General features: G+C 39.6%; 1 protein-coding gene across 1 annotated transcript; it reads left to right on the plus strand.

Annotated features, from left to right (window-relative positions):
* The first annotated feature begins 4686 nt into the window (after positions 1–4686).
* POU2AF2 (POU class 2 homeobox associating factor 2) lies at positions 4687–51974 on the plus strand. The gene is made up of 5 exons (XM_063436162.1): positions 4687–4796; positions 33859–33968; positions 48550–48592; positions 48911–49203; positions 50299–51974. Exons 1-5 carry the CDS (start codon positions 4787–4789, stop codon positions 50692–50694), a joined length of 852 nt encoding a protein of 283 aa, XP_063292232.1. The 5' UTR covers positions 4687–4786; the 3' UTR covers positions 50695–51974.
* Positions 51975–72089: the final 20115 nt, after the last annotated feature.

Below are 72089 nucleotides of genomic sequence, written 5' to 3' on the forward strand. Positions count from 1 at the left end.
TTGTCATTTTTTTGAAAGTTTGCAAAAGTGCTGATTTCAATAGAAATTGGTCCTTTTATAATTATTGGCAAAAACACCTCCCTGTCTGTCACATAGACCCTTTTCAATGAGCTGAACTAGAGCTCAATGGGAGGCATAGTAAAGAAGTGATTGAGTATGCATGCACACACTTGCAGATCCAGTTCAGAAACTTCCCAATGAGAAACCTCTGATTGGAATTTTCCATGGCACAGAAAAAAATGCATATTTTCTTTGGGAGAATATCGACTAAATTGTTAAAAGAAATTAGTGGAATATGTGAGAAATGCTGAACTTGATGGATGCATGTCTCTTTTCAGCTAAATACTTGTGTCACAATAGAACTATTTTATGAGGGGCAGCAAACTGAATCTTTGCTTAGGACGGCAGAATTCCTTGCACCGGCCCTGTCTAAAGAAGGAAATGATTGCACTAGAAAAAGCGCGGATGTGGGCTTGAAATTAATAAAAGGAATGGAACATTTTAGTTATGAAGAAAGGTTAACAAATCTAAACCTCTTTACTTTTGACAAATTGTGCCTCGGATGGGATATGATAGCATTATGCAAATATATTCAGGGCCAATACAAACCATTGTCTGGAAATTTATTCATAAACAAGATACATAGGACACAAGGTCATGTGTTTAGACTGGAAGAAAGGAGATTTAGTCTAAGGCAAATTAAAGGATTTTTTTACAGTATGAACAATAAGAATGTGGCATTCTCTGTCTGAAGAAGTGGTTTTATCAGAGTCTGTGCAGATGTTTAAACAGCAACTGGATGCCTACTTGCAAAAACATAATATTCAGGGATATAATGTTTAATTAGTGGGGTAACAGCTTCTTGATCCAATGATAAATCTGACTGTCATTCTGGATTTTTTCCTAGTTTGTTGCAATAGTGCGTCAAACTGTTTTTTTTTTTTTTGCCTTCTTTTGGATCGACAGCAAAAAAAGATGTGAGAAAAGCTGAACTTGATAGACGCGTCTCTTTTCAGCCTACGTAGCTATGTAAATGTTACTAAGTGAGAATTCAAACTGAATTCAAAGGGAATTTCACATTTTAGACCAAAGTAGTCGAACTGAAAGCATAATGGTTAAGAGATTTTTTTGGGGGGTTCAGCAATTTTGGCTTTAAATCTGAAATTCACTTTGAATTCGCACTTTAGAAAATGACTCTGAGTCTTGTAATAAATTGGGTATCTATATAGGGTCCCACTCTTATAAAATAGTGCAAAACCCCAGAATAAATCATTCCCTATCCATAGTGCTGAAAGAAGTGTCTGTTACTAGAGCTGTGATGGTAATAATTAATCTTAATTGGCTACAGGCGATTTAAGATAACCATCTTTCTTGAACAGGTCATATTGCAATAATCCCCAAAACACCCCATAGGCTGAAGGTAATGACATATTTTACTCCAAACACTGCTTGGGTAATGATTTAGTGTACTGTACACTATTCCACTTCCATCAAAGAAAAATAAACCGTTAGCCTTTGACCTACCATATTTCAACATGAGTAAATTAGCTAAGTATCAGACTCTGTGTCTGCACTGTATATGGGACAGTAACGCTGCTTCAGTAAGCACTGTATTGTGGGCAGTTGTTTGGATTCTGATGAATAAGATTTGCCTGTTCATAACATTGGGTACCCACTAAAATTATAATGGGACCTGTTTTCGTTCCCTGATCCAGGGGTTCAGAACATTGATCTATGTGTAATGACATAATTTTTTTAGAAGATTCTATGAATGGATACATTTAAATTAGTTGCACATGATAGTGATGGGAACATAAGAGATACAGTTAATATAATAATTTTATGGATGTAATATACAACTTCCTTAAAAAAAAAAAAAAACTCCTTTGCCTTAATTTGATTTCAAATCATGATTTACTAGATAAACGTCAAGTGAAAGCAGGCATGCATTTAATTATGGATTTTTGATGGTGACTTCCAATGGATGATTCTAACAATTAAGTTCCTGGAGGCAAAAGTAAATTCATTGTATCAATTATAATTGCTCATTTCAGTAATGGGCAGTCAGTCACCTAAGTTTCTGATTGATCTTGCTTTCCTCACAATTTTAGTACCAGTTTGACAGTTTCTGTATTTTTCTTGCTCTGCAATGGGGATAGGACCAATGTACAGGTAACAACAGCTACCTCTCCACAAATATGGTGAAGGGGCAATTGATATAGGGTCACCAAACCTCTTCACCCAAAAGAGGGAGTAATCCAAAGAGTAAATAATCTGAATAATGGGTTATGTTCTCATAGGTATAGGATGCTACATATGTGCATTTGTTTTTGAAATAATCAAAAAATTAATTAAAGGAACACTATAGTTACCTAAATTACTTTAGCTAAATAAAGCAGTTTTAGTGTATAGATCATTCCCCTGCAATTTCACTGCTCAATTCACTGTCATTTAGGAGTTAAATCACTTTGTTTCTGTTTATGCAGCCCTTGCCACACCTCCCCTGGCTATGATTGACAGCCTGCATGAAATAAACCCTGGTTTCACTTTCAAACAGATGTAATTTACCTTAAATAATCGTATCTCAATCTCTAAATTGAACTTTAATCACATACAGGAGGCTCTTGCAGGGTCTAGCAAGCTATTAACATAGCAGGGGATAAGAAAATCTTAATTAAACAGAACTTGCAATAAAGAAAGCCTTAATAGGGCTCTCTTTACAGGAAGTGTTTATGGAAGGCTGTGCAAGTCACATGCAGGGAGGTGTGACTAGGGTTCATAAACAAAGGGATTTAACTCCTAAATGGCAGAGTATTGAGCAGTGAGGCTGCAGGGGCATGTTCTATACACCAAAACTGCTTCATTAAGCTAAAGTTGTTCAGGTGACTATAGTGTCCCTTTAAACTTTTGTTGTTAATTCAGTAAGTCTGAAAACTAATAACTGTCGAAATATTAACGAATGACCAAATGAACGAATGGACCATTGAATACATTTCTTGGTGCTGTTTTTTCATTTGTTGAACAACAGCTGCTCTTTTGAATGTATATTTCCTTTTGAGGATTGTTGTGAGTAATGCCTTTAGGATTCATTCATTTCCATGGAGAATAATGGTTGTCTGAAATTCATTAAATAAACAAAAAAAATATTGAATACTGGATGAACCAAATAAATATATGTAGTGTTTCATATTGAAAAGCTGCAAAAACAGATCCCAGGCACAATTACAACTTCAAATCACTGGAGTTGTCAAGGTGAAATTGTTTGAAGTGTTATTAAGGGTTCATATTCAGCAATTCATAGTGAACAATAAAGTTGTTAACAGTAATCAATGTGGTTTTTAAGAGGGAACTTAATTGGACATAATTGCATTCTATGAAGAAAAGACTCATGCAAGCAAGGAATTTCAGTTCTGCCAAATCAATTTTTCAGAAAATAGAAACAGTTTTGAGAAAGTTGAGATTCAGAAAGATATCGGTCAAGCTTGACCGAATCAGACCAATTTAAAAGGAGCGAAAATGGTCCAATCAGTGTGCTGCTAAATATATACATAGTACAATTTCTCAACCATTTGGTTCACAGATCAATCAAGAAAAAGTAACCAACCGACGAAACAACAGAAAGAGCAATGCAAAATCTATAATCCTATATTTCTATTCTATATTTTTGTTAAATATGTAATATATAAATGCAATTTTTTACTGCTACTCATGTTTTCCTTCTGTTGCTCATTTCTGACTTGATCTGTGAATAAAATTAACATTTAGTGACTGTCCCCTAGCCATTGATCATCTTTTTTTTCCATCAATCATCTCTTTTTTGGTGCCACTTGTGGAATTCAGAATGTTGACCCCGCCTGAAGCAGTTATTGTACAGTTTGGTTATCCTGTAATTCGGGTATAATTCAGCATGAAATTAAAAAATTCCACTGATCACTCATTCTGCCCAAATACAGCTGAATTGCAGTTCAGTGCAAAAGGAAGTCTATTATTATTATTATTATTATTATTATTATTATTATTATTATTATTCACAGAATGTATATATAATATGGCCTTGTTATAATTTAACCCCTTAGTGACCAGACCGTTTTTCAATTTTCTTACCGTTAAGGACCAGGGCTGTTTTTACATTTCTGCGGTGTTTGTGCTTAGCTGTAATTTTCCCTCTTACTCATTTACTGTACCCACACATATTCTATAGGATTGTTCTCACCATTAAATGGTCTTTCTAAAGATACCATTATTTTCATTATATCATATAATTTATTTTTCAAAGTAGACAACTCAGGGTATTCAATATGGGGTATGTCCAGTCTTTTTTAGTAGCCGCTTAGTCACAAACATTGGCCAAAGTTAGCATTTATATTTGTTTGTGTGTTAAAAATGCAAAATACAATTATGAACGCTAACTTTGGCCACTGTTTGTGACTGTGTTTGCGTATGTTTGTGTCTGTCTGTTTGTGGTGTAGCTCTCTCTATAATTATTGCAAACCTTGTTTTTAAGGCAGATGCACATTTTAGTCGGGAATAGTTGGGATCATGGCTTGAACTGACAATGCAAATCACTTAGACATACAAGCAAAGATTATTTGCATGTAAACAAATAAGGGTAAAGTCACTCTGGACATTTTACACACTGAGAAAATGTCCTTTTTTACTTCATGTCTGCAGTAAACGATATGAGCAAACCATATTACCATTTTGCTCTTCGCTGGGCTGTTGAGAAGTTTCCTCTTAAAAGCTGATTTAGTCACTTAAAAAGTAGGATCCGTTTGCGGCATTCAACATGGAAACAGGTTAGTTTGACTAATATGAAACATGCTTACTGAAGCAATGTATGATCTGCTTGACCTTGTATTGGGTGGGTACTTTGTGTGTAGAAATATAGCTACATATACAAGAGTTATTATTAAGGGTCAATATGTTTCAAAACTATTCTAAGAAAAAAAAAACATGTTCATCACTTTTTGCCTATTGTTAATAATAATTTAGAAATATGATTTATGAATAGAATATATGCTGATACATAGTATGGAATGAACACATTGTTGTGAAAACACAAAATATACAAAAAAAGAAGCAGTTTTAAATCTTCGTAGAATGCATAAAAAAGGAAAAACAGTTGGGGGTTTATTCATGAAGTAATGGATGATGGTCAATTTGAATGCCAAAACCCCGGCTGATGTAACCAAGCTGGGGCAATAGCTGACATGAAGACATGAAGAATATTTCAAAAATTTTGCTTTGGCTACAATGTGATTTATGATCACTACAGTTTGGTATTTAATTAATAAACCCATATTTAATTGTTACAAAAACCTGTTTTCATATGTAAAGTTTCATATGGATTTTTCATATAAATGCTTTGTGATAAGGATGACTGATTTTGTGGATTATATTGTCATTTTTATTATAATAATAATAATTATTATTAGTAGTAGTAGTCGTAGTATTATTGTGATAAGGGCTTGTAATATGTCTGCTGTACTCATTAATCACAGTCTAACGACATGTAAATTGCCAGTGTAAAATATTCATGGGTCGAATTGTTCCAATGAAGCTATGGTTAGAATAAGTCCAACAATACAGGTGCCACATTTATCCCCTCTTACTTATTCATTTTGTTTTTGTAATCGGCAGGAGAGAGCAGGAGAACCTTCCTATAAGTGGTTATCTTGCTCTCCAGCATAGCAAGCACAGAGCATGTGCTGTGGGTTTTGCAGGTTTTTGCTTTTAAATTATTCCTTTTTTGTCCTTCTATCTATCCTTTTTTTAATGAAGACGCTCTTTGGCATTTTTTTGTAATGGGTGGAGCTTAAAGGGACACTGTAGACACTATAACCATTTTATCTCATTGATTTGGTTATAGTGCCTGGTGTCTTCTTGCACTGTCCCTCCATTCAATGTTAAACAAGTTTCACGCAGTTTAACAATGAATGAGAGTCCCTGGTTTGCCATAGCACCACCCCCATTGGAGGTGTGACTAAGGCAGAGATTATACACTTCCTTGTAGCCATTCAGATTCATACCCGCAACGAGCACTGTGATAGGCTTAATACACTCTCAGACAATTATAGCCAGTCACTGCTGCTCAGGCTAACAATTCCTTATTAGGAATAGCAGCACAGAGGGGATGAGTTGTTGGGGACTTTTGTTTAGCATTAAAACATTAAAAAGGGTTTAAGCCTTAATGGAAGAACAGCACCAGGAGACGCCACACATGATAACCACTTCAATGACTTGAAGCAGTTATGGTGCCTACAGTGCCCCTTTAATAAAAGTTAAATTTCAGTTGTTGAGCTAATTTATCGTTAAGCCATCCATCAAAAGAATCCTACAGGAAGGTGAACTGCAGACATGCCAGTGCTTGGATATTGAGAGCTGGTGATTGGTATAAACGCTAATAAATATAAAAGAAGGCAAGTGGCAGTTGGGGAGTATAACCAGTAAGATATAAGGGGCATTAGTAAAGTAAAATTAAAAAAGGACAGTTCCCTTTCAAATATATAATTCATTGCTCTAATGAATTTTATATAAAATATTACCTATGGGAGAGTTGGGAAACTTGTCATGACTGGTTCACAGGCTCACTTTAAAGGATTACATTAACCTTAAATTTGTTACGTTTATATTTTCTAAAATGAATCTACTAATTTCATATGATCAGATGGTTTTAGCCCCTGCTGTTTTTTCCTATTTAATCCAGGTTACACAAACTCTTTTCTCAAAGCCCATTTGGAGGGTTGTTCAATACAGTGAAAAATAAGCCCCACTCTTGCCCCCCCACTCCCCACTTCCCCCCACTTCCTGCTCCTTTCCTTCTATTTTCAGATGAATTTAACAGTCAAGGTGTATAGTGTACATATTGTAATATCGGATAGGTGAATTCCATTCCATTGACTCAAACAATTTTGACTTTTGTTAATGTATAAGAAGAAGAAATCATTATGCAAGCCCGTAGTCCCAGGTGTGTCTTCTAATAGAAATCCATTATTAACTACTAGACTTGTGTACGGAGATACAATTCAGCATGGCTGAATCATTTTTTCTCAAAAGTAAAAATATGTTGGAGGGGTTGGGGAGGGGGGGGGTGAAGGAATTACGGCCATATGTCGAATCATCTTAGCATAATTTCGGAACTGAGATTGCATTTTGGAAACTAAATGTCAATAACAGAAAAAGAGCACTGTGCTGCAGAATATACACATAATATAATATTACGTATATTTTGTAGTACACTGATATGAGCATTTTCCCACGATTATATTCACAGATCTTGAGAAAAAGTAACCAATAGAGTAGTAAACAAAAATCAATATTAATATACAAACATATTTGTTAAATGTATAATATATAATTAAATGTATATAAATATATACATTTTAAATTAGTTTTTTTACTGTGTCTATTTTTGTCCCACTATCGGTCACTCCCAGCTGTCCAATCACAGCCCAGAGTGCTTTCGTCTCATAAAATCAACATTTTGTTACAGCGCCCTAATCACCGACCTTTTTTTTTTCTATAAATCATCTCCTTTTTTTGGCATCTTGGGCAGAATCCAGAATCAAAAGCCAGAAATGAACATGTTCAGTATTGCGTCTTTCAAATGGTCCATAATTCGCGGTGCATTTCGGCTCAGAGTTTGGAGACTGAATTTGACCAGCCCAAATTGATCCAAATTGCAGTTCAGCCTGAAAATAATCTCCAAGTCTAATAACCGCAGTATATCTCCCAAAAGTTAAGTTTAACCTTTTGTGCCACGGGTGATTTGGTGGAAGCCATTTTGAACCGCAATATATATTTGATCTCACGTCCTCAGCAAATCTGATTCTCACAAAGTATGCCAGTTCTTAAAAATGAGCCAAATTTTAGTCTCTTTTCTCCAAAGAAAATGTGCTGAAATAAAGAAATTATTGTCCTAATTGACTTTTACCCTCCTTTAAATTTTAACAGATCAATCCTCCCATATCCCTTATTATAAATAATTTGTAATTTATATAGAATAATGATAAACATTATGAATGAGCCGAGAAGTGTGGTTCTTATTATTATATATTTTTTTAAATTTCATGAACTATATTGTATTAAGATACTTTAAAATTTATACTCTTATGAGTCATTACTGTTACTGTTTATTTTATGCAAATATGCAAAATAAACATGGCAATGAGCTCTTTAGACAACATATCAATCCATGAGACTAATGGTTGAATGGTTTATAAATAGTGATGTCCCGAACTGTTCGCTGGCGAATAGTTCCTGGCGAACATCGCTTGTTAGCGTTCGCCACGGATGGCGAACATATGCGCTGTTCGGTCCGCCCCCTATTCGTCATCATTGAGGAAACCTTGACCCTGTACCTCACAGTCAGCAGACACATTCCAGTCAATCAGCAGCAGACCCTCCCTCCCAGACCCTCCCACCTCCTGGACAGCATCTATTTTACATTCATTGTGAAGCTGCATTCTTAGTGAGAGGAGGGACAGTGTAGCTGCTGCTGATTTGATAGGGAAATTGATAGTTAGGCTAGTATATTCAGTGTCCACTACAGTCCTGAAGGACTCACCTGATCTCTGCTGTAAGGACAGCACCCCAAAAAGCCCTTTTTAGGGCTAGAACATCAGTCTGCTTTTTTTTCTGTGTAATGTAATTGCAGTTGCCTGCCTGCCACCCTGTGTGTCAGGCTCACAGCATATACTTGCCCAGTGCCACCACTCACTCACTGGTGTCACAATAGCTTCCATTTAAAAAAAACAAAACTTTTTTGACTGTAATATAATAGCAGTCAGTTTCCTTCACTAGTGTACGTTTCAGCGCCTGCCCAGTGCCACCACTCACTCACTGGTGTCACAATAGCTTGCATTAAAAAAAAAAAAACCTTTTTGACTGTAATATAATAGCAGTCAGTTTCCTTCATTAGTGTGCGTTCCAGGGCCTGCCCAGTGCCACCACTCACTTACTGGTGTCACAATAGCTTGCATTAAAAAAAAAAAAAACCTTTTTGACTGTAATATAATAGCAGTCAGTTTCCTTCACTAGTGTACGTTTCAGCGCCTGCCCAGTGCCACCACTCACTCACTGGTGTCACAATAGCTTGCATTTAAAAAAAAAAACTTTTTTGACTGTAATATAATAGCAGTCAGTTTCCTTCACGCGTGTGCATTTCAGGGCCTGCCAGGGCACAGTGTCACACCAGTGCAACTCATATCTGGTGTAACAGTAGTGCACATTTTAATAACAAAATACAATTTTGACTGTAATAGATTGAATAGCAGTTAGTTGTCTGCCAACGTGTGTGTCAGGCTCACAGCGTATACTGTGCCCATTTGCCCAGTGCCACCACTCATATCTGGTGTCACAATAGCTTGCATTTAACAAAAACAAAACTTTTTTGACTGTAATATAATAGCAGTCAGTTTCCTTCACGAGTGTGCGTTTCAGGGCCTGCCCAGTGCCACCACTCACTCACTGGTGTCACAATAGCTTGCATTTTTTAAAAAAAAAAAACTTTTTTGACTGTAATATAATAGCAGTCAGTTTCCTTCACGCGTATGCGTTTCAGGGCCTGCCAGCTTGCATTTAAAAAGAACAAAACTTTTTTGACTGTAATATAATAGCAGTCAGTTTCCTTCATGAGTGTGCGTTTCAGGGCCTGTCCAGTGCCACCACTCACTGACTGGTGTCACAATAGCTTGCATTTAAAAAAAAACAAAAAACTTTTTTGACTGTAATATAATAGCAGTCAGTTTCCTTCATGCGTGTGCGTTTCAGGGCCTGCCAGGGCACAGAGTCACACCAGTGCAACTTATATCTGGTGTAACAGTAGTGTACATCTAAAAAAAAAAAAATTGGACTGTAATAGATTGAATAGCAGTTAGTTGTCTGCAAGCGTGTGTGTCAGGCCTACACTCATATCTGTTGTCACAGTAGCTTGCACGCATAGTACCACTAATCGAAAAAAAAATGACAGGCAGAGGCAGGCCACCCTGCAGGGGCCGTCGTGGTACTGTGATTCCCTTTGGCCCTAGAATAATGCCCTGTGTTCAGAGGCCACGTACCCTGAACTCGAAAAGTTCTGAGGACATAGTTGACTGGCTAACACAGGACACCCAATCTTCTACAGCTTCCGCTCAGAACCTTGACGCACAATCCTCCTCCAGCTTTGCTTCGGGCACCTCTCAAGTTGCCACTCGCCCGCCTGCCACCACCACCAACACCAGCACCACAGCCGCTTCACTTGGTATGTCAGAGGAGTTATTTACACATCAGTTGGAAGAAATGAGTGATGCGCAACCATTATTGCCAGAGGATGTAGATAACAGGGATATGTCTCAGTCAGGCAGCATTACACACATGGACGTACGGTGTGCTGATGATGATGTTGTACCTGCTGCTGCTTCCTTTGCTGAGTTGTCAGATACAAGTGAAGCGGTTGATGATGACGATGCGTCCGTGGATGTCACGTGGGTGCCCGCTAGAACAGAAGAAGAACAGGGGGAAAGTTCAGATGGGGAGACAGAGAGGAGGAGGAGGAGACGAGTTGGAAGCAGGGGGAGGTCGTCGCAAGGAGCTAGTGGCACAGTCAGACAGCATGCATCGGCACCCGGGGTCAGCCAGACAGCACGCCAATCAACGCATGCTGTTGCCACAACCAGAATGCCATCATTGCAGAGCTCAGCAGTGTGGCATTTTTTTTGTGTGTCTGCGTCTGACAACAGCTATGCCATTTGCAACCTGTGCCAAAAGAAACTGAGTCGTGGGAAGTCCAACACCCACCTAGGTACAACTGCTTTGCGAAGGCACATGATCGCACATCACAAACGCCTATGGGATCAACACATGAGTACAAGCAGCACACAAACTCAAAGCCGCCATCCTCCTCCTGGTCCAGCATCTTCAGCCACGTCAACTACTGCTGTCCTCCTTGCCCCCTCTCAACCATCTGCTACTCTGTCTCTCGCCTTGAGCAGTTCCTGCTCATCTGCCCACAGGCAGGTGTCTGTCAAGGACATGTTTGAGCGTAAGAAGCCAATGTCACAAAGTTGCCCCCTTGCCCAGCGCCTGACAGCTGGCTTGACTGAACTCTCTGCCCGCCAGCTTTTACCATACAAGCTGGTGGAGTCTGAGGCGTTCAAAAAATTTGTAGCTATTGGGACACCGCAGTGGAAGGTACCCGGCCGAAATTTCTTTGCACAAAAGGCAATCCCCAACCTGTACTTGATTGTTCAAAAGGAAGTAATGGCATGTCTGGCACACAGTGTTGGGGCAAGGGTCCATCTGACCACTGATACCTGGTCTGCAAAGCATGGTCAGGGCAGTTATATCACCTACACTGCGCATTTGGTAAACCTGGTGATGGCTGCCAAGCATGGAATGTGTGGCTCTGCAGAGGAGTTGGTGACACAGCCACGACTTGCAGGCAGGCCTGCTGCCACCTCCTCTACTCCTCCTACTCCATCCTCTTCCATAACCTCCTCGGCTGAGTCCTCAGCTGCTGCGTCTTGCTCCACATTAACGGCACCCCCCCAGCTCCCCAGGTACTATTCCACATCCCGGATACGGCAGTGTCACGCCGTCTTGGGTTTGAGTCACACCGGACCAGCAATCCTCTCCACCCTGAATGGATCAGTGGCTGACTCCGCACCAACTGGAGATCGGCAAAGTGGTTTGTGACAATGGAACAAATTTGTTGGCGGCATTGAATTTGGGCAAGTTTGGGCATGTGTGTAATCTGATCGTACAACGCTTTGTGCTTAAGTACCCAGGCTTTCAGGACGTCCTGAATCAGGCAAGGAAGGTGTGTGGCCATTTCAGACATTCCTACACGGCCATGGCGCACATTTCTGATATCCAGCGGTGAAACAACATGCCAGTGAGGCGCTTGATTTGCGACAGCCCGACACGTTGGAATTCAACACTCCTAATGTTCGACCGCCTGCTCCAACAAGAAAAAGCCGTTAACGAGTATTTGTATGACCGGAGTGCTAGGACAGCCTCTGCGGAGCTGGGAATTTTTTTGCCACGTTACTGGACGCTCATGCGCAATGCCTGTAGGCTCATGCGTCCTTTTGAGGAGGTGACAAACCTATTCAGTCACACCGAAGGCACCATCAGCGACATCATACCATTTGTTTTCTTCCTGGAGCGTGCCCTGCGAAGAGTGCCTTATCAGGTCGTAGATGAGCATGAAGAGGAAGAGTTGTGGTCACCATCACCACCAGAAACAGCCTTATCAGCATTGCTTGCTGGACCTGCGGCAACGCTGGAAGAGGATTATGAGGAAGAGGAGTCAGAGGAGGAATGTGGCTTTGAGGAGGAGGAGGAAGACCAACCACAACAGGCATCCAAGGGTGTTTGTTGTCACCTACCTGGTACCCGTGGTGTTGTCCGTGGCTGGGGGGAAGAACATACCTTCAGTGAGATCACTGAGGACGAGGAACGGGACATGAGTAGCTCGGCATCCAACCTTGTGCAAATGGGGTCTTTCATGCTGTCGTGCCTGTTGAGGGACCCTCGTATAAAAAGGCTGAAGTAGAACGACCTGTACTGGGTGTCCACGCTACTAGACCCCCGGTATAAGCAGAAAGTGCCTGAAATGTTACCGAATTACGGCAAGTCGGAAAGGATGCAGCAGTTCCAAAATCAATTAAAAAGTATGCTATAAGGGTGATGTCACAGCACAATAGGAATCTAACAGGGGAAGAGGTGAAAGTAATCCTCCTACTCCCACGACCACGCCGGCAAGGACAGGAGGCTTTACAGACGTGTTGTTGATGGAGGACATGCAGAGCTTTTTAAGTCCTACGCATCTCCACAGCCCTTCGGGGTCCACCCTCAGAGAACGACTCGACCGTCAGGTAGCAGACTACCTCGCCTTAACTGCAGATATCAACACTCTGAGCAGCGATGAAACCCTTGACTACTGGGTGTGCAGGCTTGACCTGTGGCTGAGCTATCCCAATTTGCGATAGAACTTCTGGCCTGCCCCGCTTCAAGTGTCCTGTCAGAAAGGACCTTCAGAGCAGCAGGAGGTATTGTCACTGAGAAGAGAAGTCGCCTAGGTCAAAAAAGTCTAGATTACCTCACCTTTATTAAGATGAATGAGGGATGGATCCCAAAGGGACTGACAGTGGGCGATACAGTCGACTAAAAAAGGCCTGATGAGGGGGACGTAACAGGGTGTCGCGGCTGCCGGCCCGCCGCGTGATATTTAAATACCTAGCTCACCCCAGTACCATGCCCTGTCGTGGTTTCCTGTTCCTGGTTTCCTGAGAGTGCTTTATCATTGTGAATCTGATTTCCTGGTATCCTGATCTTGACTTTTCCCTGGTTATTCTGAATTCTGGTTTCCCTGACTTGGTTTGTGTAAACGGTATTGTGTATTTTATGGCTTCCTTGACCTCGGCTTTCCCTTTGACCATTCTCTCTCTCTAGCGTATTAGTCCAGCCATTCTAAGGTCCGGTTTACGCTCTGTCCTTTTATTTCCCTTTTCTTGCCCATGTATATGTTTATGGACTGTTTGCGGTTGTTTGCGGTGCGTTAAACGGGGAGTTTGGTCTGTCACTGTGAAGCCGGCGTAACCCTTACACTACCTGATCAATACAACATCATACCTGATGTTTTAAAGGACGTTATTACAAACAATTTAGGAATGTTAGGTGATTTATGCCCTTTATGGATTAAAACCAGACTCTGCATCAACTATGTCATTTTACATGGGAGTTTTGCCATGGATCCCTCTACGGCATGCCACAGTCCAGCTGTTAGTCCCCTTGAAACAACTTTTCCATCACTATTGTGGCCAGAAAGAGTCCCTGTGGGTTTTAAAATTTGCCTGCCCATTGAAGTCTATGGCGGTTCGCCCGGTTCGTTCGTTCGCGAACATTTGCGGAAGTTCGCGTTCGCCATTCGCAAACCGAAAATTTTATGTTCGTGACATCACTATTTATAAATTTCTAGGGAACACTGGATTTACTTTATTTCCATTGTACATGCTTTGCTGTTATATACTAATTAACATATGTAGGTTAGTGTTAGTTTTAGTGCTATGGTAGTGTAGGGGTTAATGTTTACTGTAGTGCAGGGGTAAGTAAATGTTTAGTGTATTGTAGGGGTTAAGGTTTAGTATAGTGCAGTGTAGGTGTTAGTGTTTAGAATAGTGTAGAGGGTTAATGTTTAATATAGTGTAGGGGTTAATAATTTGGGATAGTACAGTGTAGGGGTTAATATGTAGTGTAGTTTAGGGGTTAATATTTAGTGTAGTTCATTGGTTAATATTCTGAGATAGTGTAGTGTTGGGGTTAATGTTTACCGTAGTGCGGGGGTGGGTTAATGTTTACCGTAGTGCGGGGGTGGGTTAATGTTTACCGTAGTGCGGGGGTGGGTTAATGTTTACCGTAGTGTTGTGGTAAGTAAATGTTTAGTGTAGGGGTTAAGATTTAGTATAGTGTAGTGTAGGTGTTAATGTTTAGAATAGTGTAGAGGGTTAATGTTTAATATAGTGTAGGGGTTAATAATTTGGGATAGTGCAGTGTAGGGGTTAATATGTAGTGTAGTTTAGGGGTTAATATTTACTGTAGTGCATGGGTTAATATTCTGAGATAGTGTAGTGTTGGGGTTAATGTTTATCGTAGTGCGGGGGTTAGTTAATGTTTACCGTAGTGTTGTGCTAAGTAATATTCTGAGATAGTGTAGTGTTGGGGTTAATGTTTACCGTAGTGCGGGGGTGGGTTAATGTTTACCGTAGTGTTGTGGTAAGTAAATGTTTAGTGTAGGGGTTAAGGTTTAGTATAGTGTAGTGTAGGTGTTAATGTTTAGAATAGTGTAGAGGATTAATGTTTAATATAGTGTAGGGGTTAATAATTTTAGATAGTGCAGTTAATATGTAGCATAGGTGTCAATGTTTAGAATAGTGTAGAGGGTTAATGTTTAATATAGTGTAGAGGGTTAATGTTTAATATAGTGTAGGGGTTAATAATCTTAGATAGTGCAGTTAATATGTAGTGTAGGTGTCAATGTTTAGAATATTGTAGAGGGTTAATGTTTAATATAGTGTAGGGGTTAATAATTTTAGATAGTGCAGTTAATATGTAGTGTAGGTGTCAATGTTTAGAATAGTGTAGAGGGTTAATGTTTAATATAGTGTAGGGCTTAATAATTTTAGATAGTGCAGTTAATATGTAGCATAGGTGTCAATGTTTAGAATAGTGTAGAGGGTTAATGTTTAACCCCTTAAGGACACATGACATGTGTGACATGTCATGATTCCCTTTTATTCCAGAAGTTTGGTCCTTAAGGGGTTAATATAGTGTAGAGGGTTAATGTTTAATATAGTGTAGGGGTTAATAATCTTAGATAGTGCAGTTAATATGTAGTGTAGGTGTCAATGTTTAGAATAGTGTAGAGGGTTAATGTTTAATATAGTGTAGGGGTTAATAATTTTAGATAGTGCAGTTAATATGTAGTGTAGGTGTCAATGTTTAGAATAGTGTAGATGGTTAATGTTTAATATAGTGTAGTGGTTAATAATTTGGGACAGTGCAGTGTAGGGGTTAATATGTAGTGTAGTTTAGGGGTTAATATTTAGTGTAGTGTATAGGGTTAATGTTTGGTGATAGTGTAATGTAGGGGTTAATGTTTAGCGTATTTCCGTTTTGTACAGTAGTGAAGGAGTTAAAAGGAGAACTAAACTGTATAAATAACAAAGATGTCCTTCCCATATTAAATAAAAAAAATGCTCAGTTAGCCTGTTTTACATTTAGGATCCCTAATTTTATGACAGTATACATCTATATCTATACCTGTAATAATTGGGAGATAATGTTGTCTTTAGCAACGTTTTTAAAACCCTTGTGATTAACCCCTTAAGGACACATGACATGTGTGACATGTCATGATTCCCTTTTATTCCAGAAGTTTGGTCCTTAAGGGGTTAAGGGTCAGGCTATTTTATTTTTGCTGTTGCTCTTATAAAAGAGTTGAACATCTAAGTGATCTTTGCTGTGTAGACAGACAGACATCAAGGTGATGTGATAATCAGTGGAGAAATTGCACACACACCTTATGTTATATCCTGTCCCTCAAGACAAGAATCCAACTGTACGATCATAGCTCAGAGTGCTTTATTAATTGTGAAGCCATTCGTTCTCATCACAAGTTCTATCAGCACTAATATCTTAGTTTGCTCTAAGCACTATGTTACCGCTTGCCTGGAGGTGCAAAAACATTGATTACTTGCGTAGTAATCAATGTCTTCTTGTTTGCCCATTGGTGAGCTTCTGGCACATCCTTATTTAATATTTTAAACAAAACAATGTTAAAATTAATTTCTAAATATTTGTGTATTGAAGCCTATTTTTCATATTTGGTGCATTCGTCAAATAATTCCTTAAAATCTAGGCGTTTAGAGGCTTTCAATTGTGTAGCAAAGGAACACCAAGGACCATCAAAAGAAAAGCCAAGATTGTTATCATAATTTTGTTAGAATCAATGTATAGATATTAAGATGATGATGTTCAAGATACAGAGTAACACCGTATGATTATCCCATTGAAGAAATAGGAAATACTCTAAGTAACTAATTGTAGTATATTGTAATTGTCATCAAACATCACACATCAAGTCAACACTAAAGGTTAACGGTGTACAAACCTTTATGGCAATTTTTGCCAGTGAATTAATTGAGGCATTAAATTCATTGTTGAGCAATGCTTGTAAAACAAGATTTATATTTATTATTACAAAAGTGGAGTGGCTATAAAATGTTCTTGAACTTTTTGGAAAAGAGTATAAAAAAAGGGAATAACACATTTGTAAAATGTCACTCTGATTTGTATGGTACAATACAGCAGTAATAATATAAGTACAGTGATATATAAGTTGCTCTATATGCTACAATCTGTTGTTGCAAACATTAGATATTATGGCAAACATTAGCTATTATGGGTTATTATATCCACTGGTTTGACTAATAGTACAAATCATGTTGTATACACACTAGCATCACATATTCTAATGTGCAACAGCTGTTATGGTGATCAAACATATGTAAAAAAAAATGCTTTTTAGTAGCAAAGCAACGTTATATATTTGTAGTTTTCTGAAGACTATGACTGTATTGGAGAATATATTTTCAATAATTATTTTAGTCTGAAATGTTTTATTCAGATTTCCATTTTGGTATAATTTGGAGTTTAGTTGATAGCCTTACCTGTGGCGAAGCACTTTTTTTATTGTTTTGTTAGAAAATGACATTTATCTTTTATTAGTCTTTAGACAGAGTTTATTCTTAATATTCAGTAGCGTACATATAGGGGTCGCAGAGGTCGCAGCTGCGACCTGGCCCGTCACTCCAGGGGGCCGGACCACCCTGCAGACCCCTGCGACCGGGTACGAGCCGTCATGTTTTGCGGCCCCGGCGGTTTGACGTTCATGGGGTCCATCGGGTGGCCCATGCTGTTAGGGCCACCCGATGGAGATGGATTTCCAGGGGTCCCGGTCAGCGCTGGGCGCTTTAACAGCGCGACTGGGCCCCCTATGATGATATCGGACAGAACTGGGAGGAAGTGACGGATCAGTTTCGCACCGGGGCCCATGGATTGTGTGTACGCCACTGTTAATATCATATAAAATCTAAGCTTTGTTTCTTAATGTTTAATCTGTTTCTGAATACATTCACTAATGTTTAAACATAGTTTTCATTATTACTAATAAGTAACTAATTTAATGGATACTTATCTTATTATTATGAGACATAGTTACTTTTTAGAATATGAAACCTGCTCATTTATCACATGCAGTGCTTGCTGCAGTGAATAACAAAATATAAACTCACAAGAAACTATTTTTTTTTCTGTAATGTCATGGTGATATTTATTATGGATTTAATAGCATATATACACAAAGAAAACATATCGACTTAAATAACATTTTACACCAAAATCAATCCCGTCAATGACCAGAGAGCCTAAACTGAACTGAAACTCAAAAAAAAGTCTACGCTCCCTTTCAAAGGAAATTAAACTCACCCCAAGCAAAACACTATGACATAGATTATTCCCTTGACCTGTCAGCTACCAGCTAAGTAAATATAAAAGCCCTAAACTAAACTGCCCCAAACTAGATCCGCTTAATTTTAGCACTATCCTAAAGTAGACGCACTATATAAGATGCTTATAGCTCATAATATTTTATTAAAGCGTCGCTGTCACTTTTGGGGGTTTATGTATTTTTGAAAAGCACCCAAAAGGTGAGATGTCCGCTTGTGCAGGAAACAATGGTCTCCTCAGCACCACCAACAATTTTTGGCTCCTGGTGACTTTTTTTGCCAGAAGCCATTATTATCATTACTGTACTCTAATGAATGTACTAGAGTACAAAAGAGGGTCCATGGGGGATACCATGGTGATGTTATTTTCCATAGATAATCTTGCAGGAGCACAATAAAGTACCACAGGCATCTATAGTGTATTGTGCATGATGATACATTTGCTCATCAGTGCTTGTTGACTTTTAAGAATTGGCAATAGGAACACTGCCTTTTGCCAAAGATTACCAAACGATGTGTCATAAGATAAGACACCACTGTATTTTGTGTTTAAATTTCAAAGCAATTAAAGCAGTTCTTGAAAAGTTCAAAAGTAACTGTCACTTTAATGTGTAAGGCCATAGTGTGTAGAAATTTCACACAATACTAGTATAAACTAGTTAATCTGACTTAATTTAGGAATAAACAAATATCCCTGTGATATACGAGATCCATTTTCTTTACATTTTTCATCTTCGGTTGTATGCAGGTATCGTACAGTCCATGCTTCCGCCCGATGAAGTCTCATAAAATTTACAAGGAATGACCTATGAGTCATATCGCATGCCTAAACCATTTGGTAATAGGATACATGATGAACATGTTATAAATTATAAATTACATAAATCGCATCAAGCCATGAGGTTATTCTTTAAGTTTCCAAGATTCAAGTGAGATCTGAATACCATAAAGGACTGTGGGTCTATTGCAATACTATGGCTCTGGATTAAGTGGAACACTTCATTTGTGGCTGTGAGGACCTCTCCTTCTAAGCTGCAAAAAGGATGTATATTCCTTTAAAAGTAGAAGTCACATTATAGGGTGATGGTAGAGGTATTCTATTGAAGATCAAAGGAGAAAAAGATACAACGTTTTGACCTTTGGGCCTTATTCATGTATGATCATCACAGTCAAACAACACCAATAAATACCAACACAAAATAAAGCACCGCGCTTACAGCAGCAGTGGCTTCGTATCTAACAGCTCAAAATACATAGTAAAAACAAAGAGAACGTTACCTGTACTCTGGCCCAAATCCTTAGGTACATTTAAACAAAACGGAGGCTCCTTAGTTTCATTTCAATGGCCATTTGAATATAGGCTCACCTGTCACATAAATAATACAATAAATACCTGATCACAGTATTAATTTGGAAACCAGTGGTTAATAACTAAACAGTGATTTGAAATAACCATAGCAACAACAGAAATCAAATAGCAAAGTAAATAGTGGCCACATAAAAAGCACAAGATACTGATATATCAAAAGAAAGTAAAGCAAGCATTAATATATGGGTCAAAAGAATAAACTGAATACAAAATAATAACTAAATTGCCTAGGCATAAAGGTTGCTAAACCTGCCAAAAAAAGAAGTAACAATGGCCACTGGTGTATTTATCTAGGCATTTGCCTTGAGAAGCACTAACCAGGGGGCAGCCAAAAATGCCGCCCCCACTTGGGCTTCCTGGGTGTTCCCCCTGTCCCTGGTGTCCAGTGGATCTGCTGTGAGGCATGTGACTGTTTTAGACTCAGAAGTGGCGAGGGAGCTGTCATCTCTCTGCTCTGCTCTCTCGCACGCCGTTTGCTGATGCCCGTAGACAGCCCACGAGGTGCAAGGGAGCAGAGCAGGGAGATCATAGCTCCCCCGTCGCCTCTGAGTCTAACAAAGCCACACGCGTCACAGTAGCCCCACTGGACTCCAGGAACAGATCCACGCCAGCTTTCCAGGTAGGGAGGCATGGTGGAAAATTTGAATTTATAATAATTTAAATAATTTGTGCGTGTATGTGTGTGTGTGTATGAGTGTATGTATGTGTCTGAGTGTGTGTGTGTATGAGTATGTGTGTATGTGAGTGTTTGTCAAATCAGTGAGAGTCTGTTTGTCATTGTGTGTGTGTGTGTGTGATTACCAGTGTGTCTGTTAATGAGTGTCTGTCAGTGTTTGTCTGCCTGTCAGTGTGTGTGTCTGTTGATGAGTGAGTGTCAGTGAATGTGTGTGTGTCAAATCAGTGAGTCTGTGTCTGTCAGTGACGTCTGTGTGTTTGTCATTGAGTGAATGTTTGTGTGTGTGACTGTCAGTTTGTATCAGCCAGTGTGTGTCTGTTGGGGAATGTGTGTGTGTCTGTCAGAGTGTGTGCTTAAAGGGACACAATAGGCACCCAGACCACTTCTGCTCATTGAGTGTAGTGTCCCAGTCCCCTTAACCTTGCAAGTGTAATTATTGCAGTTTCTAAGAAACTGCAACAATTACCTTGAGGGGTTAACTCCACCTCTAGTCTACCAGACGGACGTCTGGGTGGTTAGGCGACCAAAAGTTGCCTAACTGATGCTGGATGTCCTCACGCTGTGCATGAGGACATCCTGCGTCTGCTAAATCACCATGGCCAAATCTGCTTAAAATTAAAAATTATTTGTGTTTGTGTGTGATGGAAAAATTGTGTAAACAGAAATATAAAATGTATTTAATCTTTGATATTTCAGTTGCTGATTTCTCCCAAAAAATATAAATTTATAATCTTAATTAATTATTTAATTGAACTAAGCATCATGGTTAAAAATGTCAAGTTCTGCACTACTAGTCGGGAATAAAAGATACTAGACACATCAAACGTCCTTCTAATACCATACCACCCCGAGAACTCCCTGTAGATTAGTACGATCTGCTGCGCCTGCGGTCAATAGTCCTAACAGGGGATCCCAAATTACGCTCCCGGGTAGCAACCCTGGGGGACCCCCCGCCGTAGCTGCCTGCTACGGCCACTCCGGGATCTATAGTGTGACCCCTGTCACCCAGCACTCCCTGGGGGCCTGATGTGATGTGCCCACAAGTGATAGGGATCTAATGGGTGTGGAAGCCTGCCTACCCGTTGCCCAACTCAGGTCCCCTCCAGGCTCTCTCCTTGGGCCGCCTCTACCCACGCTAGGTGATCTGGGTGCCGACCTCCAAGGCGACCCCGTGGATAAACTCCACTCCCCTGACCTACTAGGAGATTCCTGTGACCACTGGCCATAGGGGACCCCGCCTCTTCCTGGGTGCCTGGCACCAGCCTTCCCACCTCCCACCTGCTACCCCATGGCTTGCGACCCATCGGGATGGGAGACGACTCACCCAGCATGTCACCAGCCGGAATCACCTCTCCGTCACGACCGACAGCACTCCCAGTGCCTCCATTGCCTGCTGCAAAGCCTGCCATGGCTGACCTTGCCCTTCTCCTGCCAGCCGTTTTCAGTGATTCCTGCACCTCCCTGCGAATGCAGCCTCAACCTGGCATCCTGGAGTCATGTCCATGGCCCGAACTGTCCTCCAGCTCGCGGCCCAATGTGCGGCAGTTTTCTGACCTCTCTGTTCTCGGCCCGATGTGACCTCCTGTTCCCGGTCCAAACGTTCTGCAGTTTTCCGGCCTTCCGGTTCGCGGCCCGAACCGACTTTGCGGCTGAATGTTCGCTAGTTCCTTTAGTTCCTTTAAATACGCCAACCTCCTTGTTCACCTGTTCGCGGCCCGAATGTTCGCCAACCTCCACCCGATACCTCTTTGCGACCCGAACTCTCCTCTCCTTCACTGCCCGAATGTGCAGCCTCAACCTCATTCTCAGGGGTATCCACAAACCGTACAGCTGCATGGCGATGCCGGCCACAACCTCCCAAATTCCCGCTGCTCAATGCAGCCTCTGGCCTCGGATCCAGGGACTGGCTCACCCTCTTCCTCCCGGTGGTTGTCTCTTTTTGTTTTGCTCAGTTCTAATGATTGGAAAACAGTCAGCCATAATTTGCATTCATTTGATGAATTGTGAATATAATGCCTTTAATGTACACCTTGAATCAATTTTAAGAAAACATTTTAGATACATTACAGCATGTTACAATTGTTTCTGTCAAATATAATGATGTAAGGACATTCTGTTGATTGTGATGCATGTAATGTTGAGAATACCTTCATTAATCCTTTAAGGAAACAACTTCATAAGTAAAAGGCCAGCATGATGGAAAATTTCTGTCATGCTTCCTTAAGGGGTTAAATCTTACTACATCTGTAAAATTAAACTAGAGAGTTTCCATTTTCAAATTTTCATTTACATGAATATTAAATATATATATATATATATATATATATATATATATATATATTATGCATATTAACCTATGTTAATATTTAGATTGTATTTGTACTACATGTATACATTATTATTATTACTATTAATAAAATATCAACTAATTCCAAAGCGAAGAAAATGTTACTTGCGCTTTTTCCTTAATCCCTATGTATATTTAGACAAATGGAGGTCATTTAGTTGCTCCAATGGCCATTGGAGGGATGCCCGCCTGCCAACGTCAAGGCAGACCCCCCCTAAGCGGGTCCTAACACTGACCCTTCAGCCTGCTTCCTTGAGCTTCTGGCAAAGATATCTCTAATGAGACAGAAAGGGGTATTTTTTATATACACCCCTTTACTTATTAACCCTTAATAGGGAACACATGGGATGGGTAGCAGCATTGTAACCAGGCTGTGTGATACAAAGTAAATACAAATACAAAAAGAGAAGTCCTGCGCTAAAGCAGCAAGGACTACAACACACATCAGCCCCAATATGTAGTAAAAACCAAAGAAAAGAAAATGTTACTTGCGCTTTTTCCTTAATCCCTATGTATATTTAGACAAATGGAAGTCATTTAGTTGCTCCAATGGCCATTGGAGGGATGCCCGCCTGCCAACGTCAAGGCAGACCCCCCCTAAGCGGGTCCTAACACTGACCCTTCAGCCTGCTTCCTTGAGCTTCTGGCAAAGATATCTCTAATGAGACAGAAAGGGGTATTTTTTATATTTTGCAGATTTTTTTGGGGGGTGATCTTTCTATACGATATCTAAAATATCATCACAGAAGTAGCTAAATTTTGTCACATTACAGAAAGTGTGACAAAATTATACAAAATTGTCAAATATTTTATGGGTACTTGTAAGGAACCTGATTGCTTTAATGGAATTGCACTTTATTAAAAATGTCCTTGGAATATAAAAAATAAAGGGTTGCAATAGCAGCACGTAGAACTGTGCGTGCTGCTATTGCAACCCTTTATTAATCCCTCTACTATAGTCAATGTGTTCAGAGACCTCTTCCCACCATCTTGGCTGCTAAAATGCAGCTTTGAAGTTTGACTTACTGTTTGCTACCATGTTGGAATGCCACTGCTGTGAAACACAAAAACAATGTTACAGTCCCTCTGCAGAGCTGCAGAGAAATAATCAGTTGCAGTGAAATTAGTATAGTTTAGTAGTGCAATGTCTGGCCTGCTAATAGTAAATATTGGGCTATGTTCTTAGTGTTTTAGGATAGAGATAGAGAATAAAGCACAAGGGAGTATTGTAGCATTAACCATTTATTCCACAGTGAAAACAATTATGCATATTATTGAAATGATTTATTCACAAAGAAAAATACTTGCAGGTTCTTTACAGATACTGGTAAGCAGAGTATATGATTTTATTAATGACACGGAGGCTCCTATTATGCTATATCGTTCTTACTTTATTCCTCAGCGGCAAAGAGAAAATATAACTGAAAGAGAAAAAATTTAAAATATGAATAATATGTAACAGATACAACCAGATCTGCCTAGTAACAGGGCAGCCAATCAGCTTATAGGAACAGTCCATAAATGTCTTGCTATGTACTTCCACTTCCTCTTTCTTTGCTGCTGTCCTCAGACCAGCTAAGTATAATTTTTACCTCCTGTATTTTTGATCTTATTATTGTTGCCAGGGTTGTTTACCCTGTTTAAGCATATTGATTGTTTATTTGGTTTTCTGTTATGATAGTCTGGTGTTTTTTCTGTGAGTTATTTACTTGTGTTGGTGATTTTAGCTTCCCCTGCGCTCTATACCTGGCTTCCCTGCCTGTGCTGTGCTTTTCATAACACAGACAGGGGTCCGCGGTTAGCAGGGGAAGATTCTCCTGGAGCTTCATTGCTCCCTGGTTTCCCCTCCCTTCCCTCGCGTCCGCGTGTGCGGCCGCGTTATCTGCCGGCCCAATCAGTCTCTCCTCGCACCCGCTGGTGCGAGGGAGTTCCCGGCCGCATGTGTTCCACGCGCTCCCCGGCCATTGGCAGGGGAGGAGTTCTAGGGCAACCGCGGCGCGCCCTGCATGCGGCGGCCATTTTCAACCGCTTCTGCACGCACGTGGCTGGGTCTGCTCGGCGGGTCGGCTCCCTGTACCTCTCCCCTTTCGTTTTTTGTACTGTTTCAGGTATTTTCTAAGTGGGTTACTCAACCCCTCTTTGTTTAGGGTATTTTGTTTCCCCTTTTTTATTCTACCATACTACTATTGGGATCCATATACTGCCCCTGTACCTACCCAGTAGATATATTTAAAGATACAGGTCTGGTTGCTTGGAATTCGTTTTTTCTCACATTATGCAAGCTAGAGGTGAAGGGTCTGACAGCCCCAGTTATCCCATTATGGTTCCATTACAGACCCCTATCACTGGGGAGATGGGCCTCACTCCCTCTGAGGAGTTCCAGGCCCTCATTGATTCCACCATGCAGAGGGCTCTGGCCTCGGCCATGGGGACTGTGTCTTCGTCCCTGTCTCATACCATTCAGCAGGCGTTGACACAGCCCCTGGCCCCTTCCATGTTGCCCAATCCCCAGCCTGTGCTGCAGCCTCAGGCGAGTCGCAAGGCTCATGCTAATACTAAACACGTCTCTCCCGATGTGACGCAGGTGTTACCTGCCCTGACTGACGTGCCTATGGCCATCCAAGATGGGGCGCTACCGCGCAAGAGAGCCGCTGGCCGGGCAAAATCGGCCAGAAAGTGGAAAAGGGCGCGTGCCCATGGAAATGACAGATCAGATTCCGATCTGAGTGGGGAGACGGACTCGGACGCCCCTGATTACGCCTCTTATGAGGAAGGGGGCTCCGACGCTGAGGCGGGGTCTGACGCTTTGGCGCTACCTCCGGGTGAAGGGCAAGGCATATGTGATCCGCAGGGTTACCCCCTGTTCGATCCTGATGACCTTCGCCATCCTCGCTTGGCAGAATGGGATCCGCCCGCGCACATTGCTAGTTATCTAGCACTGCGTATGCGTACCCCTCTGTCCAAGGAGGGGCGCAGTAAATTACGGGCTGAATGCCCAAGGCCTTCAGTGCCTGATGCGGCGTGCAAGACGCCAGAGGTCGATCCTCAAATTACTCAGTTCCTGGCAAAAACGGTCTGGAAACCCAGGAACTTACTGGAGTTTTCACTCCATAATTGCCAGGACAACATTTTGGACACCCTGCCAAGCTTTATGAGCTCTTGGAGGCGGCTAAGGCAGGTAACAGCCCCCTTGATTTCGATGAAGCAATCGGATGGGTCCAAAGACTGATTTGCCTTCTCGGCAATGCGAACACAGCCATGACGGCTGAACGCCGCAAGGCGATCTTGCTCAAGATTGAGCCCAAGTTGTTAAATCTAGCGGTGAAGGAACTGGGTGCTGCCGCCAAAGGTATGCTCTTCAGCGAGTCTTTTGTTAAAGATCTAGGCTCCTTTGTGCGCACCTTCACCGCCCTAGATAAGGCCCAGTCCAACTTGAAGCGTGTTTCTGGCCCAAAGGTTTTCCAAGGGGTCGGGAGGTATAGGAGCCGTCCGCTCGGCCATGGAGCTCGAGGTCCCTCGCGGACTCACAGAGGTTCCTTTGCTGCCCCTCGGGCCTACCAGGAATACAAGCCCGCTCCCTTCTTTCCCTCATGTGGGAGACCGTGGCAGAATTGAGGAGGACGTGGTCAACCCTCGTACAGATGCCCTTACGGTAAATACCCCCAAATGTGTGTTTTCCCAGGCAAGCGTGGGGGGCAGGCTAGCGTTATTTATCGATATGTGGGGCATGATCACCACAGATGTGTGGGTTTTGAATACGGTCAGGGGTTTCTGCCTAGATTTGTTGTCACCCCCTGTCCAAATGTGTATCCCACAGGAACTGAGATTACCGGAAGAGCAGTCTGGGTTGATTACCGCAGAGATCGCGGAACTTTTTGCCAAACGGGCTATACTGGAAATCACCCCGTACGATCACCCGGGGTTCCTAAGCAATTTGTTCCTCGTTGCCAAGAAGGGCGGAGGAGTTCGGCCGGTGATAAATCTCAAACGCCTCAACGAATTCCTCCGTTACCATCACTTCAAGATGGAAGGTATTCATTTTCTCAGGGACCTACTCTGGCAAGGGGACTGGATGGTCAAGCTGGACCTCAAAGATGCCTATTTAACCATACCAATGGCAGATGAGCACTGGGACTTATTGCACTTTAGGTGGCAAGGATGTCGGTGGCGGTTTACCTGTCTGCCCTTCGGTCTTTCTTCAGCTCCCTGGGGTTTCACAAAGGTGATGAAGCCAGTAGTGGCGTTCCTCAGGGCTCGGGGGGTCCGCATGATTATTTACCTGGACGACATCCTGATTATGTCTTCGTCCCCCGACCAACTTCTCAGACACCTGGACTGGACGGTGAATCTTCTGGAAGGCTTAGGCTTCCTCATAAATTGGGAAAAATCCATAATAGCCCCGGTACAGAAGATAAAATTCCTGGGTTTCGAAGTCGACTCGGTCACCCAATTCTTATTCCTCCCAGAGGCCAAGTTAAAGGCTATGAAGAAAGAAATAAGGCGTACGCTGCAGGTCACCTCTCTCTCCGTACGACAACTAGTGAGAGTGATTGGTCTTTTGGCCTCATCGATTCAGGCGATTTTTCCAGGGCCACTACACTATCGGGCCCTACAATGTCTGAAGGGATCCCATCTTCGGTCGGGCAGTTCGTACAAAAGCGAATTGAGCCTGGACAGAGGTTCCAAGGAGGAACTTCTATGGTGGTTAGACCATATGGAGGTATGGAACGGCTGAGCAATCTTCGGTACCGCTCCGGATGTGGTAATAGAATCGGATGCCAGCCTACATGGTTGGGGCACTCGCTGTGGAAATGTCTCCACAGGTGGAAGGTGGTCGAAATCGAGTCGAAGCTGCACATAAATTGTCTGGAACTGCTGGCAGGATCATTCGCCATTCGCAGTCTGTCTCCGACTCTGGGAAACTGCTGAATTCTTCTGCGCATGGACAATGTGTCCGCGGTCAGGTACATAAATCATCTGGGTGGAATGAAATCAAAACAACTGGCGAACCAGGACTTCTGGCAGTTTTGCCTCCACAGCGCTGTATCGGTTACGGCCGAACACATCCCGGGATTGGACAACGAATGGGCGGATTGGAATTCGCGTTACTTAAAAGACTCAGGAGGCATCTGCTACCTTCGACCTTTCGCCAGATAGATCGGTTATGGGGTCCGTTGCAAGTGGATTTGTTTGCGTCCAGACTGGACTCCCAACTGCCCCGATACTTCAGTTGGAGATCGGACCCAGCGGCCACGGCGGTGGATGTATTCCTGCAAACGTGGCCTCGGGGGCATCACTTTGCGTTTCCACCATTCATCCTGATCTCTCGGACACTGGCGTACTCGTCCAGACAGGATTGCTCGTGGGTGGTAATAGTTCCCCTCTGGCAGACTCAGCCGTGGTTTCCCCGTCTCCTAGAGATGGCGATGGATTTCCCACGAATGTTCGAAATGCGACTGGATGTGCTTCTGGATCCGGATGGGAACTCGCACGAATTGGTGGATCAGGACCTACTCCAGTTCACGGCTTGGTTTATCTCAGGGGACCCTGGTGTGTCGCGGACGTTCCGCAAGCTACTACAAGACTCCTGGAGAATGCCTGGGCACCAGGTACCAGAACAGCTTACAAATCTGCATGGCGCGTGTGGTCTGGCTGGTGCGTGGGAAGACTGTTGGATCCACTTTCTGCCCCTCTGAAAGAGGTGCTCAGATTTCTGACCACACTTTTTGAATCTGGTTTGGCCTACCGCACTATTAATGTCTATAGATCGGCCATCTCGGCTGGACATCTAGGAATTGACGGATCACTGATTGGACAACATCCCTTTGTGTGTCGATTGTTGAAGAGTATCTGTTTCTCTAGACCTCTGAGATCCAGATATTCATCGTTTTGGGATGTTAACGTTGTTCTTGGCTTCTTAGAGTCGTGGCCCCTTAATGAGGAGCTGGCGCTGAAACAATTGTCATGGAAATTGGTTATGCTCCTATGTCTCCTTTCATACAAAATAGTTTCGGATGTCAGAGCTTTCGACTGGAACGCAATATCCTTCACCCCCGAGGGAGTGTCGTTTAACATCTTGAGGAGGACTAAGACGGCTTCTAAGTCAGTGGCCTACCCAAGGTGTTCAGTCCGGCCTGCTTTGTGTCCAGTGGCTTGCCTCCGGGTTTACTTGGATCGCACTCACCGGTTGAGGTCATTGGATTTGTCCCAACTGTTTATTTCCTTTCAAACGCCGTTTCTTCCGGTCTCCTCGACTATGTTGGCTCGTTGGGTTAAGAATCTCCTTTCCGCTGCAGGGATTGATACTTCAATTTTTTCGGCTCATTCGGTCAGAGTTGCCATGGCATCGAAGGCTTCTACGATGGGGTGTCGTCTGGATGATATCTTGAAAGCGGCGGATTGGTCTAATGAATCTACGTTCCGTGATTTTTATTTCCGCCCGATTGACCATGTTTCCTCGTTAGTTGTGGCTCAGCTTTGAACTAGCATAATACTCACCTCCGTGTCATTAATAAAATTCCCAGATTTTACTAATAACATGACGTAAAGTCATGATTTTATTAATGACACGGAGGCGAGTATTATTCCCACCCACCAACCCGTGGGGTATGGGTCGGATTTACGATGTTGGTTCAATCGGTGGGTCCTCCTATCTCACGGTAAGTATCCATGATCTACTTGTTATTATGTAATACGGTATGGTCTTTGTATTGTTATATACGTGATTTACCAATAGTTGTGTATATTGTTATACGTGCCAAATGGTTATGATATGTTACATTCAGATCCTAAGTTTGGATTTTACCACCTATTTCTCTGTTTTTACATCTTGATTTCGTTGTGATGACGTCTACCATGTTGGCGATTGTTCATTCCTGATGTGGATATTTTTGGGTCTTCGGTTCCGAAGGCAAAGAAAAGGAAGTGGAAGTACATAGCAAGACATTTATGGACTGTTCCTATAAGCTGATTGGCTGCCCTGTTACTAGACAGATCTGGTTGTATCTGTTATATATTATTCATATTTTACATTTTTTCTCTTTCAGTTATATTTTCTCTTTGCTGCTGAGGAATAAAGTAAGAAAGAGATAGCATAATAGGAGCCTCCGTGTCATTAATAAAATCATGACTTTACGTCATGTTATTAGTAAAATCTGGGAATTCTTTTACATTCCATGTTATGTTAACATTCCAGAACCTCTTGGAAATACTGTCAAGTATAGTCACAATAACATCCCAATCATTTTAAAAATAATGAAATGAAATAAATGAAAAATTCAAACTCTACAGCAATCTGTACACTAAAATACTAGCCATGCACTATTTAACAAACACACTGTAATAAAAGGATTAATAAGCATGCAGTGCGATTTTACAATATGTTTTATGTTCTTTGTGCACAGGTATGAAGGTGTAACATTTTTTCATCATCTGATAATTACTTTTGTTTCAACATTGCTATAAACAGATTTCTGAATTAAGTTGTTGACTCTTATTACATTTAAAGAAAAATGTGCAGTCCTTTGAAGCTAATCAAAAAAGAAATGTAGTATTTGGTAAAATGAATGTTGCTTGTTTTACGTACCGGTGTGCACACTTAACTGAATAGGTTGGCTATTACAGAACTAAAACTCCGATGATGCTTTGCCAGGCCTAAGCCCATACAACTCTACAGCAGGAAATTTGGCCGGTTAGGTTACATGCATCTAATAGACACTGCTGTATTTTCATGTTAAGCAAATCAATGGATAACTTAAGTAAAACAAAAAAAAACTCAAAATTTGTGGAAGGAATTATTAAAACTGGCAACAACTGGCAAGGCATGTTTGCAAAGGGAAGACCCGAATCCTTTCTTTAGTGAGCACTGAATGTACTGACCTCTGTGGGTCAAAAATACTTTTTAAAAATAAGGCAAGTCTTTGTGTGAGTCAAAAAGGCATACCATCCATCATAAATTGCACCGGACATGTTCAACAGTTCTGGTACTGACTTGCGTCCAGTATTATAAATCCTGCAAGGAGATTGAAGTCAAGTTAGAGAGTTGGTTAAAGACCAGGTTTCTCCTTAGAAATTGTAATGCTCCCTCGAGGGGAAGGTGAGTCTCTCACTTTAAGAATGATTGTATTTTTATTATTTGCATTGAAGAAATACAATGTTAGGTACAATATCTTGAACCATAAACAAATAGTTGGTTTTTAAACAAAGGTATCACTCACTACCTCTAAAGGCGATTACTATTTTTCCTACCAAGTCAAAGCTTGTCTGTGGACTCACTGACAAAGCCTATTGTCTCAAGACAAGCCGCTCTGATGATAGGATCAAGGAAAAAGCTGAAAATGACCATAAAGGAAGTTATTATCAACGTAGCATTTTTCATAAACATTTATCGTTCCTATGTTCGCATTGTGATGGGCTTGTGCGAACACTCTAAATAGTCTTTTTGTTTCCATAGTACGCATGGAGTGAGTTTTGTTTGTCGTATTAGTGTTTTGTTTCCTTATCCCTTGCGTTGACATCTAATGTATGGCAAAGATAAAGAGATATTCAAATAATTTGATTTGTATTTTGTTGGCAAAGCCTTTCTTTAGTGAAGAGGCTTCAGCATTCATTGACCACCTTTCTATAAAATGTCTAAAGGCATAATGCATTGACCGTGCTAATGTTGTTAGAAGGTTCTTTACTCAACAGACTTCAATAAAACTGGATAATACTTTATGACATACTACAATGGTTTTATTTTCATTAAGAAATCCAGTGAAGCAGCTGGTGTTTGTATGTAGAAGTATTTAAAGGGTATTTTGTTGAGTTGGTAGAAATGCAAAACAAATTAATATGACTGGAAATTGAAATCTTTAAATTTAGCACAATGTCTTTATATGGGAATTATCAAGGAAAAGTCGAAATAAAGTAAACTTTAGATTAAAAAAAAACATGTGTTTTAACAAACAAATCAAGAATACTGAATAATTATAACTAATGCCAAGGTAGTATTGATGCTGGAAAAAATATTTCGGCAGAAAAACAATACAAAAAATGTTGGCTTAATGCGCAAAAGTAATTAAAGTATTGAATAACAAAGAAAGGAAAAACAGAAATATTACTATATGGGAATACGATTTGCACCAGTCTCTTGATGAGCAATCATGGCATTCAGCATTCTCTAGTTTTACCAAGAATGTCCATGATCTCTCATGAATAGAAACCAACTAGAATAGCTAAAATGTTTCCAAATGCTGATAATAAATGCTGGAGATGCGAAGAAGAGGTAGGTTCCTATAGATATATGTTTTGGGAAGGTAAAAAAGTACGTACCTTATGGTCATGGACCTTTAAGTTCATCAAAAAAACATTGAAGACAAACATTACAATGTCCCCCAAAATTGCTTTATTAAATATGAATTTATCTGGATGTTCAAAAGAACAAGCATATTTAATAATTCATACATGTGCAGTAGTTAAGATCTTAATTGCAGGTTGGAAACAGAGTCATGATTTTACAAAATCAACATTTTCCAATCAAGTGTTATGGCAGCTTAAGAAGGAAAATGGTAGAAAATGGTTTGAAGGGGCAGCAGAAAAATCTAATGTTATGTCAAATAATGTCTTGCAAATAGCACACAAAACAATGAAGTAGTCCTTTTTAGAGAAAATGGTGACGTTGAAGTATCCTTGTACCTGGTTGACAGACAATAAGATTTAAGTATATGTTTTTTACTATAGAAGCTTAGCCCTGATTCCTATAGGGAGCATCGACAGCCTCCAGTAGATATTATTTTGTTTATTTTGTTTTTTATGTACTACATAGAACTTAATGCTGTGGTCATTATTGTCTTGTGTTTTTAATGTTTTGTAAATCTTTGGTAAGAAGAAAAAAGGAAAGGAAATTAATAAAAAGTATTTTTTTAAAAAGAAATAAGAATTGCTTAGACAAAGTAATAACTACTTTGTATTATGGGCAAGCATGAATTTGACAAAAGGTAGAGGACCACAGTCAATTTTTGTTTAGTCCTAAACAGTCAGATCTGGGATTCAGGCATCTTCTCGAGATGTGATCTATGAAGGCTTTACATGAAAGGTAGCAGATGCCAATCTCCTGAGTCTTTCATGTAACGCAATACGTTTTGGTATTTTTTTTCTGATATGCAGTATGTGGTAGTGGTTCCTTTCACTTTACATTTGCTCCTTTCCCTTCTGCTAAGCAAAAAAAAACAAAAAAAAAAAACATTAAGAAACGCCAAATCTCTCTAAAATCTAAAGCAACGTAAACTTTTCTAGACCCTATGACTAAGAGATTTTTTTTTTTCCATTGTCCAAGGCTTGATGATATACACAAGAGAGACATGCAGAAAGTACGAGATTCTAGCTTTTATAAATATTATGTAATTATGTAATAATAAATAAAACTATGTAATAATATTACACAACTACACTTTACAAAAAATAACTTGTAAGTTTAATGATTTTTTTTTTCTTATTTAACTTCTTTGCTGCGTAGTTTAAGCTATTGTCGTTTACCTACTTTTAGTGGATGAACTGAATTACAGACAGAATGATGATGAATTGTGTGTAGATAGATCAAGGATACCTATTATTATTTTATTATTATTTTATTATTTATAAAGCACCATCAGATTCCGTAGCGCTGTACAATGGGAATGATAAAGTAATATTATACAATTTTCATTTTTCACTCATTTAGAGACATATTTCGAAATGTCTTAGAAAAAAACTAAATGTATTGCAATTTTTCATGCAAGGTCTGAAAATTGTTAATTTTGTTACACACCGCATGAGTGACACAAATTGTTATAAAAACTGGTCAAATATCCTGTCTGTGGGCATGTATAGGAACATACTGGCATTTCAGGGAATTTGACTTCCCACAAATACCTCCAGCGTGTAAAATGTTCTGAACAATATACTGCATTCTGTACAGCTATTGCATCCTGCTAAGAAATTCTGTAGAATGCCTGGATCCTCTGCTTTCTCACTTCACACTTCTTGTCCACTAGAGGGTGCCCATATGGCCTCATAACAGTCATATTTTCTTCTAGATCACTATAACTACAGTGGTTATTCTTCGTCAGCCCCTGCAGGTAGTATACAATATAGTTAGTAACTAAACTAAACTCAATGTTAGCTCTGAGTTCCAGCATTCATATTTCTTTGCTACTAAAAATCCTTTTGTGTATATGTGTGCATACACGCATATTTGTTTGTGTGTGTCTTTTCTGTTTCCCAACAGGTAATTCATACAGCATTGATGCATAGAAAAAGACTGATAATTTGATTAATATTAAAAAAAATTGTAGCCATCACAATATAAAAATATAAGCAAGCCTGTAACACTTGTTATATGTACATATATTAATTTTGTTACTGTATTCTTATTTAATTTTATGTTTGCATTTTTTGCTAGTTCCAACTGATTTCAATAAAAGGATTTACCAAGGTGTCCGAGTAAAACACACAGTCAAAGATCTACTAGCAGAAAAAAGATCCAGACAAACAACTGGTTCTAGATCACACGTAAGTGATATTCTTTGTCAATTACCATAGTTTGTATTTTGTAACAGATCTTACATGCAGAAAACTGGTAATTACATCATGTCATGCAGTGAAAAATATGGCAAGAAAACAGATACATCAATTATTAATAAATGATGTACAACTGATTTGCAGAAAACTTTAACTGTTTCAAAACATGAAACCACATTAAATCTACTGACTTACTCATCCTATCGATCAATTAATTATTTTGGGGAAAAAATTATGTAAACTTTGCAGATCACAATATCAACAGGTAAGAAGGAAGCAATAGCTCAATGGAAACAACATATTTAATTAAATGCTACAAATAATATATTAATAGACATAATATGTTACAATCAATAGTTTTCGCATCCTTTACATGAATATTGTTTACTTAAAAGTTAGAGACTATTGGGTCTATTCACTAAAGTTAGAATTTGTGGGAAGTGAATTTACGGTGAATTTAAAATTTGAGGTCAAAGCTGAAGAATTTGGGTTTGGCCATTGGCTCTAGCCTTAAATTTAAAATTCACCTAGAATTCACTGTGAATTCCTGATAATTCTCTCATTAGTGAATGACCCTGGAAATTGTATCTCTATTCATTCGATATTTCAGATACGGTTTGAAATATTAGCACAGAAATACCTTGCGTTTGGGTATTAGTTACAAGCCTGCAATTAGCCATACAGATTTATAAAAAATAAATTGAAAAAAATTGTGATTATGATGTATTTATGTATGTAGACATAATAACCACATACAGTAGGTTCCGTTAGGTTAATTATAACCACATACAGTAGGTTCCGTTAATTATGCAAACTATATAGAGCTTTGCAAGCTGCTACAGCAGGTTATAAATTATCCACATCCATTACTGAGCCCTCCCTCCTTCTGCTCACTAAATGTTAGAATGTATTAATAAAGTTTATCCTTCAAACCTGCTTCCTGGGGGGATGGTAAGGAAGAGAGTCACACAAATATACATTTTAAATGCTGTAAATCAGGCGTGTCCAAAATGTGGGATGCATGCTACCTTGAACCGCTTGTAATACAGCCCAGTTGCTGTCCGGGCAGGGAGGAAGACAGGGAACCCATTACTTACTGTGTTTGTTCTTCATAACTCCCTAGCGTGCCCTGCAGTGAGCCAGCAGTTGGAATATGATACCATCCTTGTCACGGCCCCTGGTGCTTGTATCGGCATGGCCGTGCCTGGTCAGTGCGGTAACGCCAACAGAGCTACTGCACACAAGTCGACGGTCGGCGCGGCTGCACCTGAGCAGAGCGGTCGCGCCGAAAGGTGAAATTATTACGTACCTGGATCGTGGCGGATTGCCGTCTGATCCTCTTCTCTGATGGTTTCCAGCAGCGTTCTAAGTGACGCCGCCCGCTGTGGTCCCAAACTAATTATTAGTGTTCCTATTGCCCATAACAAATATGGCGCCAACATGCGTGTGACGTCACATCCTCGACGCACACACACGTTTTGGGGTCAGAAGTCACTTACTAGCCAATCACTACACAGAGAGGCATATATAAACCCCAACTAGCCTTTTCTCAGTGCACTGTTGTGGTTTCCACTTGTTGGTTGTCTGAGAGTGCGTTCCTGTTCATTGTTATTTCTGGTATTTGACTTTGGCTCGTATTTGACTTTCCATACTTCTGGTATCCCTGACTTTTGGCTACTTCTGTATTCCTGACCATGGCGAGTTTATTGACCTTTCTCTTATACGTTAAGTCTGGCCATTTTAAGGCCTGGTATATATTATTATTTTCATAGTTCTGCATGTTGGGTCATACAGTAGTCATGACAAATCGACAATCCTGGCTTCGCATTACTACTTGGCGCGCAAGGGACCTGTGCAGGAAGAGCACAGTGATCCCATCACAGCATCAACAACTGGCCTCCATTGAGAGGATCCATAGCAGCCCTCCTAGAGTTCCAAGTGATTTGTGTGTGTGTATGCCAGTAATTATGTGTGTATGTGATTGTGTGGGTCTGTGATTGTGTTTGTGTATGTCTGTGATTATGTGTGTATGTATGTCTGTTTGTGTATATATCTGATTATGTGTGTGTGTGTGTGTATGTATGTGATTGTGTGTATAGGTCTGTGATTGTGTGTGTGTGTGTGTCTGTCTGTCTGTCTGTTAGTGTGTGTGTATATCTTTGATTGTGTGTGTATCTATGATTGTGTTTGTGTATGTCTATGATTATGTGTATGTCTGTGATGGATGTATGTATGTCTGTTTGTGTATATATCTGATTATGTGTGTGTGTGTGTGTATGTATGTATTTGATTGTGTGTATAGGTCTGTGATTGTGTGTGTGTGTGTCTTTCTGTCTGTCTGTTAGTGTGTGTGTATATCTGTGATTGTGTGTGTATCTATGATTGTGTTTGTGTATGTCTATGATTATGTGTATGTCTGTGATTGTTTGTGTGTGTGTGTGTATAGATCTGGGATTGTGTGTGCATAGGTCTGTGATTGTATGTGTATATAGTTCTGTGATTAGATGTGTGTGTGTGTGTGTGTATGTCTACATCTGTGGTTACGTGTACATGTATATGTGTTTACATGTTTATGTGTTTAGTGGATATCTCCCTAATTTGGAATAATTAAATATGGCAATCCTACATAGGGATAATAAATAAGGGAGTTATCTACTAAACAATTTAAGTATCAAAATTTTAAAAATGGCTTTTGAAGTTTTATTATTTAAATTAATTATATTATATATTTTGTGTGTGGCCCAAGATAATTTCTCTTCACTCAAAGTGGCCCGGGAAGCCAAAAGGTTGGACACCCATACTGTAAGTATTTATTGCACAGTGCAGTCTATGCAGTTAACAATGAATTCAAACGGCTTTTAACTTATATATTGGTGGAATATATTATGAATACATTATTGTGCTCAGAGATTACGAGTCCTAATCTTATTTTTCTACCTTTAAGCTGAAATGTGCATTTTTAACCCTTTTGTGACAAGGGTTTAGGAATGGAAAAATCTCCTTATATTGTGGCAGTCTTTGTTGATTGATTTAAAAGGGTTAATGATACACTCTGGTATAATACATGTTCCTAATTTTTATTATCTTTCATACTACTTACATATTTTTTTTAATCTGTTGCTACAATTACCTCTACATGGATTTTGCCCTTTTAGCTGCCTGTCGGAGCTTTCTTTTCTTCTTTGCAAGATTTATGCCTCTGAATAAACACAGTCAAGTTGTAAACCGAGGATTTAGACGGGAACAATGTGGTTTGTTTGGTTTTGACGAGTATTTATGAATAACTCATTTACATATAGCTGGTGTCTGTGCTGCTGCAGACTGTATTTATGAAATAAAAAGCAAATGGTTTGCGTCCAGACCTGCATGCAAGCGCTAATGATAAATAACTATCATTATTATTATCATCATAAAATTCTATAAAAATATTATTGTGCAGTATTTTGGTTCAGTTGTTCAATGTAAGGTTATCAGTGCTGAATCTAGTTACCTCCGTCTTTTGGGTGCAGTTTGCTGAGTTTAGGGCACTCTGTGACGGACCCTAATCTGCTAACACTAGTGTTTTGTTATGTTCAGTTAAATCTGTTATGTGCTAAGTCTATAGTGCGGAGTCATTCTAAGCATCATGTTATTCAATTTAATATTTTGGATAAGCTTTTTAAATAACTTCATATTTTAGATTTTAGACTTTTAAAATGCATTTATCAAGGTAGCCTTCAATACTTTTGACCACGCTCTTCTTCTTCTTCAAACCCATCTTCTAATTTTCCTGACTGGGGGCACTTCTTCCTGAGTGACTGCTGCTCCCACGTCTCACTCCTCTGCAAATCATTACATTGGCTTTCACACAGTACTGATTATAGTAATTAATTTTAACGTTATATTTTATATCTTATTCTATTAGTTTTATTTCTAATCTATGTTTACATAGAGTATGACCTGGCTAGAGGCAGCCAAGCATTAATATTCTTAAACTAAGGAAGAGACAGTTTGACAACAGACACATTCAGCTAATGGTCACATTATCTTTGCTCATTCAGGGCATAGACGTGACTTGGAAAGAAAAAAGACAGAGAATTAATATATGTTACTCCTAGAGCATGGAGATAGCTATATATGGTAGAATATGGCTATAGTGCAAATTGTAAATGTATGCATTCATTTCACTGGAAGCACGACAAACAATAAAATCTAGCAATTTAATAACACATACTTTGTTGTTTGGGGCAGGTACCTTTTGCACGATGCAGGAGATATGTTTTACTGCTTTGTAGTTAATTGTCTGCCATTAAAATTTAGTGGAGCAGATGTACTCATATACAATCTATAAAACATAAACGAGCGTATAGCTGTATTGTAAATCAGGCTGCAAAAATGTTTAGTTAGGGATGAGCAGGGCAGTGTCTCTGGAATTAAATTTCTGATCTTACTAACGGGTGGAGACCTGAAATAAACGTTGATAAAACTGTGATTACAATGTAAATCCTTAATTTCCAACATACTGTATACTACAAGCTAAAATATAAACATTAATTACCTTATTATTTCAGTTGTTAAAACATTTCAGTCTTGACAAAAACAGCTTTAACTCGTTCGAAAGAGCATACAATTCAATCAATACATTGATCTAGCAGGTTTGCTAGCAAATGTATAGATTGGGAGAAACACCTACTTAAAGGTAGGTCTTCCTCACAACTGTCAATCAATTTTTTTTTGCATAGACTCTATGCAAAATAATTGATTGACAAGGGAAAACAGAAAAGACATCACACTCCTCCTTCTGCTCTTCATCAATAGAAACCACAGCGCATGGAAAGTCTAGGGCAAGGGTGCCGAAGAGATAGATCCAGATGTTTTAAAACTACAGCTTCCATGATGCTCTGGCATTCTAATGGCAATCTAAAGGCCCACAAAGCATCATCGAAGTTGTAGTTCTACAAAATCTGGGTATCTACCTTTTGGGCACACCTGCTCTATGGAGTAAAGGAATGGAGTGTCTAACCTCAGTCTGTTCAGACACTGGCATTCTGATTACAAAGCCGTGTCAGTGTCACACAGGAGACTGTTTGAAGACTGCGGGAGGAGCGTGTGTAGACTGGAGGTGGGTGTTATATGAAGAGTAACACCCATGAAGCTCAGAGAATTGCAGCATTGGAACGGAGGTGAGGTGAATATATCTCAAACTTCAACATCAAATACATTATCTATTCAATATATTTGAAGCTTATTTAAGTTAAGTAAACATCTTGATGACAGGTTCCCTTTAAAGGCAACAGAGAGGTTCAGAAGCCCACCAGGTAGACATGTTAGCCACAGTAGACTTTCCCAAGCAGTCTCCAAAAAATATTTTCCAGCCTTGCAATATCTGCATCCATGATCCCTGAGAGGTCCATTACTTCAGGGAGTTGACATCACTTTGCTTTTCAAAATGTAATTAATTTCCATGTCTTAACTTTGTTGTCGTCTAGTTTACTTTGAAGGTATTGTGTAAGTTATTGATATTAAATAACAGTAGTTTTGTTATGTCTAAAAGAAATGCCAAATCAAACAAAAAATATTATTTACCAAGTTAATCAGAAGTTTGGGTTAAAGATTAACAGTTTAGTAAGAACGTGAGTGGTTGTTCTCTGATGTATGTTTTGATGTCCTGCCTTCATAACTTTTTAGTTTTACAATATTAAAATTGATTCATGTTAACATAGGTACAAATATAATACTTTACATTCAGATAGACACAACCATCTGTCATTTTATTCTGTGTTCTGTGACTAAACAATAATTCTAACATACGTTCAGTCATGCTGGCAAACAATCCATTGAGCATGCCTTCATGGTAGCAGTACAGATAATCCTGTTGCAGTTTCACAGCTCATTCTCTACAATTTAGGAGTCATATCATTTTGTTTATGAAGTCCTAGCCACACCTTCCCTGGCTGTGACTCACACAGCCTCCCTACATAGTAACTGAAAACATGATCTAATTTTTAAACCTCCTTTTTTTACGTGGTGTGTTTAATTTAAAAGTTCCATGCAATAGACAAGAAATTACCAAGGACCAACAAATTAAAATCTAACCATTAAACATTACATATTAATTCGTCAGTCCTTTACATTTTCTTTTTTCCTGTTTGTAATTCGTTAGGCTTACCCCCATTTTCCATGGATCAGAACTATTTACTCCTATCTCAGTTTCTCTGTTTTTTTTCTGTTAATTGTCTGCTGGATCTTGCAGCACCCTCCTTCGAGTGATCAAAGTTAAATAAACAGAGCAGGAAATAAGAACTATAGAAAAGAAGAAAGGGAAAAAACATTGTGCTGCAAGAATGTAAGATTGTTTTGAAAATTAAACCTTTTTTCCTTGAAGGCTGCATGAGTCACAACCAGTGGAGGTGAAGCTAGGACTGCATAAACAAAGAGATTTCACATCTAAATAGCATCAAATCATGCAGGGACACAGCAGGGACGTGGCAAGTACACCAAAACTGCTTCATTAAGCCAATGTTGTTATGTAACATATATACAATATATGTGCACATAATAAAAAAAAAACTCTAAGTAATGAACATAAACTGCCTATTGGACTGTTGTGGTAATTATGATATCATTCATAAATGCTATTCACATTCCATTGGTTTTGAAGTATATAGGAATTGTAGAAACACTCTGATGTCTATACAAAAAGTCACCAGAGCTTTAGAATGTTATGAATGGATCGGTGCCTTGTAGAAGACAATACTATTTAATGCTTATTCAAACAGGGACTATGTTCTTGCAGACAGCCTTTGCTTAGTCTTTCACCAGTGCTTCAATCAGTTGCCAGATAGTAAACATGTTGTTTTTAATGATTCCATTTCCATGTAGTTTCTTTTCTCTCTGGACAGCTGCTGATCTTCGGCATTAACTAAAGGAAGCCTCTGATGAGCAAATTTCATTCAAATTTTAACCTTCAAATTTGTCTGTCGCATTCAGCAGGAACCTTCTGTTTGTTTTATGCAAAGTGATAGTGTACATCGTCATCTGCGATTCAGGAAATCACACATTGATCTAGTCGATCTCTTTTATTTCCTCAGAAATATGAAACTAAACTGTACAGCTCGGTGTTTCTTTGGAACATGTATGCTTATCTGTGAATCAGATCAGTCACACAGGAATAAAAGTGTAACATACCTGCCTAAAAACCTAATGCTAATAGGTCCCTACCCACTTAAAAATGTTAAATTTGAACTTAAAACTCACCTGATCTCTTTTGTCCACCAGACATCAGAAGGAGGCCTTACGCGATCCAAGCACAGGCTTCTCATGGAGAAGCCTGTGTTTGGTCAGTTTTTCCAGCTCAGAGGGCATACACACGCTGTGTTCTGGTGAATGGATCAGCGAGATGGATTTTTGGATGCGGAGAAAATTAATTTTAATTTAATAATGCTAAAGCAAAATTCAAGCAATGGAGGGAGGTCGAAGGATCGCACAATCGGAGAGAGTGAGGGAGGGGAGAATGAACTTCCTGCTGCAGGCTGTTGTAAGCATGGCTTGCGTACCGATCACGTGGGCCAAGCATGCAACTAACCCATGGCACATAAGTGCAAATATCTCTGAATGTGCACTGCAAATCCAAACTCCTACCACCCTGACTACTTAAAATAAATAAAGTGGTCATGGTGGATGGAGAAACCCTTTAATTGTAGCAATGTATTATGCATGAGCACAAACAGATACATTGCGACCATTTTGTTACAAATATCATGCTTTCAATTAAGTATGAATACCAATAGGAAATCTGGAGAAGGAGTTGACCTTCGTGGGTTTCCAGAGAAGTCAGTTGAACATTGCCAAGAAATTAGCCTAAGCTTTTTGTGGCAATATTATGGGCCAACACAATAAAACAGAACAATAAGGGATTTACAAACACAAGGCAGAAAATCCAAGGCCAATATCAGACATAACAAAAAAGGAATCTAAGCAAACAAGTTGGGTTCAGTATACATTAAAGTAGAAGTTCACTGTATAAGCACACTTAGGACACACAAACAGCTCATCAAAGCAATGAGATCAGGACTGGACTGGCCCACTGGGTTACTGTCAAATTTCCCAGTGGGCCATCATACCTTCATGGCCGGTGTGCAGACGCCTAGGGCGCACTTGCCCAGGAGGCACGATTGCTGACAGACAGGAGGGGAAGCGCACAGCACATCGCTCTCCTCCAGCCAGTCACTGCATGTAGCGTGGCAGAGCAGCAGACCATGGGAGAGGAGCTTCTGTTTTTTTCTCCCTTGTCTGACAGGAAGCAGTTTGGTGCTCCTCTCCCGCGGTCTGCGGCTCAGCCTTGCTACATGCAGATCAGGAGGGGTTGGGGTGGTGGGTAAATGAGACACGAGTGGGGGGAATAAAGCATGTGGGTAGGGATGAGACACATGGGGGGCTGAATTGGGGAGAATGAGACACATGAGTGGCTGGGTGGGGTGAATGAGATACATGGAGAGGCTGGGGTGGGGAGAATGAGACACATAGAGGGGCTGGGGTGAGGAGAATGGGACACATGGAGGGGCTGGAGTGGGGTGAATGAGATACTTTGAGGGGCTGGGGTTTCATAAACATATATGTAATGAGCACGTATTGGCCCAGTCAGGTTGATAGGTGCACACTCCATCAAAATAACCTAGCTCATAGGATTTCAAAATAAACAAGATAACTTCATTTTTTACAGTTGCGCAACAGCATGCAATCACCATTTCTGTCCCATTACTAAACTATCCTTGATATGCCATGGTAATTGGACTGAAACATTGATTATTTGCTAATGCACATTTATTTGAAATAAATCTGCTCTTTTGTTTATTTCGAAGCCCTATGCATGCTTTCTTTCTCATTGAAGTAATTATTCACACTTTTAAGTTATCTTTTTCACCTCTATATCTGCACACTATGCGGGCATAATGCATTTTTGGTCAGGTATAGAATTTTTTTCCAGAGCTGCTGGCCATGAATGAGTCTAGGTTCGTGGTAGATTTTTTTTATAGGAGAGTTTGTACTCTGTGTGTTTAACTAGTAGATGATTGTCTCACTATAATATTTAATTTAAAAAAATGCAACTGTCTCATGTATAGTAATGGTTCCAGCAGATGACATATTTATTACATATAGGATGCGTCTTGTATAGGCATAATGTCTTTGTTGTGTTCATTTACACAATACAGTGGAGGTGCTCCCTAGCTCCTGCTCATAAGCATGTGCTGTTTCTAGAGCAACTGCAGATGGCACGAGTGGTCAAGGTCCCTACAATGGTTCATACAGTGGTCAACAATACATAGAAGCACACTATATAACAATATCAGTCTTTTATGTATCCATAAAATATATTAAACGAAATAGTAATAAAATTGTAATTTGAGAAATCTTAAAACAAATATAACTCTGCATTCAAGATTTAATAAAAGCACACAACAAAGAACCAAAGCTTAAGATATCTGCTAAAAATCACTCTGCTTCAGATAACAGAGGGGTATTGGAGTGGTGATCCTCTGCAGCCCAATACAAAAATGGAAACGAGAAGACCATGCAAAAATAACAGCAAATATAGTCCGATAGATTAGAAGGCTTACATTCAAAATTGTTTTTAAATCACATAAGACACTGAGTCTTCTCTTCCCTGAAATTGTCCTTTGTGCAGTAAAATGCAGGTATGGAGGATCCGACTCCAATTCAGGATCAGCAATATCTTTCCCTTGCACCAATCAAGTAGTTTATGATATGCATCTCATCTGATCCTCCTCTTTAACTCCATCTATAAAGAAGTGCAAATTCTGCCCAGAGGGATGTCAAACTTATACTGGATAAGTCAATTGTTATTGAAAATGCGTGATGTCATTGTCTTTGTTACTGATAATGCACTAATAAACACATTCAAGTCTGGTGACAATTATAAGAAAGGCTTACTCTGAGACCACCTTCTCCTTCCTTCTATATATTTTATGTTTAAGGTTATGAAATGACATATTTGATTGGCATGTATATTTAAGACAAATATAAACAGTATATACATGCATAGAACACTTGTTGCGTTACAAATTTCTTTCTTTCCCTAGAGTTAAAATCTAGTTGTGGTTGCTTAAAATCTTGGCGTGGATTTTAAAACTCTACTAGTTAGAAACTAGGGGGCAAATACCGTAATTAAAAAAAAAGCTTCTCAGTGCGAGACTTAACCATGTGGCAGCTGGCCAGAGCTTGCTACGTAGCCACCATACTAGAAAGGGTCAATATAACCCTAGGTAGATGTATATCTACTCAAGCAAAAGTTCAGTCATTGCTGCTCAGTCTCTAGAAAGGTAACATCGCTTGGGGATAGGGCCTGTAAACTATTGATGTGGACCTGTCACTTCTGGGCATTGTGACCTTGGGCATTGGGTTGGGGGAGTCACTGGTGGGCATGATGACCATGGGCATTTGGTGGCGGACTCACTGGTGAGCTTGATGACCATGGGTCATCAAACACCATAAAATGACTGACATTTCCATTAGTGATGAAGTTAGTATTCCTCACTCTACCAAAGTTACTTTTTATATACAGCAGTAAAAGCCTTGTATAGGTGCAATAATACTCCCTATGTATGTGACACATACATGCATCAATATTAGGCAATACAAAGACTTTCAGGAATACCCCTCTAAATATGCTCTCTTCTGAAACAATATTAACATACTGATATAAATGCAATATTTATACTTTGTTCTATAAAAAGACTTTACCCTATTCTCAAGTAATTCTGAGTAATCCAGAGGAATGTGCATGTAAATGAGAGGAATGAACCAGTAGAAGACCTGAGAAATAGATTTCTGGAAAAGAACACTTCAGAACTTTCCATTGAAGATAGTTCACCATAGTTCACGGCATCACATGACCAAATCTGGCTGCTTAAACTGTCCAATTATTTCACAACTGATAATGAGAATCCTTAAGAAGAAGTAGGGTACTGTGCAGTAGAATACATCCCTATCTGAGGTTTTCGGAAATCCCATTAATGCTGTGTTTCAAGGTGGGTAGATTTTTGCAGGGACCTTCTCAATAAAACCGTAAATAGAGCTATATTTGTTGCACTTGCTGTATAGCTTTCAGACATATCATACCATCTATGTTTTTCCATTATTTACGATCATTATTTGGAAATGCTATACCATCTCTGCCACATAAATTGCAAGTTAGACTTTGACTTCTATAAAATTCACTCTGTACATGGTTTGTGTTTTTATTAGGAAGAAATACAAGGCCACTGATCAAACATTAGAACAGTGACATGTGATGGTCTAGCTGATAAACCTTGGGTGAAACACTTCTTCAACCAATGATCAACTATCCTACTTAACATTCATTGCTATTTATTATGTCCCCCTTGCAGAAAATGAAGACAACATACTGCTGGGTTTTCATTAGATACTGTCTCTCAATGGGCTGAAAGAAAAAAAAAACTCTTAGATATTTTAGTCCAAGGACACAACACAATCACATTGATCTGAAGGACTGTGCTACCATCTCCCTGCATATTGTTTACTCTTCCGATACTGTGTGTTATTCTTACATTGTTCAAATAGGTTTCATGTGCTTCAGATACACAGCACGAAGTGAGAGTTTTCTTTTCTCTCAGAAGTGGCTCATGAACCTTGTTCAGATGACTATTGTGTACTGATTATAAAGATTACGGTACCTATATCGGATCACACCGAGTACACTTCGGCATATAGATTAATGTGTTTCAATATCACCTGCTCTGGTGTTTAAACTGTGTGTGTGTGTGTGTGTGTTGTATGTGTTGTAGTTCTGATAGACAGACAGACAGATAGATAGATAGATAGATAGATAGATAGATAGATAGATAGATAGATAGATAGATAGATAGATAGATAGATAATAGATAGATAGCTAGATAGATTCAAGAAATAAATATGAAGCATGTACTAATGCTGAATTCATACAATTATTGATAAACAGGTCTAGCCTTGTGGACAATAGTCACAAATATCTATTTATCATTATATCTCTATCTATCTATATATCTATCTTTATATCTAAAAATCGAAAAAATGAGAGCACTCACTGGTTTTGCAAAAAGCTGTGTATTCAAGTTCTAGGCAAACGAATCAACGTTTCGACCGTCAAGCGGTCTTTATCAAGATGCTTGACGGTCGAAACGTTGATTCGTTTGCCTAGAACTTGAATACACAGCTTTTTGCAAAACCAGTGAGTGCTCTCATTTTTTCGATTTTTATATATTCAGCACTGTGAAGCACCTTGGTCTGAATTATTCTAAGTGCTTATTTATGGGAAGAGTGCCAGAATTTGTAAATATTTATCTTTATATCTATCTATCTATCTATCTATCTATGTGAAACCAAGAAGGCTGCACTAACCTGAACACACCTAATAAATAATAAAATATTATTAAAATAAATAAAAAACGTATTGCATTCTATGAGCCATGTAATTGCTGTTTAGTAAATGAGCAAGTGCGCTGGGTCTTGTATGTTGTTTGAATTGGCCGCAACAGCACCATATAATGTATGCATGTTAATATCCTTCTTTTACCACACACACATATTGAGCAATTTTACTGCTCCAAAAATTGTCCAATTGTAATGTCCATTTATTCTCATATATACTTACATACAGAGAACTATATTCTGTTTCTTTTCTTCCGTATTTGCAAGTGCTGTCGAAGAATCTGTGAACCAGTTATATTTGACTTCACATATTTCACTGTGAGCCACATGAGAATTCATACCTTTATCAATATCCTCTAGTGAAGATTGTACCTCTACTATGATAGCTCTAGCAAATGTGAGTGGGGATTTACGCACTTTGTGTTGTTGTTTTTCAATCTTTGTGCTGCATACTACACAATCAGTATCCCCTTTGTTTTGTTTTTCTACATATGAATCTTATGAGAACAGATTCCAACACATATGACTTGAAATCATCAGTAGAACATTGTGACACTTTATTTTGGATTTTATTCTGGTTTGTCTGTTGTTTTTATATTTTATTCTGGTTTATTTATTACTTGTAAATCTGTCCCATATACTTTGTTTTTTTATCTAGGCCCATCCTGTTTTCCTGTATCTTTTTAGGGATTATCAGGCCTAGATTATGACCGAGCCAGATTTCTGTTATTTACAATAATTTAAAAACAGATAAGTGTAATTCTTAATACTCTACATTGTGATATTTTCAGTCCTTCATAATATCACAACGTTCCCTTTTAATATCCAAGTAATTTATCATATGCCATCTTACATACAAAACAGTTTTTAGACATTTCCAAATTGCTATCAAAATCTGTAGATGACAATACTAGAAATAGATGTGTGTATGTGTGTGTGTCTTGACTATTTTTGTTTACATTTCAATTCGATTCTTCCCAAATGGGCTATTCATTGTAGTGCATTAAAAAGTGGCATGCCAGTTTAATGGGATTAACCCTTTTTGTGGAATTGAGAGCTGGTAAGAGGAAGCGCAAGTAAATGGCACAACCATGGGCGTATTCATATATACCCATATACCTTTACCCATACAGTCCTTTATCTATTGAGTCTTGGTAAAATACATTTGGAAGCCTTTCTCCCATTAGATCATAGATAAATGTTTAGAAATTATATGGAGCAATTTCCACAACCCAGATCTGGTCATCTTTCCTTCTTCGAAAACGAATTCCACCATGTCACATTTTTGCAATTCTCCAGTGTTTTCTAATGCTTGTTCTTGTCTACCAGGTTTATACAGACAAGCAATGATGTGAGCAGAAAAAAAAAGATTTCGGAAGCTATTATATGTATTTTTCACTGGAATACTTTATAGCTTGAGGGGCGTATAACTTTAAACCTGAAGCCAATAAAGAACATACAGTTTGCTAACACCTGTGACTTTTGAAATATTCCTCTGTGATGATCTGGAGCATATTTTGAGTGTGAACATTTAAGCCAATATATACATATCACCATTCACTATGCTATGGGAATCATTACCCTTTTTTTGCATAGTTTAAATGTTGTAGGTAAACTTAAAAACTGGTTGAGATTATGTCTGAGCAAATATATGAACATTGAAAACTTTGCTGACACAAGTGATTATCCCAACGATAATTACTTCTAACAGCATTGCTTTGTATATAACACTGAGGCTCATAGGGGAAGTGAGTGAACAGAACTATAGACTTCTTTTCCACCAGGTAAGGAAACACCTGTTACTATTGCAAGTACATGCGGTTCCAAGACACCAATATGTTAAAATAAACTACAGCAATTTAACAGAATATTAACAGAATGTTATCATCAAATAACCTAATGTATGAATTATAAATTCCATTTTATTTTTGTTTACTAAGTAATGAACATTTTGTAAATCTCACTCATCGTTGAAAAATTGTGAATCTCAATCATGCATGCTTATATTTATTTCTACAAGATATCATTAATATTTTTTGTAGTTCTTTAGAGCTCTCAATATAGCAGGTGCACAACATACTTTGAATTTATGTTCGTAATATTGGATTGCTTCTAAAACATTTTAAACCATGTCTTTCATTTACAGAGCAGTGCCAACGTTTCCCAGGCTCCATTTGTCCAAATGTCAAGTAAGCATTTTTAAGTAAATATTAGATAACATAAGTTAATGTTTGTCTATCTTCTGGCATAAATGAACATTTTTATGCTTTGTTTTGTTTTTCTATTTAATTGTGTTTCCGTTGCTGAAATCTGAATCTGTGATACTCTGTAAAAAGACTCGTTTTCATGTTTGCTGTATTTTTGAAATTTGTTTTATATTTCTGTATAATTTTGCCTTATAGCAAAAGCATAATAATAATGAACTTCTTATGTATCGAAATGTTTTACGTTACAATATATGTGTCTTAGCAATGGTTTGATAGTATCATCATCATTATCTCTTACAGGCTCACCAGTGCTGTCTGGATATTATGGGGTTAGAAGATCATTTTTGCCTGAATCTGAGTTCCATAGTACCAAGCAATATCCTAATGATCTTTACTCTCCAACTCTGGGCCCAAAGTCATGTGACCCAGCATCCATCCAAAGCTACCCACCTCTCCTGGATCCATATTTTACTGAGTCTATCGGTGACTATCGGGGGGCTTCCATTACATCTGGCAGTGGCTCACTTTTTAGTTCGTCGTCATTACCACCTCTAATACCTAATTTTTCTGGTGACCCATCACACTATTTACTGGTAATTTACAATTCCATAAATTATATGCTAGTAAAAAGCACCGTGGTTAAAAAGTAGAAATGCTTATTAGATAGAAGACAGACAGATGGACAGAGATTAAGACAGATAAAGAGATTTTTTTGCCATTATCAAGCAGAAAGTTTTGAAATTTTTTAAGCATTTTTCTTCTTTTCTTATATATGGATATCTCAAAATTTATACTGGGGGATCCAGTTGATTGCTGACCCTCTGGTCCATTGTTTTGTTCTACAGATATGGTGCTTAGTTCCATCACTCCACAGTACACGTTAAATACTTTTTAAGTCAATATCACTCAATTTTGTTTAGGATGGCCCTTACCATCCCCTATTGCATGCAGGATTGGAGAATGCATGGACTCTAAATTATCAACAGAGTTAATGTTAAGAATTTAAAATGAATTTTTCAGCTAAATTGGAAAAACATCCTATGCCTGATTTGCTTTCAATTTGTCTCTTTTAGCCTAAATGTTAAAATACACTTTGATTGCCTTTTAAATTCCATCCAATTCACACCTTAGTGAATAACCTTTGTGTGTGTTTTATGTTGTGCGGACCACCAACATTTTCTTTTGTTTCATAACAGACAGATGTCTCCTTCCTACCCTTGTTGGTCCAGAATAACGGTCCACAAAGGGTAATTCCAAATTATATTATGAATCACAGATACTCTGAAGGTTCCGTCTTCCTCCATACCAGGAGCACATTATGTGGTGGTAGGGGCATGGGAGACAGAACCAACGGTTCATATTGATCCAAATGTATATGTAACTGTTTGACCCACTACCCAGAATTACGCAGATTGGCCTGTTTCATACACAAAGTGACACTAAAATTCTAACTTTTCTTAACATTTTCTGTATGGTCAACTTCCAGCTTCTCTTGACAATGATGTACACAAAAGGCCATTTTTCAAACACTGTTGATGATGCTACTCCTCCCCATGCCACTAAGCATCTTCTGGGTTTGAGTAATAGCCACCATGACTTTCCCATGCATGGTTTTACAGCTTATAATAGTTCGGAAATCCATATTAACTTTAATATTTATTTTAAATTTCAAATGTATTATTCCACAGAGAGACTCATGGGAACAGACTGTGCCTGACACCATCAACCAGCTGGATGTTCTGTGTCCTGATACCTCACAGACTGTGTCTTCGTCTACAACTTGTCTTTCGTCCGAAGCAGGAAGTGCTCACTATAGAAGTACAAGCAGAGGATCAGCAGCTCAAGGTTCTCAGCCTTACTCTATACATGCTCTTGATGATGTACATTACTCCACCAGTTTCCCAGCAGCATCGTATGCTTTCTCTCCTTTTATGACTGTTACCAATGAACTCACTCCCAAGATGACTCACCATCTCTCCCCAGAGGACTCCACGGAAACAAACTCTTTGCAAGATAATGCTGCATGGTCAAAGGATGAAGCAAATACAGTATGGGGCCCATATGAACTGAGAAGAAATTACTGAAAGTGTATTATGTGTTAAAAGGAGGCAATGAAAAGGTTGTTTGTATATATTGGTTGCTTGAAAAGGACATTTTTGATACCTTAGAGATCACCAAATTGTGTGATATCATTTTCCCTTTCAGCCACCACAATTATTTTGTTACCTCCCCACTGCCTATGGGTGCGTGGATATCAAATCTATCCCTTTCTCTGTAATTGTTTTAAACCTCATGACTGTTTTGCTATTAAGGAAATTGAGTAAATTGCAAAAATAATAACCCAGAAGAAAGCGTGCTTTTTAACACTCACTATTAATTATTAGTTTTCATGTTAGTTTCTTTGTCTATGTCATATTGACATGCTGGTTAATGAACTTCGAATTGACACTTTAATGTTAAAGAGAATAAAAAAATCATTAATTTAATCTTTTAGAGCCATTACTTGCAAACTTAGCTTATAACACTCAATATAACAACTCTCGATAAATTGCTATATAAGACACGTAAGGTCATTACATGTTTATGATGGTGGTTTAAATCAAATTTCACCAATTTATATGCATTGCTAATTTCAATGATATGAGCCATCTTAGCTTGTCATAAGGCTTCATGTTTCTGAATATTTTGTTTCCAGACCCACTTGGTGAATCCTGGTTTGTTCTATCAGGCTTTGAAGAGGGAGTGTTGTGAATAGACTGACTAAAGTAAAATAGTGCAGCAAATATTGCTTTGTAAGTCCCTAACCACACTTTACTACTGTTAAATATTCTCTCATTTATTAACCAGAATAATATTCCTAAAATTATTACATTTTGAAAAATAAATTGTATACAATCAAGATAACTTTAATTCACACTAAAGGCACATCAGTGCTCTCATCTTAAATTGTATCTACGTTCCCAAATGACCTGCTTCCTTTTGGAGATAATTTGTGTGTTTTTTTTAATTCCAAGTATAACATTGTATGTCAGATTTATCTGTTACCAATTTATCGTCTAAATTGTAAAACTAAAATGAACAGTTTGCTTGTGGTAAGTTCTTAATAGACCTGTTGAATATAAAAATCCCATCTTCACCAAAAATATATCATTCACCTCTTGAGAAAAGTCTGAGTTGGACTGTGTCACTGCAATGTGACTGTATATTTGATTTTTGTTTTCTGGTATTACAAAGGAAATGCAATAAAACTGGACTTACTATACAACAGCAGTTTGTTTAAATTGGTACCCATATTTAAAGGGTAGCATCGTGTTTATTTAATAATGAACTGCATTATATCCTTCACAAACATGTATAGTTCTAAGAGAACATCACTGGCCTTGGGTGCCATAGGAATAATAAACAGAGCAATTTTGAGCCATCTTTTTATAATATATTACAAAAAAAACATTCCCATTGCAGTCTATTTAATTTCAGTGTTGTAGAAAATAATTAAAAAGAAAACAGACAGTGTATGAGAATATAGAGTATGAAAAATTGAGCAAATGTTGTCATCAATATATCTCATCTTTATATTATGAAATAATACTGGTTGAACATACATTTTTCAATTCTACTAATGACTCTTAATTCAGTTTATTATTACAGCTAAAAGTAAACTTAGCAGAAGCTCGTATTGTGAAATAAATAGATTGTAAATGTAATATTTTGTAAAAGTTACGTATTACAGATTTTGAAGCTTGTGGTTCTCGAGGTTCTGGGCTTTGGACTCTCATGGTTTTTAAGTCTCAATGGGTGTCTTCATAAAGCCAGTTGAACCAAGTTGTTGCCTGTTAGTGTGTTTTTAGTGTGAGATCAGACATCCTGATATAAATTTGTTAATGTATTTGGACATTTATGTTATTTCTTCATAGTAGTTTTTTGTTAATATTGTTTATATTTTTGCAACTTATTGGTATCTGTATGTGATATACTACCTGTTTTTTTTTTTTTACGTTTAGCAACGAATGTGCCTGCATAACTCCACTCCTTTTATAATGCAATGTCTTATAGAGAGCTTTGAAGGAAGCTATATTCCAGACGCTGGATGTGGTGGTTGAAGAATGATAAACTCAAGACTGAAGTAATAGTTGGCAAAACGTAGGAAATGTCTAGTGGCTAAATGGCATTCATGTAAACTTTGGTAAGAATTTCAACATATTATCTTGGCTGTGAAAAACTCAACAGTTACTGATCAATGATTTGGTTGATTTTTGTATCTGTCCACATGAGATAAACAAATAACAACTTTAAACTTGACTGCATAGAAAGCCCTTCAGAAAGTGTAGGGCAGACTCAACATTACAACCTTGTCCTGTAGTTGGCTCCGGGATGACATTTACAACATTAGTATAGTTTCAGTTTTTTTCTTTCTTGTTTTCCTCTCACATTCTACTAGATTTCTCCCACCAACTTCCTCTTCCTGTCTTTTAGCTGCTTACACTAACTATATTTTAAAATACTTACAGTGTGTTTTTGTTTTGTTGTTTATATTTCATTAAAGTAGCCCTCCGAGCACCATGAACACCAAACAACTAGTGGTTATGACACCAGGAGTTCCTTGGTATCCCCCAATGTAAGCAGTCAAACTGTTTTAGAATGGTCTGAAAATGTATCTGAGGTCTGCACCTCTCCTCTTTAATTCTGTAGAGTAGGAAGTTCCGGTTAGAATTTTCAATTAACTAAACCCTGCAGTGCAGAGCTAGCTCATTGGTTGAATCGATGTTCTAAAAGAGTATGACTATTTATATTGGGAAAGGGAGGAGGGGAACCTGTCCCATCATGGTACTATAACCATTACAATGTGCTGTAGTAGTTTGGTGCTTGGAGCATTCCTTTAAAGGGACACTCCAGGCACCCAGACCACTTCTGCCCATTGGATTGGTCTGGGTGCCAACTCCCACTACTCCTAACCCTGCAAGTGTAATTATTGCAGTTTTTTATAAACTGCAATAATTACCTTGCAGGGTTAACTCCACCTCTAGTTGCTGTCTACTAGACAGCCACTAGAGGTCACTTCCTTCTTCATAGCACAGGAAACCTGTGCTAGAGCGCTGGACGTCCTCACGCTGTGTGAGGACCTCCAGCGTCGCTCATTTCCCCATAGGAAAGCATTGAAATTATTTTTCAATGCTTTCCTATGGGGAGTGCTAATGCGCATGCGCATTAGGTCTCCTCGGCCGGTGGGCGGGATCAGTCTCGCCCACCGGCCGACGCAATGCAGAGGAGGAGCGGCGCGGAGGAGGAGACAGCGACGAGGGACATCGTCGCTGCCTCAGGTAAGTCACTGAAGGGGTTTTCACCCCTTCAGTAACCGGGGATTGGTGGGTGGGAGGGAGAGGGACCCTCCAGTGCCAGGAAAACGGATTGTTTTCCTGGCACTGGAGATTCCCTTTAAGGTTTGCTAAGCGATTTTAAATGGCTGTCTGTTTTTCCAACACACTGTCTGTTATCTTGGCCTCTAAATACTGTCGTCATTGCAAGTTCATAACAATACTTTTATAAAAAACATACATACTATCATATAACGTTTAGGTGGTTTGGTTGTATATTTAAAGCTGGAAGCCTCACATTGTAAAACTAACAATAAACATTTAACTGAAAAAAAAATGAATAAGAAATAGCTAGTACATTACCTTGTTATGTAGTATTTGTTCCACCAGAAAATGGCTTTGTGCAATTTTTCAACTTCTTATTTTTAGGTTTTTCTCTATCGTACAGATGTTTGGACAATTTTAAAGATCATATATATACTCATTTAAAATCAGTGAAAAGGAACATGTGTTCTGAAGATCATATTGTGGCTGGTTCCTTATTTCTAATCAATATTACAGCTGCTAAATATAATTTAATCAATGTTGAGGTTGCTAACCCATTAACTCCTTAAGGACCAAACTTCTGGAATAAAAGGGAATCATGACATGTCACACATGTCATGTGTCCTTAAGGGGTTAAGGATGGAGGCAATTGTTTAGTTTCTGAACCAAAACAGAGTGATATGTCTGTTCAACCATAATTTATCTCTTTCATGTTTAAATCACCTACACGTATTATATATCATTTTGTTCAGGAGAAACAGGGTTTTTTTTCACATGAAATATTTATATATGAAACAAAATGTAATATGATTAAAATCTAAAAAGTGTGAGAAATTAACAAATGTCATTTTTTTGTTCCAAGTTCTGTACCACATTTTAACTGTAGATGTCTTAATACTGTTAGCTTTTACTGCAATTAAATACACATATCTGTATGCTGTGATGTCCCATAAGTACAATAATGCCCCTCATGAAGAGGTTCATGGTGTTTTGGAAAGCTACAGGATCAAATATAAAGATTGCCCATTTAGGTGTTTACACATTGGAATTTTCCAGATTGATTTGCTGGGCCTATCCCCATCACGGCATACCATTTTGGAGAGGTAGACAACCCAAGGTATTCAAAATTAGGTATGTGCAGTCTTTTTAGTAGCCACTTATTTCACAAAAACTGGCCAAAGTTAGTGTTCATATTTGTTTTTGCAATTTTCACACAAACACTACACTTTCACTAATAATGGCATTGTCATTATACATTTTATTGTTCTAAAACACTCATATTTGTAGGGGATACTGTTGTCCTTGTGATGTCTCACAAGTACAACAGGTTTTAAGAGGTATTGGAAAATGACAGGGTCAAATAAATATATATACCCAGCAACTTGGTTGTGCCTCTCAGTGTATGCTCAATGTACTCAGATCCAGAATGAGAAGCAAGTACTGGCCAACCAACCTGACATCATGGTGGTGGACAAGAAACAAAAGACTGCAGTGGTGGCAGATGTGGCAATACCCATTGACAAGGAACATGAGAAGATGGACAAATACCAAGGACTGAAAGAGGAACTAGAAAGGATGTGGAAAGTGAAGACATTAGTAGTCCCAGTTGTGATACGAGCATTTGGGGCTGTAACTCCCAAGTTGGAGGATTGGCTTCAACAGATTCCAGGTAACATCAGAGATTGCTGTCCAGAAAAGTGCAATTGCAGAAACAAGATACTATGCAGAACCTTCAAACTCCCAGGCCCTTGTGCAATAATTATTTTGGCCCCCGTACTGCAAGGGTTGCCAAAAGATAGAACTGTTACGACTGGTAGTGTGGTCCAGCGTGCAGAACTATGTAACGTCTACATAGACAGAACAGAAAAGGGTAGAACATAAACCGGTCATAGGCATTCGCATGTGACTGGGCACACCCTAATTCCCGCGGCCCGCGCTATGTGCCTCCATGGGCCGGTGAGGGAGATCACACAGACAGGGAGGGAGGCAGAAGATTACCCTGGGAGCTCTAGCCAGCCTCTCCGCTGGGTTCCTCTTGCGAGGTCGGAGCGATGCTGCGGCAATGCTCAGATCTCGCAAGAGTGAACTCTAGCCCCGCAGTCCAGAGTTCACTCACCACTGGACCACCAGGGATGGTGGCAGCATGGTTCCCCTTCCTACAAAAGGTAAGAAGGGAGGGGGGCTATTTCCTAAACGGTGCCCCCAACCCCCACAGACCCTCCAAACAAATACACACAAACAGTACCCTTACACATACAGCACCCTCACACATACACACACATCACACACTAACAGCACACTCACACATACAGCACCCTTACACACACAGCACCCTTACACACACACAGCACCCTTACACACACACAGCACCCTCACACACAGCAACCTTACACACACACACACACACACACTAACAGCACCCCCACACACACACAGAACCCTTACACATAAACACACACACAGCACCCTCACACACACACACAGCACCCCCCCACACACAGCACCCTTACACACACACACACAGCACCCTTACACACACATAGCGCCCCCACACACACACAGTTCCCTAACACACACAGCATCCTTACACACACAAACACACACACAATAACACCACCCTCACACATACACTGCACCCTTACACACACGCACACACCACCCTCACAAACACAGCACCCTTAAACACACATAGCACCCTTACACAGACACAGCACCCTTACACACACAGCGCCCTCACACACACAGCGCCCTCACACACAGCGCCCACAAACACAGTGTCCACACACACATGGCACACACACACACAGCAGTGTGTGTGTACATACATATATATATACACTCGGCGTGTGTGTTTGTGATTTAGGGTGCACACCCTTATGCAATAGGCTGCGCACGCCTATGAGAATGGTCAAGGGATAGCCAAGGTCAAGGAAGCCAGAAATACACAATATCGTTTAACAAGCCTAGTCAGGGAAACCAGAAATCAGAATAGTCAGGAAAAGCCAAGGTCAAAATACCGGGAATATCAAAAACAGGACAAGAAAATGCACTCTCGAGAACCAGGAACAGAAACCACAACAGGGCAACGAACCAGGGAACTTCAGGGATTTAAATGTCCCTCCTTTGGCTGTGATTGGTCAGAGGGTGACCTCTGACCACAGAACATGAGCGTGCGTCAACATCGTGACGTCACATGCACAGTCGAGTGAGCCTGGGGGGCAGGGCTATATATGGCCGCAACCATATGGTCAGTGCCATATTGATTAAGGCCAGGCGGCCAGGAGGATCTGTTGGAGTGGTTCCCGACTCACCGCTGAGCAGGTAAGCTCAGTTCGTTGGCATGGTCACACTAGTCGGGTGCGACCGTACCTCGCGGCGAGCCAGGGGCCATGACAAGAACCCCATCTGTTGTACAACTCACACAATGTTTGGCAAGCTGGGGATCTACCATTTGCCCACCCTTTTGTAGTGTTTGTGTGTAATGTTTTTTTATGAAATGATGGTAGTTCCTCCGCTGATTCACCCTTTAATAAATTATTTTTCACTAAACAGAGAGTTGTGATGACCTTGCAACATATTTCCAAAAATTTACATTAAAAAAAAGCTGAATAAATCTAATTTTCAGCCAGTTTGAAGATATTTCTCCATCTTGTACATTAGTCGCTTTAATTTTGCAACACATTTTTCAGTTAAAAACAACCGATTGCATAGACAATAAGTCCCTTGCAAAAAGAAAACACAAACTGCTCCCTAACTGGCAGACAGGTGATTAACACAAAAAAATGAATCTTTACGAAATTGTGTCCAATGTTTTTATTTTGGGGGAAAAAAAAGAAACGTAACTATTCATTCATGATAAATGTACAACATTCTGTATACAAAGGTGTTTGAAGTGTAGCTACTAATTTTAGAAATAAATCTGCAGAATAAATAACAGCTTATGCACTTTGATCCTCTGCATACTTTAGGTCTGCAGTTATTCTCTTGAATTTCTGTGCAAACGTCTCACATACTTCATGTTTAAAAGTTGCCCTTTAAAAGTCAAAACGAGGTCAAAAGAACACCTGCGCGTGGGTTAAACATTTTACAGGTTGTAAAATATAATAAGTGCCATAACAAGATGCAATTAAATGTATTTATTTCATACTGCACACCTCGGCTTCTAGCAAGATATTGCAAAATAACATATTACTAAAGACAGTCTGCAGCAATATTCAACCGAACATTCTATTTTAAATTTTTTATGAAATTATTACAATTAGGTTAAATTTGGTGAAAATGGACGTTGCATGGAGAGAGCATTGCACGCATAAAAATATACAAATCTTGCAAGACTACTTAAAATCACATGCCAAAAAAAAAAAGAGGATTTCGTCAAACTATTATAAGTATCCATAGGAAAGCAGGTCTGCCACTTTCAGGGGTCCTTCCATATTTTGACACCCCCACTTTCTTCTGCAACTTCTAATTCTTCAAATGCCACAAGCCCACGTCACTGCTGCACACTTGCACATATCTATTGAGGAGCTGTTCCATGAAGATGTGTTTTATATACGTTTAGTTCTACTCAGTATTATCGCTATTAAGGAATGCATGTTCTATTTGTAACTCTACTCTTTCTTTTTTCTATATCAATTTGTTGGTTTGAACACGCAGAAACGGGATGTTCTCAATATGTTTCAAACATTGAACTTACAGTAGAGTACCCCACATACCGGATTCCCATCCAATGCACTCCTAAACTTTAGATCAGTGATTGGAAGCCAATCTCATTGGTGCTATTGTGGCAAGCATAGGCTTCCTGTGACATAATCAGTGTCAGCCACAGTACAGCTACCAATCCTGAAGACCTGAGTAACTACTGAGCATGTTGCACCCCAGTTAACATGTTGCACTTGGTCCGGTATCACCATGCATCAAGCATTATACTGTAGAAGAAGCAGACAAGTAGGTAGAATTCCATACGCTCACATAGATTAGAGCCAAACATGGACAGGCTCAAATCTCACAGATGGATGAGATTTGAGCATGTCCTTGTTTGGCTCTAATATATGTGAGTGTATGGTATATATATTTATTCATACACTTGGGTACTTAATATACTACACTATATCGTTTTATTTTCCATTTAGCATTTTACTGTATAATTATCCCTTAAGTTACAAGGGTAAGTTGATCTGTAAGCACTTCACCATCTTATACATGCAAAATAAAATATGCAAACAATAGTGCAATACAGTATAAAAACGTAGAAAATAAAATAAAAGAGCAATATCCCTCACAAGCCTAGAGTCATACCCTCATATGACTCAAGTTGTATGCGCCTTTGGACTAATATAGGATGTCCAGATCCTTATTTTCCAATGAGGTATGTGCTTTCCTTTTCCCTCTTAGCCGGCTCCAAGGTGTACAAATGCCAGATGAGAGCGATTTAAATCTCCCAAGACGCGTTTCGCCAATAGGCTTCCTCAGCTGGGTTAAAATTCCTTCACCATCTTAACTGGTGGTAGTACAAACTACCCAGTTTGCTTTTTTATGTCTAATTGGTTTATGTGTAGTCAGAGAGAGACTCACATTGTGTGGTGGCTGCTATTTGTAACATTAATTAAATTGTAAGCTTTTTTTTGCATGGAGCACTTTTGTTTTTTAGGTAGGAAGAATTCTTTCTGGGAAAGGAGATTTACTGGTAAATGTCAGGAGAGAGGTTTATGGGAGCATTTCAGTTGATTGCTTGATTTCTACGGAAAACCTGATATTTGGGTTTAGAAACATAAACCATCATTGAAAAGAAAATGTTACTTGCGCTTTTTCCTTAATCCCTATGTATATTTAGACAAATGGAGGTCATTTAGTTGCTCCAATGGCCATTGGAGGGATGCCCGCCTGCCAACGTCAAGGCAGACCCCCCCTAAGCGGGTCCTAACACTGACCCTTCAGCCTGCTTCCTTGAGCTTCTAGCAAAGATATCTCTAATGAGACAGAAAGGGGTATTTTTTATATACACCCCTTTACTTATTAACCCTTAATAGGGAACACATGGGATGGGTAGCAGCATTGTAACCAGGCTGTGTGATACAAAGTAAATACAAATACAAAAAGAGAAGTCCTGCGCTTAAGCAGCAAGGACTACAACACACATCAGCCCCAATATATAGTAAAAACCAAAGAAAAGAAAATGTTACTTGCGCTTTTTCCTTAATCCCTATGTATATTTAGACAAATGGAGGTCATTTAGTTGCTCCAATGGCCATTGGAGGGATGCCCGCCTGCCAACGTCAAGGCAGACCCCCCCTAAGCGGGTCCTAACACTGACCCTTCAGCCTGCTTCCTTGAGCTTCTGGCAAAGATATCTCTAATGAGACAGAAAGGGGTATTTTTTATATACACCCCTTTACTTATTAACCCTTAATAGGGAACACATGGGATGGGTAGCAGCATTGTAACCAGGCTGTGTGATACAAAGTAAATACAAATACAAAAAGAGAAGTCCTGCGCTTAAGCAGCAAGGACTACAACACACATCAGCCCCAATATATAGTAAAAACCAAAGAAAAGAAAATGTTACTTGTGCTTTTTCCTTAATCCCTATGTATATTTAGACAAATGGAGGTCATTTAGTTGCTCCAATGGCCATTGGAGGGATGCCCGCCTGCCAACGTCAAGGCAGACCCCCCCCTAAGCGGGTCCTAACACTGACCCTTCAGCCTGCTTCCTTGAGCTTCTGGCAAAGATATCTCTAATGAGACAGAAAGGGGTATTTTTTATATACACCCCTTTACTTATTAACCCTTAATAGGGAACACATGGGATGGGTAACAGTATTGTAACCAGGCTGTGTGATACAAAGTAAATACAAATACAAAAAGAGAAGTCCTGCGCTTAAGCAGCAAGGACTACAACACACATCAGCCCCAATATATAGTAAAAACCAAAGAAAAGAAAATGTTACTTGCGCTTTTTCCTTAATCCCTATGTATATTTAGACAAATGGAGGTCATTTAGTTGCTCCAATGGCCATTGGAGGGATGCCCGCCTGCCAACGTCAAGGCAGACCCCCCCTAAGCGGCTCCTAACACTGACCCTTCAGCCTGCTTCCTTGAGCTTCTGGCAAAGATATCTCTAATGAGACAGAAAGGGGTATTTTTTATATACACCCCTTTACTTATTAACCCTTAATAGGGAACACATGGGATGGGTAGCAGCATTGTAACCAGGCTGTGTGATACAAAGTAAATACAAATACAAAAAGAGAAGTCCTGCGCTTAAGCAGCAAGGACTACAACACACATCAGCCCCAATATATAGTAAAAACCAAAGAAAAGAAAATGTTACTTGCGCTTTTTCCTTAATCCCTATGTATATTTAGACAAATGGAGGTCATTTAGTTGCTCCAATGGCCATTGGAGGGATGCCCGCCTGCCAACGTCAAGGCAGACCCCCCCCTAAGCGGGTCCTAACACTGACCCTTCAGCCTGCTTCCTTGAGCTTCTGGCAAAGATATCTCTAATGAGACAGAAAGGGGTATTTTTTATATACACCCCTTTACTTATTAACCCTTAATAGGGAACACATGGGATGGGTAGCAGCATTGTAACCAGGCTGTGTGATACAAAGTAAATACAAATACAAAAAGAGAAGTCCTGCGCTTAAGCAGCAAGGACTACAACACACATCAGCCCCAATATATAGTAAAAACCAAAGAAAAGAAAATGTTACTTGCGCTTTTTCCTTAATCCCTATGTATATTTAGACAAATGGAGGTCATTTAGTTGCTCCAATGGCCATTGGAGGGATGCCCGCCTGCCAACGTCAAGGCAGACCCCCCCTAAGCGGGTCCTAACACTGACCCTTCAGCCTGCTTCCTTGAGCTTCTGGCAAAGATATCTCTAATGAGACAGAAAGGGGTATTTTTTATATACACCCCTTTACTTATTAACCCTTAATAGGGAACACATGGGATGGGTAGCAGCATTGTAACCAGGCTGTGTGATACAAAGTAAATACAAATACAAAAAGAGAAGTCCTGCGCTTAAGCAGCAAGGACTACAACACACATCAGCCCCAATATATAGTAAAAACCAAAGAAAAGAAAATGTTACTTGCGCTTTTTCCTTAATCCCTATGTATATTTAGACAAATGGAGGTCATTTAGTTGCTCCAATGGCCATTGGAGGGATGCCCGCCTGCCAACGTCAAGGCAGACCCCCCCTAAGCGGGTCCTAACACTGACCCTTCAGCCTGCTTCCTTGAGCTTCTGGCAAAGATATCTCTAATGAGACAGAAAGGGGTATTTTTTATATACACCCCTTTACTTATTAACCCTTAATAGGGAACACATGGGATGGGTAGCAGCATTGTAACCAGGCTGTGTGATACAAAGTAAATACAAATACAAAAAGAGAAGTCCTGTGCTTAAGCAGAAAGGACTACAACACACATCAGCCCCAATATATAGTAAAAACCAAAGAAAAGAAAATGTTACTTGCGCTTTTTCCTTAATCCCTATGTATATTTAGACAAATGGAGGTCATTTAGTTGCTCCAATGGCCATTGGAGGGATGCCCGCCTGCCAACGTCAAGGCAGACCCCCCCCCCCTAAGCGGGTCCTAACACTGACCCTTCAGCCTGCTTCCTTGAGCTTCTGGCAAAGATATCTCTAATGAGACAGAAAGGGGTATTTTTTATATACACCCCTTTACTTATTAACCCTTAATAGGGAACACATGGGATGGGTAGCAGCATTGTAACCAGGCTGTGTGATACAAAGTAAATACAAATACAAAAAGAGAAGTCCTGCGCTTAAGCAGCAAGGACTACAACACACATCAGCCCCAATATATAGTAAAAACCAAAGAAAAGAAAATGTTACTTGCGCTTTTTCCTTAATCCCTATGTATATTTAGACAAATGGAGGTCATTTAGTTGCTCCAATGGCCATTGGAGGGATGCCCGCCTGCCAACGTCAAGGCAGACCCCCCCTAAGCGGGTCCTAACACTGGCCCTTCAGCCTGCTTCCTTGAGCTTCTGGCAAAGATATCTCTAATGAGACAGAAAGGGGTATTTTTTATATACACCCCTTTACTTATTAACCCTTAATAGGGAACACATGGGATGGGTAGCAGCATTGTAACCAGGCTGTGTGATACAAAGTAAATACAAATACAAAAAGAGAAGTCCTGCGCTTAAGCAGCAAGGACTACAACACACATCAGCCCCAATATATAGTAAAAACCAAAGAAAAGAAAATGTTACTTGCGCTTTTTCCTTAATCCCTATGTATATTTAGACAAATGGAGGTCATTTAGTTGCTCCAATGGCCATTGGAGGGATGCCCGCCTGCCAACGTCAAGGCAGACCCCCCCCTAAGCGGGTCCTAACACTGACCCTTCAGCCTGCTTCCTTGAGCTTCTGGCAAAGATATCTCTAATGAGACAGAAAGGGGTATTTTTTATATACACCCCTTTACTTATTAACCCTTAATAGGGAACACATGGGATGGGTAGCAGCATTGTAACCAGGCTGTGTGATACAAAGTAAATACAAATACAAAAAGAGAAGTCCTGCGCTTAAGCAGCAAGGACTACAACACACATCAGCCCCAATATATAGTAAAAACCAAAGAAAAGAAAATGTTACTTGCGCTTTTTCCTTAATCCCTATGTATATTTAGACAAATGGAGGTCATTTAGTTGCTCCAATGGCCATTGGAGGGATGCCCGCCTGCCAACGTCAAGGCAGACCCCCCCTAAGCGGGTCCTAACACTGACTCTTCAGCCTGCTTCCTTGAGCTTCTGGCAAAGATATCTCTAATGAGACAGAAAGGGGTATTTTTTATATACACCCCTTTACTTATTAACCCTTAATAGGGAACACATGGGATGGGTAGCAGCATTGTAACCAGGCTGTGTGATACAAAGTAAATACAAATACAAAAAGAGAAGTCCTGCGCTTAAGCAGCAAGGACTACAACACACATCAGCACCAATATATAGTAAAAACCAAAGAAAAGAAAATGTTACTTGCGCTTTTTCCTTAATCCCTATGTATATTTAGACAAATGGAGGTCATTTAGTTGCTCCAATGGCCATTGGAGGGATGCCCGCCTGCCAACGTCAAGGCAGACCCCCCCTAAGCGGGTCCTAACACTGACCCTTCAGCCTGCTTCCTTGAGCTTCTGGCAAAGATATCTCTAATGAGACAGAAAGGGGTATTTTTTATATACACCCCTTTACTTATTAACCCTTAATAGGGAACACATGGGATGGGTAGCAGCATTGTAACCAGGCTGTGTGATACAAAGTAAATACAAATACAAAAAGAGAAGTCCTGCGCTTAAGCAGCAAGGACTACAACACACATCAGCCCCAATATATAGTAAAAACCAAAGAAAAGAAAATGTTACTTGCGCTTTTTCCTTAATCCCTATGTATATTTAGACAAATGGAGGTCATTTAGTTGCTCCAATGGCCATTGGAGGGATGCCCGCCTGCCAACGTCAAGGCAGACCCCCCCTAAGCGGGTCCTAACACTGACCCTTCAGCCTGCTTCCTTGAGCTTCTGGCAAAGATATCTCTAATGAGACAGAAAGGGGTATTTTTTATATACACCCCTTTACTTATTAACCCTTAATAGGGAACACATGGGATGGGTAGCAGCATTGTAACCAGGCTGTGTGATACAAAGTAAATACAAATACAAAAAGAGAAGTCCTGCGCTTAAGCAGCAAGGACTACAACACACATCAGCCCCAATATATAGTAAAAACCAAAGAAAAGAAAATGTTACTTGCGCTTTTTCCTTAATCCCTATGTATATTTAGACAAATGGAGGTCATTTAGTTGCTCCAATGGCCATTGGAGGGATGCCCGCCTGCCAACGTCAAGGCAGACCCCCCCTAAGCGGGTCCTAACACTGACCCTTCAGCCTGCTTCCTTGAGCTTCTGGCAAAGATATCTCTAATGAGACAGAAAGGGGTATTTTTTATATACACCCCTTTACTTATTAACCCTTAATAGGGAACACATGGGATGGGTAGCAGCATTGTAACCAGGCTGTGTGATACAAAGTAAATACAAATACAAAAAGAGAAGTCCTGCGCTTAAGCAGCAAGGACTACAACACACATCAGCCCCAATATATAGTAAAAACCAAAGAAAAGAAAATGTTACTTGCGCTTTTTCCTTAATCCCTATGTATATTTAGACAAATGGAGGTCATTTAGTTGCTCCAATGGCCATTGGAGGGATGCCCGCCTGCCAACGTCAAGGCAGACCCCCCCTAAGCGGGTCCTAACACTGACCCTTCAGCCTGCTTCCTTGAGCTTCTGGCAAAGATATCTCTAATGAGACAGAAAGGGGTATTTTTTATATACACCCCTTTACTTATTAACCCTTAATAGGGAACACATGGGATGGGTAGCAGCATTGTAACCAGGCTGTGTGATACAAAGTAAATACAAATACAAAAAGAGAAGTCCTGTGCTTAAGCAGCAAGGACTACAACACACATCAGCCCCAATATATAGTAAAAACCAAAGAAAAGAAAATGTTACTTGCGCTTTTTCCTTAATCCCTATGTATATTTAGACAAATGGAGGTCATTTAGTTGCTCCAATGGCCATTGGAGGGATGCCCGCCTGCCAACGTCAAGGCAGACCCCCCCTAAGCGGGTCCTAACACTGACCCTTCAGCCTGCTTCCTTGAGCTTCTGGCAAAGATATCTCTAATGAGACAGAAAGGGGTATTTTTTATATACACCCCTTTACTTATTAACCCTTAATAGGGAACACATGGGATGGGTAGCAGCATTGTAACCAGGCTGTGTGATACAAAGTAAATACAAATACAAAAAGAGAAGTCCTGTGCTTAAGCAGCAAGGACTACAACACACATCAGCCCCAATATATAGTAAAAACCAAAGAAAAGAAAATGTTACTTGCGCTTTTTCCTTAATCCCTATGTATATTTAGACAAATGGAGGTCATTTAGTTGCTCCAATGGCCATTGGAGGGATGCCCGCCTGCCAACGTCAAGGCAGACCCCCCCTAAGCAGGTCCTAACACTGACCCTTCAGCCTGCTTCCTTGAGCTTCTGGCAAAGATATCTCTAATGAGACAGAAAGGGGTATTTTTTATATACACCCCTTTACTTATTAACCCTTAATAGGGAACATAAACCATCATTGCCTAAAATCTTTACTGACTCGAGATTACATGTTCTCATATGTGACATTGCATCAAAAATGAACTCACAGTTTGCAATTCAACCTGTGCCTGGATACCATAATATAACATGATACTTTGTGAGCAGTTGAGGGAACAGTCTTAAATTAAAGGTTTAAACAAAGAAATGATAATAATAATAATAATAATGAAATGTGTTGCCCATATCCTATAATTATGACCCTGCACTGTTTACATTATGTGGTCAAACACTGCCTTGCAGACAGTCACTAGAGGCGCTTCCACAAGGACAAGTGTGAAACTTGGTCATGTGACCAGTGAAGCCTATACGAAAGCATTGAATTCAATGCATTCCATTGAGCAGCATTCACTGCGCATGCACATCAGTCTCCAATGCTCCTCAATGAGGATTGGTCATCGCAACGAGAGCCGAATGATGTAATGGAAGGAAGCATGGATGTCAGTACCAAGGGAGTCTTGATACTGGAATAAACATCAGTAAAAACCTTTCTTTCATTTTTTTTTATAGCAAAAGGAGAGTGGACACATTTGTATTCCTACAGCTATAGAGTCCCTTTACAAATAGGCTACAGTGCATTTCAGTTCTTGACATATTCGGGAATCTCTCATTAAATAAATATCACTTGATAGCCCAACTACTTAGTGAATATGCCATAAAAACTACACAATCTAGCTGTATGGGTTGATCAGGTGTTTTTTACATTAGACCACAAACCTATCTTTTTTATGGTGTTCTTTCATAAACCTGAAAATGCTAATTTACAAAAGGAAACATACGCATTCAACTTGGGTCAGGGTCCGCCCACGCTTCTCCCCGCCGACGTCATCCGGCGGGGGAGACCTATTGAGCATGCACAGCCGCCGGCGGGGGAGACCTAATGTGTATGCGCGGCAATGCTTTCAATGCTTTCCTATGGGGATTTCAGCGACGCTGGAGGTCCTCACATAGCGTGAGGACATCCAGCGACGTTATAGCACACTTTTCGTGTTCTATGAAGACGGAAGTGTCCTCTAGTGGATGTCTAGTAGACAGCCACTAGAGGAGGACTTAACCCTTCAAGGTAAATATTGCAGTTTATGAAAACTGTAATAATTACACTTGTAGGGTTAAGGGTAGTGGGAGTTGGCTCCCAGACCACTCCAATGGGCAGAAGTGGTCTGGCTGCCTGGAGTGTCCCTTTGAGTGCTAGCTGGTTGTGAATTGACCTACTTAAAACTTTCACTTATTGGCTCAGTCGAATCCAGGCAGGGCTAGAAAAAGGACTTGCAGTTACAGGCAGAGCAAGTTGCCTGTTTATCAAGCTGAAACATGTAGCTGACTGCGAGACGGCATTGTTGTACAAGCAGTTGAGGATTCAACGATAAACTCTTGATGTCTATATTAGTAACTAATGACTGGTTAAAAAGATCACTGGCTGATTTGCTAGAGGTCAAACAGTTCAAAATAGTTCAACAAATGAATATCTATGAGTTCTCTAACAATCCAGGTTGCTGCTACAAATGTATTTACTATTTCCCCAAGCTATGTGCAGCGGTTAAGATAACATTCCTAGGTGTATAAACCTTAAAAAAAACTGTTTATCAGATTGAATTTGTCTGAATTTTATGATCAATGAACAGAGTTTTGTTCGTACGTTCATTTGATTTGTCTGAATTCCAATGATAATGGTATGTTTCTCTAAAACGATTTAGAAAAAATTTAATTGCAATACAATACAGAACTTAATGTTGCCAGTGGCAGTGTGTATCAAATCAAATGTCAGTCTCCAGAACCATGTGCAAGGAGGGTTATTCACTGCACCGTGAATTGTATTTGTCTGGTTTGAAGTCAAAACTCCAATTTATTTCTGCTTTTTGGACTTAATTACATCCACCAAATGGCTACTATGTGTTCTTTAATTGCTTTCAGGTTCATTGGATTGCAGGGCCGGACTGGGGATTCCAAAGCAGCCCTGGAAAAAAAATCTATCCCAGCCCCATAAGTCATTGCGCCATATCGTCGCATGTAATATGTAAGGCTCTGTCTTGCCACCCTAGATGATTGATATATATATATTGCTTTTTCCAATATAATATATTGGTCCTTTCAGAGTAAAATGTTTAATTATACAGTAAGCATACTCACATGCAGACACAGACAATCTCACTGACACAAGCTGATTGATACACAGCCTCATAGACAAACAATCTCACTGATATACATAAGGTCATTGACATAAAAATACAAGCTCACTCAGTAGCAGGCACTCACACATACACACTCAAGCAAGCCCACTCACTAGCAGGCACGCGCACACACACAGCTTAATGCAGAGGTTCTGGTGTCTATAGCCTGTCCCTGCAGGCTTTTCAATGGAAACACTGACTTTTTAGAGAAAAGACCATGACACACACACACACACACACAATGACACAGACAGACACACACACACCATGACACAGACAGACACACACCATGACAGACAGAGACACACACACACACAATGACACAGACAGACACACCCCATGACACAGACACACATACACTCACACTAATACACATAATTGCTACCTGTGTGCTGGCGGCCACAGGGGGAGCGCTGACGGCGGCCGCATGGGGGAGCTGGCTCTTCTGGCAGTCGCAGAGGGAGCACTTTTGGCGGCCGCAGGGGAGCTGGCTGTTTTGTCTCTGCTCCCCCTGCCCCAGCGCGCAGCTTAATGAGACCGGGGCGTCATATTCCGGCCCCGGGCTCAGTAAGCAGCGCGAGGGCGAGGGAGCAGAGACAAAACAGCCAGCTCCCCTGCGGCCGCCAAAAGAGCTCCCTCTGCGGCCGCAGGTCAGCTGCCTGCCCGGCCCCAGGTGCCGACAGCCCACCGGGAAATGTCCGGTATTCCAGTGGGCCAGTCCGGCCCTGTTGGATTTGATGCATTGCAATTTGGTTAAGATTTATGCAGGGCCTGTCCAGTGTCTAATTAGGTATCTACATATAGAATACCTTCTGGCTACCTATCTGCCTCCTACTAGCTTATTTGAAAGTTCTTCAAAGAAGAAAACTAAAAATAAAATATGTATTTGATAAAGTTGGTACATAACACTAACAGCAGACTGGAAAACTTAGCAGCCAGTCAAATGGCACACTAGATTGGCAAAGTGGCTCTTTGAGTTAGTACCAAGTGGCTCGTGGGTGATAACTCTGGCTTTAGTAATACAATAGATAGTTACAGGCCAGTGTGAGCACAGATGTATGACATTTTTCAGTTTGATATTATTTTTATTTGATTTCATATACAACATATTTTTTTATATTTTAATATTTTGAAAAAATATTTAAAGGAGTATCCATAAATATTAAATGGAGGCCTTTATCTTTGAACCAAAGGGCATGAAATGTGCCAAGATCAGTGTACAGCAAAATATATTCATAATATTGATACTATGTTTATATTTTGCACTACAATGTTTGGCACGTTTTTGTGACCTTTTAATTTTTCTGAATTGGTTTTACCAAACTGCGTTGGCAAAATTTGTCTGCAACCGAAGCTCCACACAGATGTATCCCAAATGACTGACAAAAAAATGTATTCATAAAATTCAAATTTGGGGAGACAAATTGATTTGATTAATTTTATTGCCTTGAATTGACTAACAAGGGGAAGGAGATAAGACCTCCCAAAGGAGTTCCCTCTGTTCTCCACCCATAGCAACCATAGTGCATGTGCTGTGGTTCCTATGGAAACTACTTAGCCATCGCTAGGGAGTATAGGAACAGTGTGACGATGAATGGTGTATATTTCTGAAAATAACTGGCTCATTTAATTAACTTCAATAAGTTTATTTAGGAGCTACAGGTATCTATTTAGAACCTTTTTTTTTTTCAATACTAATAAAAGGCCTTTCTCCAGGTTGCTAATTAATGATTTCAGGACTTCTCTGTTACAACACAATTCAGTGGATACACAGTTGTAATTTGTTATCACAATTAGGATACTTCTGTGAAGTGATACATTTTCAAGTAAACCTGTTATGAAAAAACCTATTTACATGATATCATTCCCATATACCGTACATTGAATACACTATACATATCACAAAGATACGTGGTGTACTCAATGTAAAATGTAAAGATGTGCCCACCTTTGTTCCAGCGCTGCTTTGTGGTTGGTACTGTTCATGTAACACCCACCTCCTGTCCGTCCTCTGCTCCACCTTGGCTCCTCCCGAAGTCTTCTTTGATTTGTCATGCTCGGAATGCACCCTCAAACAGGGCAAATGTTATCAGTGAAGTCTGCACTCTGGTTACTTTTAAAGTTTACAAGCACGGAGCTGTGAGCCAGTATTTCTCTCCTTGTAATAAACTAAAATTAACCAATGAAAAAATGTATTGCATGAGTAAAATTTCATCCAACAAGCAATTCGTTCTTCAATTCATTCGTTGTAATTTGTATTTGACCATTCGTCTTTTTGACAAATGTACATAGTTACATAGGCTGAAAAGAGACATGTGTCCATCAAGTTCAGCCTTCCTCATATTTAGTATTCCTACTAAACCGTGTTCACCCGAAAACTAATGCCCAGGTCCAATGGTATACAATTTATATATTTAATTGATCTTATATTTTGTAGACAGGTTTCATTTTCTGGCAGTAGGTGGTGCTGTTATATTGTTTATTAGTATAGATTATTGATAATCAGAAGAAAGGCAAATTAATAAATCTCTAAATTAATCTTTAATGGTGTTAGGATATAAATGTTTAGGGGGAAAAAACAAGGGAGATTAGTAAATGTGTGATCTATGTTTATTAATGTAGACGTGTTGTTAACTTTAGAGATGTTTGCAGAACAAAGAGAGAGAGAAAGGAATAAAGAATTAAGTAAGCAGAGGTAATACGTACAAAACAGTATATTATTGTTATTTGATTTTTTACTCCAGTGACAGACATCTTTCAGTTTAACGTCATATAGTGTAGTGGGGTGCAGCATGTTATTATATGGATAGTATAATGGGGTGCAGTATGTTATTATATGAATAGTATAGAGGGGTGCAGTATGTTATTATATGAATAGTATAATGGGGTGCAGTATGTTATTATATGAATAGTATAGTGGGGTGCAGTATGTTATTATATGGATAGTATAATGGGGTGCAGTATGTTATTATATGAATAGTATAGTGGGGTGCAGTATGTTATTATATGGATAGAATAGTGGGGGTGCTGTATGTTATTATATGGATAGTATAATGGGGTGCAGTATGTTATTATATGAATAGTATAGTGGGGTGCAGTATGTTATTATATGAATAGTATAGAGGGGTGCAGTATGTTATTATATGAATAGTATAGAGGGGTGCAGTATGTTCTTATATAAATAGTATAGTAGGGGTGCAGCGTGTTAATATATGAATAGAATAGAGGGGTGCAGTATGTTATTATATGAATAGTATAATGGGTTGCAGTATGTTATTATATGAATAGTATAGAGGGGTGCAGTATGTTATATGAATAGTATAATGGGTTGCAGTATGTTATTATATGAATAGTATAGAGGGGTGCAGTATGTTATTGTATGAATAGTATAGAGGGGTGCAGTATGTTATTATATGAATAGTATAGAGGGGTGCAGTATGTTATTATATGAATAGTATAATGGGTTGCAGTATGTTATTATATGAATAGTATAGAGGGGTGCAGTATGTTATTGTATGAATAGTATAGAAACATAGAAACATAGAATGTGACGGCAGATAAGAACCATTCGGCCCATCTAGTCTGCCCAATTTTCTAAATACTTTCATTAGTCCCTGGCATTATCTTATAGTTAGGATAGCCTTATGCCTATCCCACGCATGCTTAAACTCCTTTGCTGTGTTAACCTCTACCACTTCAGCTGGAAGGCTATTCCATGCATCCACTACCCTCTCAGTAAAGTAATACTTCCTGA

Source organism: Pelobates fuscus, chromosome 11, assembly GCF_036172605.1.
Source record: "Pelobates fuscus isolate aPelFus1 chromosome 11, aPelFus1.pri, whole genome shotgun sequence".
Taxonomy (NCBI): Eukaryota; Metazoa; Chordata; class Amphibia; order Anura; family Pelobatidae; genus Pelobates; species Pelobates fuscus.

Excerpts from the sequence above, each read along its gene's own strand:
- POU2AF2 (XM_063436162.1), top strand. Across the intron at positions 33,969-48,549 it reads CAACTGGTTCTAGATCACAC|AGCAGTGCCAACGTTTCCCA; the intron begins GTAAGTGATATT and ends TTTCATTTACAG. Across the intron at positions 49,204-50,298 it reads ACCCATCACACTATTTACTG|AGAGACTCATGGGAACAGAC; the intron begins GTAATTTACAAT and ends ATTATTCCACAG.